Source organism: Camelus dromedarius, chromosome 2, assembly GCF_036321535.1.
Source record: "Camelus dromedarius isolate mCamDro1 chromosome 2, mCamDro1.pat, whole genome shotgun sequence".
Taxonomy (NCBI): domain Eukaryota; kingdom Metazoa; phylum Chordata; class Mammalia; order Artiodactyla; family Camelidae; genus Camelus; species Camelus dromedarius.
In genome coordinates this window covers 30,801,049-30,853,237 of record NC_087437.1, presented here as the reverse complement: position 1 = coordinate 30,853,237, position 52,189 = coordinate 30,801,049, and the positions used below count along the sequence as shown (strand labels likewise).

Sequence of the window (52,189 nt, the reverse complement as noted above, 5' to 3'; positions counted from 1 at the left end):
GCGGCAGGCTCACGCCAGCCTGAACTGCCCTCACGTGGCCGCAGGGGCCCAATGACCAAGGCCCACGCTTTCCAGACCGCCGCATGCGCTCACAGAGCCCGAGCTCGCGCCCCGCCCCGCCCCGGCCGCACGGTGTGCCTGCGTAAGTCCTCCCGTGAGGTCCCGGCCACTGAGGCTTCGGGTTCCTATCTAGCGTTGTTTCCGAACTCGGCCACGGGAACGGGTCCTGGTTGGCCGACTCTGGAGGTGTGGTCAGGACTCATTTGAGAGCAGGACCACTTCCTGAAGCTCGAGGCAGGAAGTTATCTGGTACCTCTGGAGTCCGGTGGAGAAAGTGCTGTCTGCCGCATTAGGGGCGGCGAGAGCAGGCGGTGCGCCGGTGGACTGGCCGTTTGGTGTCTCCGCAGCTAGGGGCCGGTCTCCACCGCAGCACCACGGCCCCCTCTTACAGCCTCGACCCCGGCGCGGCTGCCGGGGGGGCTCCTGCAAGCTCCTTGACGCCGCTCCAAGGGACACCTACCTGGGCATCGCCTGGGCCTCCAGCCAAAGGACTGGCTCCCGGCTTCGGCACTCCAGGTCACAGTAAGAAGCGCCCTTATCAACCCCAGCCCTGTCCCCCTCCCTGAGCCATCGAGACCCTGGTCCAGAGCGACAGCCTTGGACCTGGGACTGGACGGATCCAAGACGCTCAGCCCCGGCATCCCACAGACGGGGCTCTGCATCGTCCCTGATATGTCACCCACCGTCTCCCACAAGGACAACAGTCGGCAACGACGGCCAGGGACTTTCAACCATTCTCTGGATATGAGGAGCGGTCCTTTGCCGCCGGGCGCCTGGGATGATAATCATCCGGACTTGGTGGGCGGGGAAGGGGACAAAGAAGCTCTTCTGCCGGATGTCGATGTTAGTGACCTCTCAAAACCCCCACAGAGCTGCCGGGCCGAATTAAGCAGCATTTTGCTGTTGCTCTTTCTTTACGTGCTTCAGGGCATTCCACTGGGCCTGGCGGGAAGCATCCCACTAATTTTGCAGAGCAAAAATGTTAGCTATACAGATCAAGCTTTCTTCAGTTTTGTCTTTTGGCCCTTCAGTCTCAAATTGCTCTGGGCCCCGTTGGTTGATGCGGTTTACTTTAGGAACTTCGGTCGTCGCAAATCTTGGCTTGTCCCTACGCAGTATATACTAGGACTCTTCATGATATATCTGTCCACTCAGGTGGACCATTTTCTCGGGAATACAGACGGCAGAACCCCCGATGTAGCTGCTCTCACTGTGACATTCTTTCTGTTTGAATTCCTGGCAGCCACTCAGGACATCGCTGTGGATGGTTGGGCGTTAACTATGTTATCCCGGGAAAACGTGGGTTATGCTTCTACTTGCAATTCAGTGGGCCAAACAGCGGGCTACTTTTTGGGCAATGTTTTGTTTCTGGCCCTTGAATCTGCTGACTTTTGTAACAAATATTTGAGGTTTCAGCCTCAACCCAGGGGAATCGTTACTCTTTCAGGTAGTGTATTTAAACTATTATGCTGTTAAATTTATTGTACATTTATGAATCCTTTTGAGACAGTGTGATGTTGAAAGGAACCATTATTTAATTTACTAGAAATCATTTTAAGGGAGATGACCCGAGGTAAGTTTTCTCTACTACTAAAATAAGCTTCAACCAGAATGACTACGTTAGAGCAATCATAATTGATCAGTATTCTGAAGTGAGCAGAGAAAGGCAGCCCATCCAATAAACATTGTTATGTAATAGCAAACAAAACCCTGAGTCTAGGGATCCCTTGGTACTTGCCTCAGATGCACATTTTTTCTAAGTCTGGCTAGTGTGAAGGCATGAACCCAGCCTGACTCTAAAATTTTCCTTGTGTTTTGTTATTGAGATTTATAGCTCTTTGTTTTCTGGTCCATTTCTACCCCTGCTCTTATACCAGGAGCCCTCATCTAGCTTTCTGGTAAATGGAACATGGCTAATTCCTTCAAACATTAATGAGTAGGCCAAGTGACAGAGTTCAAAGAGCCTCCTGTGATTAAAGCAGAATCCAGCCCACAAGAAGAACTTGTGAGAGTCAGGCTTCGCATTGTGGGTATTTGCCCTTGTTGAATTATAAGGTTTCTTGAAGTGGGTACGTGGAATTCCAGAATGTGTAAAACACCAGATGAAAATGCATTGAAGCAGCAAAGTACAAAAAGATCCAGGACAGTATATATAACGTTCAAAGTGCCTGAAGCAGTTGTTGTGGGGACTGGTTTTAGGAAATGGTGCTGAAAGAAAGGTGACCAAATTAGTAGGCTGTGACCGAATTAAAGGTTGTTGACCAATTTCTTTAGTTGCTTTAAGGGTTTGAAGTTTATCCAGTAGGAAATTGGGTGTAAGTTCTACAAATTTCCCCTTTTTCTGCATGAGTAAAATACATGGCCCTGTAAGGTTTTCTGGGTTATTTATTTTTTCAAAACTTCCCTAACAACTCAGAAACAGTAGTAAAGTTACCAATGTCAAGAATAACCAACATCAGGAATATAGTAGAATTCTTCATTCTGGTAGTGATGATGAAATTAGGTGATTTTCTTTTGAAATTTAACCAGCTAAATGTCCTCTCATCTTCCCAGTACTAGGGGAGTCCCAATAGGGTAAATGTCAGGGGTAGGTGTGTGGTGAGGGAAGTTTAAGCATTATAATATTCAGGGAAGGGAAAGTGGGGAAGAGTAATACACAACTGTATTATCTCCTGAAATTGTATACACCCCTCCCCCAGCCTTACATCCTATAAAGGACCCCTTTCTACCTCTTGAAACTGCTAGTGAGCCACTACTACTGATGAAATAATAGTACTTTTCCTCAGTTGGTTTAAGGCCAAGAATATTTGAGAGATACTGCTTTGCACCTAGACAGGTTTATCTTTGAGAGTTCTGGGATCCCACTCCTGCTCTGTGGATAATTCTCTGCCTAGAAATACTTCGTGTATGCCTCAGATCAGCACCTTGTTGCTTTTTATGTGTTTTGCTTTTCGTTTTGTACTGGGACTGTTCATATCACCAAAAAAGGCTAGTAAGATTATGTGTTACTTAGCATGGGAAAGTCTCAGTAGAGAAATCAAGGTTGAAGAGACTATGGAAACTAAGTTGCTAAGTAAATTAGAGCTTTCTCTTAAGTGTGATATAAGATTGATTAATAAATATCATTCCAGAGAATGCCATTATGCATTCAGGAGCCATTTTAACTATATTCTCCCTTAGCCAGAACTGTTTTCCCATAGGAAGGTCAAAATTGGATTTGGTGCCATTGAATTTTTATTTACACTGGTTTATTATTTTGAATAGCTATTTGTTCTGTGGAATTTGAACTTTGTTCTCCAGGAAATTGTAAAAATAGCTTACTTTTTTTTTTTTAACCAGTCATCTTTTATTGGGTGTTAATTCTCTAGAAGGATATGAAAGGATTTGGGGGTGCCGGTCAAAGGTCATGGTCAGGAATGTACAGTGCACCCTCTTCAGTGGTACTTGCGTAGCCGCTATCCTCGTAACAAAGGGAGTAGCTGAAAAGCGAGTAAGCTGCCTGCACCATAGAAAGCCCAGCGACACTCCCTTTCTTCACGTTGACAGACTTGGAATACCAATAGTAACCTCTTTGAAAGGCTCCAGTAATGCCTGTGGGGTGAAATCCCACATCAGTATCCAGCTTGGCAGCTGCCCTAATTTGACATCCAGGAGCCTCTTCTCCTTCAGCAGTACAGTTGACACCATCTTGGAGTCCTGGCTGTCCACTCCTCAAAATAGCTTTTTGATTGAACTTTTCATATCTGTAGTGTACTGCTGGTTTTGATTCAAACATTTTAATAAGTTAAGAGTTAAAGAGTTACTGCATTTTCATTTTTTTAAATGACTGCACACATCACATTTATAGCTTTGGGTCTTTTTGGAATCTAGTAATAGTATAACTAAGAAAAAACAATGGTTTTAAGGAACTTAGCACAGAAAGAATGATGAAGGGAATACAATTGCTTAGGTTATAAAAGAAGAGCCAAACATTGAGACAGATGTTTACAAAATGAGAAAATTAGAGAGGCATAATGTTTTTAAAATTCTGAAGTACGTTCTTTAATTAACACTTTTGTTTTGAGTTACAGATACATAGAGAATATATTGAGAAAGAACAGTTTTTACCATACAGAAAGCAGTAGTCTGAATAACACATGTAGAACAGGAAGGATGGGATGAGAATAGAATCCCTTAGAAGGAAAATCTTGACTATGCTAAGATTGGCTTTTTGGTACCTTAGGGATACAAAACAGTCCTCAACTCAGAGGTGGGCTATTTTTGGTCTTGCTCCCTTGGTTTTCAAGGATCTTTGGTAGCAAAAAGAGACAACCCTATAAACTTGGAGAAATATGAGCATAACCCAGAAGAACATAGAAATTAGAACATAAAGTTTTATGACTTTAAAAGATCATATATTTCACTTCCTTCATTCTTTAGATGAGGAAACTGATCAGGAAACTAACTGGCTAGTTAGAGGTAGAGATATACCTACAGCTAAGGTTTCCTGACTATTTGGTGTTTTTCCTACACTTGGTAGGAAGCTAAGAAAAACCTCAAGGAAAGCCTTAAAACCTAAATATGTGCTGATTGGGCTTTTCTGCCAGAGAAAAGTAGCTCTCTGACTGCGATTGTCTAAAAAACATCAACACGCTCCAAGAATGCCTGATGCCCAGAAGTGACAGACTCAAGGTTTTTTGTTGTTTTTGTTTTTAAAGTGACCTGTGTCATTCATTTACTCAGCACTGAGTGCCTAGTTGGTGCTGGTCATGTGATAGGTATTGTAATTTGATGAATAAAACCTGGGAATTCTCTGCTCACATGGAATTTATAGTCTATAATGGAGGTTTGCAAACCAAAACGATGAATTGGTGTAAGACTGTAGGTATTGAAGGGGACAGTAATGACCTGAAAAACTCACCCTTCTAAAGGCTCCAATAAATTGTTGTCTTGTGACAATAGGATCCCAGGGTTGCTAGATCTTAGGAGTATTCAAGAGAAGCTGGAAATTCCATTTTTAGTTTCTAATTAAAAAAAACACTGGAATCATAAAATATGTCCTTAGGCCAGAGTCAGCCTGAGAACCAGTAGTTGAGGCCTGCTCCTCTGTAAGCAGTGGTAACAGTAATGAACAGAAGAAGTGATTGGGATAGGGAGCAGGACATTTGGGTTTGGAGACAGGGAGCAGGATAGTCTGATAGCAGAGAAGGGAACCAAACATATTAGAAATTATGAATCAGTTTACTTATAGATAGGCATGTACATTTGTGGGGTAAGTCAGAAAAAGGAAATGATGCTTTGAAAAAAAACTAATGCTCTAAGTATGAAGGTAATCAGATTGGTTCAGATAATAGTAAAAACAGTATTTTTAAGACAGTCATGCTCTGAGAGAGAGCGTGTGCTGATTTCTGACCACTAAACCACCAGGGAGTGTCATGATGCTCATACTATGAATTAGAAAGAGAGCAGGACCATTAATTCTGATTTATTAACAAATTTATTTGCCTGAAGCAGTACTCATTAATATAATTTATGTGACTAGAAATGTTCTTTAATATTTGGGCAGAATTAACTGACCCATTCCTACATCAGTTTTTCTGACATAGGCTGTGATACATTCTTTAACATCTGTAGGTATGCTTCAAACCGTTATGTTCTCAAAAGATAAAACTATAGAGATAGAGAACAGATAAGTAGTTACTAGGGCTTGTGGGTGAGGGAGGAGGTTACTATAAATGAATACCATGAAGGAGTTTTGGACGGTGATGGAACTGTTCTGTATCTTGTTTATGGCTATGGTGATATGAACTTATATATGTGTTAAAATTCATAGAACTGTACACCAAAAAAAAAGACAAAAATTTTTAAATGAATCCATTACCTTAAAATTAATCCCTGAGTAATTCATACAAAGTAAAATTTCTAAAATCCTTGAGTTTTGCTCTCTTTTTGCCTTATGAACAAGTTCATAAGTCTGGTGGATTTCACATTTCAATACAGACAAATGGAGCAAGTTAACTTCTCAAATGTTGGGGCCCTAGTAAAGTGAGACAAGCGGAAAATACTGGGGCTACTAGATGCAGGAGAGATTAGACATTAACACCTGGAGCCCACACCCCAGAAGGAAGGTCTTAAAGCCTTTTTTCTTTTTTAAAGCAAAGCAAAGGAGAAATGGTACTGTGTGCTTTCTTTGTCCAGTAAAGAACTGTGGAATTGCTTTTGTGGCTGGGGTACACAAAAGTCATTTTAAAAAATACACTGGAAGCTAAAAAATTGTTTGATTTTTCTTGGCATATGTCTTACTCTGAATTTCACTTCTAATTTTATTGAAATTTATTTGGAGGCCAATTGAATTAGCCTTTACTATGCAAATATATCAGTGAAAGAATCATAGATCCTCACTATTATAAGAAGTCTCCTACTTTTATTTATAGTATTCATGAAAACTATAATTTAATTGGAGAAAACAAAATAGACTTACCTAATACAAGGAGATGTTCTGTTCCTAGAAATTTAAAAGTGGAAAATAAAACTCCTGATTTCACCTGTTCTTCTAGATGCAGTAATGGATAAATCTTGAATTTTATTCATGTTCTTTAATTTCATTATTTTTATTATTTCATATTTTTTAATATAGACTTTATATCTTATGGTGTATTTAATATCTTAGTATAGGAGGTCACAAATACATAATTTATATGTAAGTGTGCACATTGAAACATTTTTTAAGGATGGAGTGCATATTCAACAAATAGGATGATACTTTCCAGCATCTCTATTCCTTGATTTGGTGTTATCTAAGAAATTTTTTTTGAATTTCATTTTTTCCGTTCACTTTTGAAAACACAGTAGCTGAAGTCTAGTAGTCATCAAAGCTATAGTACAGGTGGTTTCAACATGCCTAAAGATTTCTATCTTTTTTGACCATTTTATATTATCTTGTATTTGAGACCTACATTTCTTATTCCTAGCACAGTCATAGAACTTTTGCATTCTTATATTTCCCATTAATTTTGAAAAACTTTTTATTTGAAAATAATTATAGATTCACAGGAGGTTGCAAAGAAATATTTAGGGAAGTCCCATGCACCCTTCCCTTAGCCTTCGTTGTTAACCTCTAATGTAACTGTAGTACAATGTCAAAGCCAAGAAATTTACATAACATTGTAAAGCAACAATACTTTTTTTTTAATTCTTTTTTTAAAAAACTTTATTTATTTTGCGGGGGGAGGTAATAAGGTTTATTTGTTTATGTTTAGAGGAGGTACTGGGAATTGAACCCAGTACCTTGTGTATGCTAAGCATGCACTCTACCACTTGAGCTGTACCCGCCCCTGTAAACCAACTATGCTTAAGGAAAAAAAACCCCAAGAAATACACATTGGTACAATCCATAGAGCTTATTTAGATTTCACCAGTTGTACGTGTTCTTATTTAAGTGTGTGGGTGTGTAGCTCTATGTAGTTTCATCACGTGTAGCCTTATATAACCTCCACCACCACAATCAAAATATTCAGCTGTACCACAAGACTCTTGTGTTGCCTCTTTATAGCTATACCCATTTCGTCCTGTCCACCCCTAATCCCTGGCAGCCACTAATCTGTTTTCCATCTTTATGTTATTTTAGAAATGTGACATAAATGAAATCATACAGTATGTATCCTTTGGAGATTGGCTTTTTTCACTCAGTAAGCTCTTTGAGGTTCATCCAAGTTGTTGCATGGATTAATGGTTTGTTCATTCTTACTGCTGAGAAGTATTCCATTTGCTGGACATAGCACACTGTATTTCCCCACTCATCCTCAGAAGGAGATTTGGGTAGTTTCCAGGTTTTGGCTATTGCTGTGTGAAAATATGCCTTCCTTTCTCTCAGATCAACACCCAAGAGTACAAATGCTGATTTATGGTAAGTGTGTTTTTAGTTTTGAAAAGAACTACCCAGTTTTTTTCCAGATTGGCTATGTCATTTTATCTTCCTACTAGCAATAAGTGAGTGATCCATTTTCTCTGCATCCTTACCAGCATTTCATGTTACCATTATTTTTCATTTTAGCTATTCTTATGTACCCTGCACCTTCATGTGTTTGTTTGAAATGTTTGCTATCAACTGTTTTGTAAAAATCTGAATGCAGCTTCCAGCTTACAAAAAGTGATTTAGGGGTGTCAGGATATAGGTTGTACAAAAGCTGAATGCAAGAACCTCCTATCATGGCATCAGAGTAGAGACATATTATCTGTGTTTAATTAAAATAGATTTTTGTGCCTGGCCAGAACGTATTTTGAAAAATGGAAAGAGTGATTCATTTCCATCTGTTCAGTGATATAGGCCCTAGAATTAGCATGAGATGGGAGCACTAAATGTATTGGCCTCTCAGCTTCAGTTTTGCATTCTGGGCTGAGTTTAAGCCTAGTGTTTTGAGACAGCATGGTTCTTGATAGCCGGACAGCTGCTTAATCTGGTGCTTGATTGAAGAAACAATCTCTTCCTCCCCGGTTGAAAACTTGACGTTGTTGGGGTTAATGAAAAAGTATCTCAAACGTGGCACCTTCCTACAGAAAACTAAAGGATTAAGAAGATTTCAGAATTAGCTTTGTATTTACTCAATCCCCAAATAAGATATGACTATATTGTATAATCAAAATAACATTTTCTGGGGATGCTCTTCAGTAGATATTTTGAGCAAATGCTTAAGGGAGAGATTTGTGACAGAGAAGAAAAATTTTGTTTCTTGCTAAGACTTAGCTGGTAACTGGGGGCCAGATACATAATATTTCTATTTCAGTATCTTTCGCTGTGGAAGAGCAGTGACCTGAATGATGGGTGTCTAAAGTCTCTTCATGCTCTAACTTGTAAAGTAGAGCTGTGCTGGAAGCTAGATGAAAGGAAGGCTGGATGGTTATTTAGAACAGAAACTGAAAGTTTGTTTTCCTGCCACTGATTTCTGAAGGACTAAAGTTAATTTCCATAGTATGACCGAGAACCTGGTTTGAGCCAAGGATGGTTGTATCACACAGTGCTGCTTTATTTTTCTACTTCTGATGGTGTTAGAGAATGAACCTACACCACAAAGAGTCTGGGGGCCTAGCCCAAAGCCTTGAAAGCTGAAATTTTTTTGAAATTAAATGTTTTGTCTTTTAAATTCTTGGAAATTTTGCCTTCTCTGTAATATATGTTTTTCGTGAAAATGTTATTGAGTAAAATGAACTTTAGGAAGATGTACCATGTTTGGTTTGCATACCCTTGGCATTCCACCATATGGGAAATGGAGGTGGGAGGGGTAATACAAGGAGCCAGTAAAGAAGTAGGCTCAAGTATCTAATGTTCCAGACTTCATGATTTGAGCTAAAATAAGTACCTTTGTTCTCAGGCGTATCTGTTTGATAGGAAAGAGAGCCTACTTGCAGTAGGTGTATCAGAGCACCTGGGTAGTATAATGGAAAATATTCTTGTTTTAGAATCAGATCTGAGTTTGAATCCCACCTCTGGCATTTTCTGGTTTGTGATCCTCTTTCACTGAGTATAAAGCAGGGGTAATAATGCTTGTCTTGGAGAGTGATTTTGGGATTTATTGCACTGTCCTGTGTTTTGCCTTGGCATCATAGGCACTCAGGTGCTACCTATTATATCCTTGATTACTAGTGAATTGTTACACGCTCTTAATTTTTGCATTTATGGGAGCACTAGGTAAGTTCTAGTAGCCACTTCAGAATATTTACTTTGTCTTATAGGTCTTTGTACAAAAATCATGTTTATGAAACTTGAACATCAGTTTTGATATCTTGATCATACATATATACATCATAATGCTTTTGCAGATAAAATACATAAATCAAAATTAACCAAAATCTTAATAATAAAATATTTAGATTATTCTTGGTAATAATGTCTTTACAGTGGTTGGTATATCAGACTATGGATGTTTTGTAGCATCAAAGCAATACTAAACAATAGTCCATAGTCTCATGGTCAGTATTTATGATAATTGCATTCATAAAACTTCTTAATATTTTTTCTGGCAGTGGCTAAGCCTCTCCTGAGCTATTGCTTCATTCTTTAATCCATGTGAGCAATGGAGAGCCTTTGAATGAAGGCTCTGAATGACTCACTGTCACTGCTTCCTTCTTTCTCACTGTTATCCTCAAAGCACAAAGATATTAGAAATAATCTTATATGCAAACAATACTGAAACCTGTTTAACTTGTTCTTATTCTTTTCTCCCTTGCTACTGATATCAAGGAGTTTAAATTTAGATGAAGATTTTGTTCATTAAAATTGGGAGAATATACTAAGCAAATTAATTTTTTTTTTTTTTTTTGCTTAGAAAACTGGAACTCTTAAAGTAGTATATAATTGAAAACTTTTCATTTTCACTTAACATTTTTGTAGAGACCATTAAGTGAAATTTCTGGTGAAAGTTTTTTTTCAGAGTTTCTTAAGCCCTAACTTAAATCAAATAATGAACAAAAACTATCACTAAGAATAATATTATAGATGAAATTTTATAAACAAGTCATTATTTGCAACATTTCACAAATGAAATTAAGAATGCAAAAATAATGAACATTAGCCTCACTTAGATGAATAATCTTAAACTGTTGTTCATTCCTTTTGAACCAGATTTCCAAAACATTATATTAACATATACTAGAAATTATGTTATTGTGTTACTTTAATGAACTTTAATCTTAAGACATATATTAGCACGTTTTTAAATGGGTACTTTTGCATTTAGGAATGTTTCCTATTTTTCTTCTGATATCTAAAATTAAGTATGGGGGAAAAAGAGGGCATAGTTCAAGTGGTAGAGTGCATGCTTAGTATGCAAGAGGTCCTGGATTCAATCCCCAGTACCTCTAATTACCTACCCCCCCAAAAATAAATAAAATTAAGTACAGAGCCTCCTTGACTTATGATGGGATTATGTCCTGATAAACCCGTCGTAAATTGTAAATATCATAAGTCGAAATGCATTTAATACACCTAACCTACCGAACGAACATCATAACTTAGCCTAGCCTACCTTAAATGTGCTTAGAACACTTCCATTAGCCTATAGCGAGGCAAAATCAGTTGAATATCTCGTGTAATTTATTGAATACTGTACCGAAAGTGAAAAACACAATGGTTGTATGGGTACAGAATGGTTGTGAATGTATTGATTATTTACCATCATGATTGTGTAGCTCACTGGGAGCTGTGGCAGGATCATACCGAATATTGTTAGCCTGGGAAAAGATCCCAATTCAAAATTCAAAGTGCAGTTTCTGTTGAATGAGTATTGCTTTCACACCATTGTAAAGTTGAAAAAAATCTCAAATCAGGCCATCATAATTTGGGGACTGTGTCTAAGTTTCCCATTATGGAGAAAAGAATTCACATCAGAATACAAATTTCCATACATGTTTGAAGCGGTTTAGCTTTAATTTGCATAATTTGAAAAACAGCCTTGTTTATGATTACCCTTATAGAGACTAAATAGTACTTTAACATTAATTTTTAAGAAATCTTTATGTAGGCAGTGTGAAATAGTGGAAAGAGTATGAAACCCAAATTCAGAAGATTTAGGTTCAAGTTCTGCTTCTTTATAATTTGACCTTTGGCAAAGATTTAAATATTCTGAACTTTTCCTTGTCACTGCATAGCAATGACACCTGCTTTGCCTGTCTCACGTTTACTATGTAAAAAGGGAGCATTTAAATACTAATGCGAAATTGGTCTGTACTTGAATGAAGTTGATCTAAACAAATAATGTTGTCTGCCTCCATCAAAAGTTAGGTTTAAGCCATAGTGATCATCTTCACCCAACACAGCAGCAGGACAAGACTGAATACAAAGGAAAAACCCTGACTTAGGAAGGCTCTACCTTTTTTGGAAAAAGGTGACTCATGAACAGTTAGCTGTGCCGCATGAGCAATAAAACAAAAGGCAAACACACAGAGAACTGAATACAACTCTAGACTATTAGGGCTAGAAACTATCTGGGATTTTCTAGCCAAGTCCTCTAATCTTATAGGTGAAGAAACCAAGACAGGGTTATCCAATAAGTTTTGTAGTGGCAAACAAACTAAGATGCGTTTCTCAGGGTGGTTAAGGAGACACAAGTTTTGAAATTAGTTATATAAGGTACTGACTTAGAATGTAGCTTCTAAGCTACATAACCTACATAACCTTTCAGCCTGTTTCTTCATTTGAAAATTGGGGCTACTAATAACCACATTTGTTGTGTTGCTGTGGTGAAGGAAATGACATGTAAAAGACTTAGCACATTTATGGCACATGGTATGCAATTATAAATAGTGCCTCTATTATTACTACTGTTTTTAGCTGTTAGGCAGAATCTTCCAGAACATTATTCACTCCCTTTGCTTAATTTGTTCAAAATAATGGTTAATGGCCCAGCTGTCTTTCACTGAAACAACCCAAAGGGTACTCTTCACGTGTACCTTTCGTGCATCTGCAAATATGAGAAAACTGCTTATGTATTACAGTACTGAAAAGAGAGGGTATTCTTAAACAGATTAAAAGCAAAGTTTAAAAACAAAAGGCAGAAAATCTAATGCAAATGATCATGTTTATTGTCTTCGTTGTAATTTAGTAACTGAAATGGCTTAGGTGCTTAAGAAGTATGACCCAAAAGAGAAAATCATATCCCATTAAGCAGATTCCTTGAATAAAATGACACAGTAGACTTTTATTTCATTCAACCCACTAAGCCCTTTTCTTTTTCCTTTTTAAATATCACTGTCTGTTCTGGGTCTATATAATGTGTGTTTAACAGAGCCAGGACTGTCCTGTTTATCTGCCATGCCTGGCCTCTTGCCTTGAACGTGACAGTTACCTCTGTGTTGATTTTTTTTCTTTTAACAGATTTTAGTTTTGGAAAAGTTGTATACAGATTTAGTATAAATGAAGATATGTCATTTCGAAAGTTAATTATAGATTTAAAACATTTTTAATTTCAGATTTCCTTTTTTTCTGGGGAACTGTATTTTTGATAACAACAACTTTAGTTGCTCTTCTGAAAAAAGAAAACAAAGAAGTATCAGTAGGAAAAGAAGAAACCCAAGGGATCACAGATACTTACAAGCTGCTTTTTACAATTATAAAAATGCCCGCAGTTCTGACATTTTGTCTTCTGATTCTTACTGCAAAGGTAAGAGATTTATAAAGCAAATTTCCCATTCTGTTGCAGTGACCAATATCATGGAATACCTCCCTTGCCTTTACATAAGTCCCTTTCCACTAATACTAGAATTTAACAATAAAACCTGATATTTTCTGTTTATTAATTGTATTTTAAAAGGTGTGGTGACACCAAATCAAATATAATTTCTTAAGGCACTGGGGATTGAACCCAGGACCTTGTGCATGCCAAGCACATACTCTGAGCTATACCCTCCACCCCCAAATACAATTTTAGTGTAAGCTACAAGATTTAGGATCCTGGAAAAAATTGTCGATTTGAAATACTTCTAATAAATGTGAGGTTTTTAATGAATGATATTAATGTTTGGAATGGAAATGAATGCCTTGGAAGATTAATAACTCTGTTACCAGGGGTTAAAGGAGGGTGGGAAGGGATAAATTGGGAATTCGAAAATTGTACCCCTTGGGGTGTGATGAAAATAGTTAGCTATCTTGATTGTGGTAGTGGTTTCATTGCTGTATACATCTATCAAAATTCATCAAAGTGTACATCTGAAATATATGTAGTTTACTGTTCAGGAACCATACCACAATAAAGGTGTGAAAAAAAATAGCTCTCTACTGTTAGAATAAGTACATACTTAATGTCATAGGTAGTAAATTATTTACTTATAATGATTAACAAAGACATGAAAATGTATGGGTATTAGAAGTCTATTTAAAAATCGGTTGAATTATTTTTAAAATATTAGAAGGGAATTTGCTATCAAATAAATGGGAATTTTGGTGACTTTTTAAGAATTCTGTATGTTTCCTGTATTAAGATGTCCTAATTTTATAGTTTTAAACATTTTAAAGAGATTATGCTAGAAGAAAGGTAAGTGTATTTTGTTATAGTGACCTGTTGCTAGTGTTGGAATTAATATTCCTGAAATCTAAAATCAGTTACAGGATTTTCATATTATATATTTAAACCTATCTACATAAATACTTTTACAACTAGCTTTGGATAACCCTGAAGTAAAAATTGTAGCCTCATTGTTTTGAAGTAGTTTTTCCTCCTCTCTAATGATAAGGAGGGTTAAATTTTAAGGAAATGTTAGGAAGGCTTAAACTTAACGTTCAACTTTAGGAAATGCTAAAAGTTTCAAGGGAGATAATAGCATGATCTGATTACATCATGTAGGGATAACCATTGGTAACATTTTTGGTATATTTCTCTCCAGCCTTCTTTTTCCCCCATGTACATACATGTGTGCATGTAGGTGTGGATATATATACTTTACATGCATAAATGTAATTCATCTATTATAATCAATAATAATGTATATTTATATACGTGCAAATACTTTAAAAGTGAAATTGGCTCATACTGTATACTTTTTTATCTTGTTATTGTCTTCTTATTCTATATTCATTAAATAATATTTGAAAACATGTTTTTAATAGCTATGTAATTGTCACAGTGTATGAATTTGTCATAATTTACTTAATCATTTTTCTATTGTATATTTAATTTGCATTTGTTTTTAATATAAAAACGTGCTAGTGAATATTTTTGTGTGTAACTCTTTCTTTGATGTTCTGAATATTTTCTTCTAATAGATTTTTTAAATTAGTTTAATTTTTAACATTTGTTTGGGGCAAGGTAATGAGGTTAATTAATTAATTTTTTAATGAAAGTGCTAAGGATTGAACCCAGGACCCTATGCATACTAAAGCATGCACTTTACCACTTGAGCTGTATCCTCCCCTCTTCCTTCTAATAGCTTCTTAAGTGGGTTAGTGAATATGATTGTTAAAGTATTTTTTAAAAGATTTTATAATTTATATTGTCGCCAGCAATATATAAGTAGTTGCTTCAATATCAGAATCCCATGTTCCCCCTTTAAATGTCATCAAAAGTAACATCTCTCCTAACTTTTAATACCATAGATTAGTTTTCCTTGCTTTTGAGTTTTATGTACATGGAATATCCAATATGTATTCTTACGTCTGGCCCTTGCATTCTTTCACTCAACATCATATTTGTATAATTTATCTGTATTGTTATTTATAGCAATAATTTGTTCATCTCATTGCTTAATAATATTCCATTGATGAATATGCCACAATTTATCCATTCTATCAACAGATGTTTAGGTTATTTCTACTTTTGGACTATTATGAACAGTGCTTCTATGAACATTCGTGTGCATTACTTTTGGTGAACATAGGTGTGCATTTCTGGTGGATAAATACCTAGGAATAGAATTGGTGGGCCATAAGAAATGCATAGTATATGCTGGCAAACAGTTTTCCAAATTGGTTATTTCCAAATTAATTTATTTCAAACAGATAACTTATGGTTATCAGGGGAGAATGTGATGGGGAGGGATAAATTGGGAATTTGGAATTTGCAGATGCAAACTACTATATATAAAATAGATAAACAACAAGGGAGAGGGTATATAGTTCAAGTGGTAGAGCATATGTTTAGCATGCACGAGGTCCTGGGTTCAATCCACAGTACCTCCATTTAAATCAATAAATCAATAAATCTAATTACCTCCCCCATCAAAAACAAAACAAAACAAAATTTTTTAAAAATTGATAAACAACAAGATCCTACTGTATAGTGCAGGAAACTATGTTCAATCCCTTGTAATAGCCTATAATGAAGAAGAATATGAAAAGGAATATATATGTACAACTGAATCACTATGCTGTGCACCAGAAATGGATACAACATTGTAAATTAACTATACTTCAATTAAAAAATATATGTATGTATATATAAAGTGGTTGTTCCAATTTTCCCTACCACCAGCATTGTTAAGAGAGTTCCAATTACTACACAGTCTTGAAAACACATATACTGTCTTTTCAATTTTAGCCTTTCTGGTTGGTGTGTAGTGGCATCTCATGGCTATAATTTGCATTTCCCTGATGACTAAAGAAGTTGAACATCTTTTCATATGGTTATTGGCCACTCAAATATCCAGACTTGCCCTTGCTTTAAATTTGTAGAATTTTGATTTTTTTATGTATCCTGGATATGAGTTTTCTTGTTAGATATGTGTATTACAGATGTCTCCTATACAACTTTCAAGGCAGAGTAAATGTTGCAGGTCACTTTGTAGATCTAATTTCTACAAAGAGAATGGGTGAAATATAAGTGAAATTCTTTTCTGAACTTAAGTGAAATATCTTTGACCTTTAATTTTTTTTATGTGAAATTTGCTCTTTGGCTCCATTCTAAGAAGTTAAAAGTATTTAATGTATTTATCATTCCTTTTTTTAAAAAAATTATTTGTATAATTTCATACTTAATGAGAATTTACTTGTATAGTTGAAAAAATTTCCATACATGTTTATCCAAATTCTCTAATTGTTAACATTTAGCTTCATTTCCTTTATTCTGTAAATTTGTGCTGTATTGCTTAGATTTTATGAAGTATTTGAGAGCAGTTTTTGCAGATATCATGCCCCTTTACCCATAAATACCTTAAGTATGTATCTCCTACGAACACAGTCTTTCTCTTACAAAGCCACAACTTAATCAAAAATCAGGAAATTTTAAGTTGATATAATACTACTTTCTAATCATAGTCCATATCCAAATTTCATCAGTTGTCCCCAAAGCAGCCTTTATAACTATTTTTTCTTGGTCAGGGATCCAATTCAATATCACATTATATTTTAGTTGGTATGAGCTTTTCTTTGTCCTTCATAACCTGGACATTTTAAGAGAATACAGGCCAATTATTCTATAGAATGGGCTTCTATTTATGTTTGTCTAATGTTTCCTCATGTTTAGGTTCAGGCTGTGCATATATGTCAGGAATATGACAAATAATATTGTGACATTTTCAGGGAATTATATCAGGAGCTATATCATGTCCTTTTATCCCATTAACTATTGTTGTTAATCTTGATTACCTGTTAACTCACTACAAAGTTACTATTTTTCCTTTTGTAACTAAAAACTTATTTATGAGGAAGTAACTTTAAGACTATCTAAATATCTTACTTCACCTCTTTTACCCACTGCTTTTAGCATCCTTACTCTTCTTTCATTGTTTTTAAGAATTAATCTAACAGTACTTTTTCTTACATCTCATTTTATTCAACCTCTCAAATGTAACATTTTCTCAGAATTACTTTTGAAAAGCTAGATAACTTTTGGAAATTTTATTGTCAGTCATGAATCATCAAAAATGTGTATAGTATGTGGCAATGATGCTTCATTTTAACCAGAGTTATTTGGCATCAAAGGCTTTTCTTTTAAACTTAAATTATATAAATCAGTACATCTGGAGTTGGATGCTGTTTAAGATACAGAACTTTTTTTTTAAGATACAGAACTTTTGCAATGGAAATTTAGTTGTAATTAAAATTACAGTTCCTAAAAGTACTGAATTTTCACTTGTTTTCACTTAATATTGTTAGTAGACTATAGGGTACAGTGTGCCTTCTGTAACTTAATTGTTGTACCAGATGTAATAATATGATACTTACTAGTAACTGGCATGGGTCAGGAATGAGATTGAGGTTCGTAAATTACTTACATATGTTTGGAGGAAAATATTTCATAAGTTACAAATTAAAATGTTTTTTTTGTTTTTATATTGCAGATTGGTTTTTCAGCAGCAGATGCAGTAACAGGACTGAAATTGGTAGAAGAGGGAGTACCCAAAGAACATTTAGCCTTATTGGCAGTTCCAATGGTTCCTTTGCAAATAATATTGCCTCTGATTATCAGCAAATATACTGCAGGTCCCCAGCCACTAAACATATTTTACAAAGCCATGCCCTACAGGTAAAAATGAGATAAAAATACTAAAAATACTTACTAAATAAGAAAGGTTAAATGAGGAACTGTCATCAGTATCACTAATATCTATGTGTAGAGTATATATGGAAAAAGGCTTGGAAAGCATCTTTAACTTCAGTATGATTTATATGTACTTTTTTCTCTTTTTAACCTCCTAACAGGTTTTGGATACAGGCTTCTTTCATATGATAGGCACAGAGATTTCTATTCTTGTTGTTTTTTAACCTAAAATGGAAGTCAGCACCATCTCTTTCTTTTTCTTTAGATTATTGCTTGGATTAGAATATGCTCTACTGGTTTGGTGGACCCCTAAAGTAGAACACCAAGGGGGATTCCCTATATATTACTATATTATCGTGCTGCTGAGTTATGCGTTACATCAGGTAAGCTTGCTGTGGTTTTCTTTTTTTTTTTTCTTTTTTAAAATTAAAAAAAAACTTTTTTGGGGGGTCAAACCATTTTATTGAAGAGATTTGGAGGAGGGTCGAAGGGCTGGCAGGACAATTAGATCTGACGTCCTCGTCCGACTGGGATCTCTCTAACTTCACACTCACTGAAAAAAGCCTTAGTAAAATAAAGAAGACATTTTTCTACAGTTATGTTTAAATAATGATAATAAATTTAAAGTCTTAAGTATGAATCTGACACTGAAGAAATTATCTGATGGTGAGCTTTAAACCTTGTGGATTTTGTTTTAATGAATTCTGTTCTTGGAGAGAGAGTTCCTTCATTCATTTCATTTTTTTGTTCATTCAGTAAAAGTTTATTACATTTGAGAATTTATTCCAAAGTTAGGAATTCTGCCCTTGCTAAGCATCCTTCAGTTCATCCTTAGATTTGAGTCCTTTCTTCTGTTCCTGATTTTTTTTTTCCGGAAAATATTGAGAAATAATGATGGCTTCCAGGTCCCAGGTTTTTGGTTTAGATTCTGTATTAAAAACTTTGACTTACTCTTTGTGGTTTTGGAAGCTGTATGTTAATCTGCTTTTTCTTTGTTTATTAAATATGTTTGTAATACCTAAAAGATATGATCTTCACTTTGCCATAGCTTCACCCAAGCTGTTGCTGCAGAATGGGGTTTTTTTTGTTGTTGTTGTTGTTTTCTGGGAACAAGTGATTCAAGTAAATGGCAGACACCCAGCAGTAATTTGTGGGACTTAGATGCAATTATTGCTAATGTGTGTTTCAGAGTAACTTTGGATTTTTCTATAGAACCTAGTTTAAACTCTTTGAAAATTATATTTATAAACTCCTTCCTTTGTTTTTAACTGAAGCCTAAAAAATATGGTACCAGGTAATCTCAATGTTTTGTATACAATTATATTATTTAGGAGAATTCTGTAGTGGATCATTTTTGGCTAACTATATATAAAATCTTGAGGCTGGGGTGTCAAATATAATTTTTTTCTGTTTTGCACATACTTAGTTAATGCTAGGTGCAAAATTGAAGTTAAAATAAGTGCTTTCCCTTAGTAATGCTTCACAATCTGTGTAAGTAAAGGAAAACTATGATGTAGTTATCCAAAAATCATTTGTTTGGCTTTGGAGTTCATGAGAGAATTCTCAAAGTATAGTCATTAAAACTCAGACAACCAGATGCTTTGTGGGAAAAAAGGTACAAGGTCAAACAAATTTGAGAAATGATACACACCATAACCCCTCTTTATGTAGCATCTTAATCATTCCTTCAGCAAATATTAAGTGGACAGTTACTCCTTGTTGCAACCATCCTAAGTACTAAAACAGTGAATAAATCACGCCAAAATCTCTGCCCTTAAGGAGTTAAGGAGTTTATATTCCAAAGGCTTTCAGAAGTCCTACAGTGAAAGGGGCCTATTTAATTTTGTGTAACTTAGTGTTTCTCAGTCATTTTTGACCTTGGAACTTCTTTTTCTACGAACATCCCATGAAACAGTATTCAGAGAAATTCTGTTTTGGAAACATGGTTTATTTTCATGTTCCTAAATAGAAAATTAATTTTTGCCTCTTAAGCACTTTTTGCCTCTCAAGATTTTTCTCTTTAGTTTGTCACATAAATTTTGAATTTTATATATATATATATATATATAATTATATAGTCATATTCCTTTGAATGTTTGAGTTCTTATATATATAATACAAATATACATATAAACATATACATGCATGTGATATATTTAGGTATAGTACGGATACAGAGTTTTGCTTATTGCTGTGTCCATCCTTCAATGACGCTTCATCTGTCGTTTTCTCAATTGAGTCTTCCTTGACTACTTGTGATAGAATTAATCTGCCAATTATTTAGGCCCCAGTAGCATGATGTGGACATTCTTTCCCTACTTCCTAGCTTAGAATAAATTTTTCAAAGACACAGAGGGACTACATCATCGATCATTGTATTGCCATGGTCTGGCTTAAAGCCTGGCCTGTGTTAGGTGCTCAATAAATATTTGTTGACTTGAGTTTAATAAGAGTCATGAAAATTAATACTTAATTCAGACCATAGCTTTACAAAATCTAATTGTACTGAAAGTGTTTTACATTTTCCCTGTAGGTTACATTGTACAGCATGTATGTTTCCATAATGGCTTTCAATGCAAAAGTTAGTGATCCACTTATTGGAGGAACATATATGACCCTTTTAAATACTGTGTCCAACCTGGGAGGAAACTGGCCTTCTACAGTAGCTCTTTGGCTGGTAGATCCCCTCACAGTGAAAGAGTGTGTAGGAGCATCAAATCAGAATTGCCAGACACCTGATGCTGTTGAGGTAAGTATGTTGCAATTTTAGATAACATTAAGCTTATATTAAGATGTTCATTTCCTCATTTTGCCTCTAGAAGTACTACCTCTTTTTTAACCATTTTTAAATTTATTTATGTATTTATTTTATAATACCATATTTTTTAAGTTGAAGTATACTTGATGTACAATGTTATAATGTTACAGGTATACAATATATTAATTCACAATTTTAAAGGTTATACTCCATTTATAGTTATAAAATATTGTCTATATTCCCCATGTTGTACAATACATCCTTGTAGCTTATTTTATACCTGATAGTTTGTACTTAATCCTCCACCTCCATCTTTCCCCTCCCCCTCCCCTCTCCCCACTGGTAACCACAAGTTCCTTTTCTACATCTGTTAAGTTTGTTTCTTTTCTGTTCTGTTCACTAGTTTGTTGTATTTTTTAAAATTTTGCATGTAACTGATATCTTACAGTATTTGTCTTTCTCTGTCTGATTTATTTCACATAGCATAATTCCCTCCAAGTCCATCCATGGTGTACACCAGAAACTAATACAACATTTTAAATAAACTGTATAGAAATACTACCACTTTTTTAAAAATTATATCTGCCCATAGTTTCTAATAGTTTTTTCTTTCCCATCATAACTGAGGGTGTAATGGACTAAAATCAGTAAGAGTAGGTCACTTCTTACTGATGCTTCTCAGCAAGGTGCTTCTCAGCAAGGAAGGGGCAATCTCTCCTCCACCTTGTGGACCATTGTCTTAGACAATAGACATTGAATAAATGAATGATTAGTAGCTAAGTTTTATAATGATAGAAGAAGGGAAATTCCATTGGCTATTCATATAACAATTGGAGCTAAAACTGAATGGTTAGTAATTGGCTGATAAATTATTTTAAAGTAACTTTAGCCCACTTCTAGAGTAAATTCATTACGAATTTCTTTACATTACTAAATATGAAAAGCTGTATCTTGAAAGTGAGTGTTGTTTACAGCAGAAGCTGAAATTGTTTTTAATCCTGTTAGTTTTTAATCCATTAGGAGATTAAGATACATTATTTTGTCATTTGAAGTGAATGAAATGTTGAAATGTTTTAACAAAAAAATTTTTGATTAATCTTGTAAATCACAATATAGAAACATGTAAATTGCTGAATACTTCCATCTTGAAATTATGGAGTATTTATTATAATTTTATTTTTACAGCTTTGCAAAAAACTCGGTGGCTCATGTGTCACAGCATTGGATGGTTATTATGTGGAATCCATTATTTGTGTTTTTATTGGATTTGGTTGGTGGTTCTTTCTTGGTCCAAAACTTAAAAAGTTACAGGATGAAGGACCATCTTCATGGAAGTGCAAAAGAAGCAAGTAATAACATTCACTACTGGACATTCTAGAAAGGTAACTATAGTCTAGTTTTAACTCAGAGAGCTATGATAATCAGTGTACAGGAGTATAAAATATTACTTTAAACAGGAAATTATTAATATAAAATGCCAAATGGTTAAAAAATAGAGAACTCTCTGTATATTTGATTTTATTTTTTCCTTGCCTTGTCATTGTATTTCACGTTTACTTAAGGTCAGGAAATTGGTACTAAAACAACTTTTCTGGCTTTGTTATTTGATTTATACCTTTGTAATTTACTGACCAAAGCATGTTTTAAACTGCAATGCAGTAGTCATGGGCGGTAACCATGCTGTCAAGTATTGTTATCAGTACCTGTCATTGAGCTATATTTAAATGTTTGGAAAAAAATATATTAAATGGAACAGAGCTTGATATTCAGATAGTAACTACACCTAGTCTGGCCTTGTTGGGCAGTTAAATCTTATTTTGAGTTGCAAATTGGTTAAATTGTATGTGGAATTTGCTGAGAAGAGAATGTAAACCACTGAAATGCCATTTTAGTTGTTATTTTTCTGATCATAACCACATTATACTAATGAATCTGTGTTAAAAAAAAAAACCTTTTAAATGTATTTCCTGCTTTTGTGAGCAGTAAAGATTTATAAGATTATTCAAACTATTTTTTATAAAATGAAAACTATGATTTTTAATTTATTAACTCCCCTGCCCACCCTCTTTTTGGAAGATATTTTGATTCCTTGTTAACTTTTACCCTAAAGCTTACATATGTTTTTTTGTCATCAGTGCTTCATGGCAAATGGACAGCTCTTGAGGGGGTCAAATTTAATGTTGTATGTATGTTCATGGCAAAGTTTTGAAAATAAAAAACGTTTTTCTTCAAGTAGTTTTTTTTTATTACTGAAAGAGAAAAAACAGTAAAACTTTCTGATTAAGTAAAATTTAAATGAATAATACTATAATTTTAGAAACGAATACTTAGACAAAGACATTTTGAGCCTTTGACAAATTACATGGTGGAAAAGATTTTTTTAATTAAGCACTTTACTAATGTGAAAACATCTCACAATTACTTTATATCAAATCAGGTACTGTTTTCCCACTTATTAAAACATAACCTTCTGTTTGTAAACTATAATTTCTGGTGGAGAATTGCTATCCCAGGAGACTTAAGCTTTTGAGTAATTTAGCAATTTGCAACATATTATATGTACCTGATAATAAGGTTCTTGATGTATTTTGTGTTATATAATACTCTGACTCTTTAGAGGCTATATAAATCTTTCAAAAGGTAGAGAAAAAGGAAGATGACTCTTATTTAATAATTATTATCTTTGTGGGAACATACATACTAATGCCTGATTTTGTTAATTTTAATAACATAGGTTGAATTTTAGAGTGGGGTTTTTACAAATAATGGAGGATAAAATGGGTGGGAGAAAGTGTTACTCAGCATCTGAAGAAAAGATAGAGGCAGTGGCTTCTAGAACTCATGTATTGTCATTGGAAAGCCTGTGTTGGGCATCGGTGTCACATCCTGAAGAATCACCTGGAAAAGCATCCCAGAGACAAGAAGGTCACACCAAACCATAGACTACAGTGCTTTGTCACATGGGTTGTCCATTATCATGTATTATACTCAGAATGTTTACTTGAATAAAGAAAACCCACTTAACTCATATATGACATGTATTTTGATGTTTAATTTTTGGATTAAGAAGCTCACATTGCCATAATTAACTTTATTTTTCCCCACATTATTGCAAATTATACATACTTTCAAACATACTTAAGACAACAAATCATTAATGACCTGAAGCTTTAAAACATATTTTAAGCCTTAACTGTAAAGTGAAAGCCATGTATTGCTTTTGCCCTAGAAATGAATAATTATTTTGAATTATAGGCATTTGGTTACTTGGGTACATGCTTGTAATACATACCAAAAGTGATGTGTTAATATCAGTGTTGTGTATGCTGATCATTGATGGCGTCTTACAAATGATCTACCTGAATGTGAGGATCTGTTTGCTATAAATCTACTAGAGAATACTGCTATTTTTGTGTGTGAGTGTTTTTCCTTACTGATAGATCCTGATAAACTCTACCCTCAAGTATGAACATTAATTTTCCAGTTAATGTATCATATCATTACTGGCTAATATTGGATATAAACATATATCTCTTTATGTCAGTATTTCTGTCTGCACATTGGTTGCAACATATATAAATCTAAAATGAGTTTGAAAAGTTCTTGTAAGATTAGTTAAGACTAAAAACTCCCTCCTCTCTGAATATTTTAATTTTGCCTAATCAATCATAAAAAATTTGTTCAACATCTAAAATAGGTTTCTCTGTTTTTAAAAAATATTAAACCTTTGAAATCTAAACCTACAATCTAAACCTGTTGATTTCATCCCTGTATGGCAAGGATTTTTATCCTAAACAGATGTCAGTGGGACCTTGAAACCCCTGAATTAATTGCAAAACTCTGGAGAATAATTTGTTTTTCTGGAGAGCGTTCTTATTAAAATATTAAACAGGCTGTGATCCAGAAAAATGTACAAGCCATGGCCTTATTGAATATGAGCTGTACTATGAATTTTAAACATATATTTGAAATAATAGTTGTGAAACTAATTGTTTAAAGCAAAACCCTTATTAAAAGGAAAATCTATGATGAAAACTAGAGAATCTCTGCCTTTGTAGTACTGAACTTGAATCTTGAAGGGATTAGAGCGGATAAAACCTTACTGGTAGAAGAAGGATGTAAGGGCAAATGACACCCCACAAAAGACAGATCTTAGTCATTTAATCCTATTTTGCTTTGTTAACAGAAATCTAAAATGTACCTTTTATATTAAATGGTTGAGATCATTATTTAATATAATGTAAGACCAGATTTGTTTTTGTATTTGGGAGGGGATCATGTCTTTTCATGTATTTGAAAGGATGAGTAAAACTATATAACATAGACCCTGCTAAAAACAAAGAACCAATTTCTTGAGAACATTTCATGCAGATTTCCCAAATGTATTCTACTTAAATATTAAAGAAAGAGAATAAGCTTTAAAAAATAATTTCCTAGTAAATAAGATTAATATATGTGATAGCCATTTTAGTTACAGAAGAGAAGGTGATATAATGCATTGTAGTTACTGAGACTTTTTTTAACCAATGTCTTTGGTAGATAATAAGGTAGATTATTTGATTTTTCTCATAGAAGATTGAAAGTACCTATTATAGACCAAGTTCTTTTTTTTTGTATATACATATATATTTTTATTGAAGTATAGTCAGTTTACAATGTTGTGTCAAGACCATGTTCTTTTGCACTTCAGTTTAATCTCTGCCTGATTTGACAGTGTCAGTTTTTTAATGTAATCACTATTTAGTTTGAAACTGAGAGCCTTCCCATTTCCTACCTGTCACAACTACTATTAGAGTCTTCATTTTAGTCCTCTAAATTGTTAGCAAGGTAGAATGGGCCGGAAGAGCTAGTATTCCTTTCTGGGATTCTGTTTTGGTAGAAGCAAGTCCTGTATCAGGGCAAAATAGTTAATGTACAGGTCTCATGCTGTCTCCTTTAAGTGAAGAGAACCTCTTATTTGACTATTGGATTATAAAGGTTGCTTTTAAGGAGGTTTGTTTATTTTTTTAGTTGTTTTTTTTCTCACCATGGTGGGGGCAGACATTTTGCAGGAGAAAATAGTTTTAGGTAGCAGAATGAAAATTTTATGATTAATCTTAGTTCCTCTTTTTAAAGTGTAATTTAAAAGATCATCTTAAAATATCAGCAATGTTAATTGCGTACTTCATATGAAGTCATCGAGGATCATTGAGGTAAAGCATTACTACATTTTAATACTTTTCTGTTGTCAATTAGACATAACTTTTTATAACAATTTCTGTGGAGAATAATGATTAAATAGCATAACGGAAATGAATAAGATACTGGTAGAATTCTTAGGGAATTATCATAAGTTTCTAAACTTTAGCATGTTGGTTACAACTAAATCAGTTACTGTTAGAAGATATTAATATTAAAGCCTATTCTTTTCATCAAAATTACCTTTAATGTTGGGGAAAGCTTATTTTTTATAGCCTTATAGTTAATGAAATTGAAATTTTTTATTACATGCAACTATAAAATTAGGAAAATATGAAATTGGGACAAAAGTTTGATGTTTTAAAAAGTTAGTTTGGCATATTTGATAAATTGATAGATTACCATTGTCAGGTTATATCAGTGAGTATATCCATTGTTGCCCTCAGATAATACCTTTGCAAGGGTTAGTGTAAAATTGAAAAAACTACTCAATGTTGAAAGGTGTCATTGTTGAGGTTTTTATGAAATCATTGCACCCATGTACAGTTTTGAATTAAAATTAGACAATCCAAAATAATCTATTAGCTCTTTTGGAAGAGCTAGGATAGCTTTGATAGTTTATTATTTAAGTGTTTTAGTATATGTGAAATGTTCATTTGTTTATTAAAATATGTTAATTGAAGCTTGATATTTATGCAGTGTTTAAATATTTGGAGTATATTTGAAATAATTCCTTTAGATTTTTTTATATAAAGGATTATTTAAATGCATAAAATGATTATTTAACAATCAATCTCTAAAAAATAAAACATTAATGAAAGATTCTTGTTTTCATTTTTATAAAGTAATAACGAAATTTACCGTTAAATAATTCATGTCAAAATTATATAAGCTTCATGTTATATAATTAAAAACTATAAATATGATGGGATTATATGAAACCATTGTGAAACTTGAAAATTGTAAACCACTATAGAATTTAAAGAATATTTCATTCAATTAAAAAAAACAAATACAGTAATTTCAAGACATGTACACTTAGCACTAAATCTTTTTTTTTTTCCCTTTTTTTATGAAGTCAGTTCATGGTTGTATTATTAGTAACCTCAGCAAATGGGAAAATAGGTGGAGGCACAACACTTTTCTTTCAGGAGAAGATGATGTATGGATAGTTTGGGATTACAAAGAATTTCACTTGAAACATTTGTGTTTGGATATTGGCTTCTTCAGCAGATATAATTTTGAAAATTTCTTTAAAGGACAGTTTGGGACTGTAGATAAAATATTTTTTTTCTGCACAGTTTGAGCTTTCTGAGCAAATTTTACTGAAACTGGGGACCTGGGCTGAAAGAGAATCCTTCAAAATTAAATTGTGGCTGAATAGATAGTGAGAAACCATCCAGAGTACATTAGTGTGCTTGGATTGCCACAACAAAATGCTGTAGACCGGGTGGCCTAAACAACGGAAACTGATTTTCTCAATTACAGAGCCTGGCAATCCAAGATCAAGGTGACAGCAAGTTTGGTTTCTCCTGAGGTCTCTCCTTGTTTTGGAAACTGCCACCTTCTTGCTGTCTTCACATGACCCTTCCTCTGTGCATACACATCCCAGGTATCTCTTCGTCTTACAAGGACCCCAGTGCCATTGGATAAGGGACCCACTCTTGTGACTTCACTTAACCTTAATTACCTCTGAAAAGGCCCTATCTCTAAATACAGTCATAGAAAATTAGAGCTTCAATATAAGTATTTTGGAGAGACACAGTTCAGTCTGTAACACGATTGTTTATATCTCCACTCTGCCCAGTTGGGGGTGGGGGCGGGGAGACAGGGTGAGACCTGAGACCATTGGAGGCATGCTCGGTTGTAAATTGACACACACACGTCTTATCTTCCTCCTAAAGACAAGTATTTACATTCCAAAGAGTAAGAACCCAGGATCTTTCCCAAGGAGAATTTATTTAAATTAAGGAGATAAGATTTATCTTCCTTTCTCTGGAAGAGAGGAGGGCTTCATACAGTTGTACTGTAGGTCCCCAGATTCATATTTTGAGGTTCCTCATCTATAGTACTAACCCTGGTATATGTAGGCTCTCATCTATCTGATAAGCTGTCATCAGCCTGGCTCTTACTGATTACTCCCCAGGTGAGGATTGAAAATTGAAGAGTATGGGAAATCAGTATGGTTATTAAAAGGAATTATTAAATCTGTCCCTGCTCCAGAAACTTTGTATGTACATTCAGTACAATGTGGATAAATAGAACTTAACAAACATGTTTTATCTGATATTTCTTGAATTTATATTCTGTTTAATTCATATTTTTTGGTTATATTATGGCCAGAGGCCTGGAATTATTAAAACCTGGGTTTTAGAAGCAAGAGTTTTATCTCAAGTGATTGTTTCCTTTTATATTTTCTCCTAGCCTAAATGGGGCAAATTATCCGAGTAATTCAGTTTAAGGTTGTCGACTGAAATAAATGTGCAGGCTTAAAGTTAGGATGAGTTATGTTTTATTTGGAGGGAGAACTCAAGCCGGGATGACAGCCTATCGATTTCTCTGAGGGACTGCTCCGAAGAGGTAGGGGAGGAGCTAGGGTATATAGGAGCTTTACAACAAAGACCAGATAGTTGGAATAATAAAAGGTTACTTTTATCTAAAGAAAACCAGGCATCTCAAGTTAAAGAATTATGTATGGGAGGAAGCAAACATTTGGGCTCATTGAATTCATTCCTTTGACAAGCACCTAGCTATCTAGGGCCAGTATCCTGTCCTTTCTTATTCTGAGTCCCCTCTGAGTGCACCACTGTGAGTGGCTGCAGAGGCTGCGCTGCAGGCTTGTCTTCCCTGAGGGGTGGCAGCAGCTGCTGTTGACTTGATGGCTTCAGCGTTCTTTGTTTACTGATACGGTTTGCAGTATTTTTCCTTCACAAGGTGATAATAAAAAAGTCCACTTCTGTGGGTAGAGAAAATTATAAATAATAGTATTTCAGTAGTGAGATTAAGTTGGAGCAAAATTGGAAGGTTTATGTGAAGAAATCAGATCCTGTAAATCAGGGAATGAAAATTACTACAAAAGCATTAACAATAAACTCTGGGTTAAAAAAGGAAAAAAGAAATGGTGAAACCATTTCAAAATTTATGTTTTATGGTTTTAAAAACATTTTTGTTTTATTAGGTTAATAACTTCTGACAAAAGAGAAAGTAGAGGTTTTTAAAAAAATTTATTTCTTTCTGGTCTTCAAAAGATTTTAACTGCTGATCAGATACTGCCCACACTAAGAGAATGACATACATAGATCATAATGTATATATAGTCAGTGAATGCAAAAGATAAGATTTTGCAGATAATAAACATTGATTTATTAGTGACTGCTTTTTTTTTTTGCTAATGTCTAATAAAATGAAACTGAAGGAGAGATCAGTTAAAGGCCTTCAGAGTAAACAGGGTCTAAACTAGAATAGTAGCATTGAAAAAGGAAAAGAGGAAATGTATTCCAGACACTGTGAAGGTGAATTGAAAGGACAGTTGTATGCTATAGGAAGCAAGGACATGAACCTTTGAGTGCAGATGATGGAGAAAATGTGGTTGGTGGAACAGCTTTGAAAGAGAAGGCAGTTTTAATCAGAAGGTGGTGGTAGGAGTGTGAATAGGGACTTGCTTCAAACACTTTTTATCCTAAGCAGTTGAGACAGCATGCTTTTGAGTTCAGTGAGTGAGCTGGGGAAATGAGCCCAGCGTGGGTGCAAAGGAGAAAGGGGGCAATTTGTAGGACAAAGTTCTGGAGAAGGCAAGATGAGGATAATAGTTTTCTTTATTAAAATTAACATTTACTGCTGTTGGGAAAAAAAAAAAACTATTGGTACACTCTTCATTATTTCAGTCCTGATAAAAATAAGAACAAAAGTTAAGAGTTGGAATTTTGTTAACACTCATACTCCTTATGGTGAATATCAAAGTATTTTTGAGATTCTTAATTGTCTGTCAGTCTAGGATTGTGCAGTAGTCTTATGATGTTTCTTCCTTACTCTCAGTTCTTCTAACTCATGTCTATATTCCTCGCTACAAATATTATAGGGTTCTTCCAAAGTGCAATCAGAAATTTTGAACTCCTTTCTTTAGAATAAATTGCTTCCCCCAAGTGATAGAATCAATAATCTTCGTGATCTTATCACATATTCCAATACATTCCCTAATCTACATACCAGCCACAGTAAAATAATTCCAGATTTCAAGAACACTGTGTACTCACTCCAAATTCAAGGCAAGCCCCATGGGTATTCTTCTCTAAAATTAGCAGTGGGTTTTCATTCACTCTCATATCCCCAAGATCACAGCTTATTTAATCTTTATGAGAATCCATAATTTTAAAAGGTAGGCATTATTGTAATTCCTATTTTACACAAGAGCAAATAGAGACATGGAGAAGGTAAGTGATTTGTCCTAGTCAGACTGCTAGGAGGTAGCAGTCAGATTACAACTATGGTAATCCAGTTCAAGTTCATACTCTTAATCACTTAACTGCCAAAGCTGTAGCCCCCAAACCAACTCACCCAGCCCACCTCACAGCTCAGCATTATTCTATCCTGAATCTTTTGCATCATCTCTGTTGACTCTCAAGTGATGACAAAATTCCTCAAGAAATAGTTGGAGCTAATTCTTGAACCAATATTGCAATTTCCTATTTATGTCTCTTGGTTCATGCCATCTCCTATTCTTTAAATACTTTCCCCTTAAAAGTGACCTTTAATGAAGATAATTATTTGGCAGGGATAAGAGTTTTAGCCAGAAGAGACATACCCTCTGAAACTGGAGAAAAGAAGAATATGAGAGAAAATTAAGAGTCTGTTGATGGAGGAGAGGAGAGAAAAGTTGAAATTAATTTGCCACGTATTTTAATATGAGTAAATAAAAGGTCAAAAAGAAACTGAAGGGTGAGAAAATTGAACTGAAAAGACAGAAAAGGTTTGGGATACAGATAAATGGTAAGCATTCAAATGAATCAAGGCTAAGTTTAGAGTTTGTTACTGGTCAGGTTTCTTGCACTTCTTAATTAATAAGATATCAGAGGAGAAATTCAGGCCAAGTTTTATTGGAACTTGTGCTGCAGTACGAGGAGGCAAAAACAAGTAACAGGTTCCCTTGCTGGCTCCCTAAGTCCGGGAGAGGTGGTCCCGTAAATGGGGTGAAGGTAGGGGCAGATCCATGGATGGGGCCAGGCTGATGGCTTAGGTGGTAATCCCGCCTCCTTGGTGGTGCCCTGTGCAGGGATCATGCGCAGTGCCCTGCTTTTGCTCCCAACACCTCAGAAGTGGCAGTTGGGTTTTTGGTCTTTTTGTATCTTGTTCATAATTTGCAGCAACTGCTCTGTGTACCCAGTTATTTTTACTCCCTTATAGTTGCTTTGTATTCTGTTGCTCAAGATGTTTGCCCAGGTCAAGCACATCAACAAAGGGTACCAGGCCCCAGCCTGTCTCATTTAGATAGCATAACTTCTAAGTGGGGCTAGTCAGTCTAGTTTTCTGACTTTCCCAGCAGTTCTTTGACTGTGAAGTGAGAAGTCTTAGCAGTGGTAGAGGACTTCAGCCATGGCTACTTGGCCCTGCAGATGTGGGACAAAGTTATGGGACACAGAGATTCTAGGGCATTAGATCTCAAAGATATTTCTTCATTGATGAAACACAATGGGACATTCATTCCTAAGAGCATATGCAGTGTTATTTCTAATGCCAGAAGGAACAGCAGTTTTACTGTCTATTTTCCACTCAAGAAAACATAATAGGATGTAAGAATAATAGCTTACTTCAATCTGGAATAGTTTCCCAGTTGTTCTTTGTGTTTAATGCACTTCTCGCATGTACATACATTCACCCATGTGCACACACAGTATTTGAATGCGTGTAATTTTGGAGAACAAACTCTCATTGTAGTTTAATTTGTGTTTCCCTGGTGGCTACTGATGTTAAACATTCATTTTTCCTCCAAGTGAAAGTAGTATCCAGAAAATATATTCAGATAGTGATTTCTCTGGTTTTGAGTAGTAACCCCATTCTTGCATTCCAGTCCTTTTTTTTTTTTTTTTTTTAACAATCCAATCTTTAGTACTCTGCCAAGGCAGTCTAGCATCTCCCCTTGATTAATGTAGGCTGCCGTCGTGTCCTTGATTTAAGGAATCATCCCTCTTACGTAGTACAGTTGGCTCTAGGTGTCCTTCCCAGGATGCCCCACTGGCCTTGTATTCTGCTTCCCTAGTTCAACAAGATTCACTCTCACGAGTGTTTTCCCAGGTCCTGCTGGGAACCTGCTAAAGCATGGTTCTCTAATTTTCTCTGTGAATAAGATATTTCCTACCTTGGCAGGTTTGGTGTATTTCTGCTCATATTGTTCTGAGACTGGCCTTGTTACTGGCCTGGAGGCAGTGAGTGGAGACTGTCCACTCAGAAGCCCCAGGGATTTTTGCTGTACCGATTAAGCTGAAATTTCAAGGATGCAGAAACTATAGTTTGGCATAAACTATGACGTAGATAACAGTTACTGAATTTCCTGTGTTTCTACAACAATACAAGTTTATACTTGTGGTCCTAGCAAAATTATTACTAGCATTTTTTTTATACTGAAAACTGTCCTGGTTTTGATCTTAAATTGTATGGTCACCCCAGTGATAGAGAAGAGGGTCAGGAAGTCAATTTTGTAATGGGAAAGAAAGAAGGAAAGAAAGTGTAAATGGAAGAACAGAGAAGTAAGATTATGTTGATAGTGAAGCATTAGCCTGAAGGGTCATAAATCCCCACCGATGTGATTCCTGAAGCTTCACTGGGGTCATTTTCCAGTGTCTGAGATTCCTAGTAGAATAATTTTGTGAGATTCCTTTCTCTCTTATTTCTACTCCAAGCATTTACACTGGGAGGACCTCTTTTATTTGAAATAGACAAAGCAAATCTCTATTCTTGGCCAACAAAAGAGCACACACGATAAGTATGGTCCTAACACAAAGGCTAAACTAAGGGATATATATTAATATAGTAAAGATTTTGTCTGTATATAATTTGCTATGATCTGCCAGAAATTCCTTACATAGATTTAACTGCCAGACTAACACCTTGAAGTAAAAGTAAACAGTGCATGTAAATTTAATAAGAGCTAAGTACTGCAGTGATAACCCCAGGAGGCAAACACTTGAGTTTTACTATCCAGTTTTCTAAATTAGGCTTACTACATGATAGAGTGGAATGGCAGAACAATGGACTATAAATAGGAAAATGCTGTAAGAATAGTTAAGTCTTGAATGTAATAATATAAAGATTACAGGTGACAACACAGAAATATATCCACACACTCCTTTTTATGTTGGTTATAGTCTTTGATTCTTATTTTGGTTTTTACTTTGATTCAACAAACTTATTGATTATCTTTTCTGCAAAAGGTACACTGTGGAAAGAATAAAAATTTCTTGACACGTCTTTCTCCTGTAGAGGTTCATAATTTACTGAGCAAAGAAAGGGCAATGAAAAAATTGAGGTGGCAGAGCAATTTTGTTGAGGAGAATGCTCTGGAGAGGAGGTTTTATCTCTTGTATGCTTCCCACATCCCCTTCTGAGGGCAAAAGCTTTACTTAGAGCCCCAGGCTTAACAAAGGAAATCAAGCTTTTCCCTTAAGTTTAAGTGGCTATGTTTTTGACCACTTGACCTTGTCATACAGACTCCAGCTGATTGTGCTAGAGACGGGAGCCTCTGACTGAAAGCTGACTTTATAGACCAGCTATCAGTCGGGAGGTAGGGTATAGCTTAGTGGTAGAGTTCAATCCTGGGTTCAATCCCTAGTACCTCTACTAACAAGAAAACAAAAAAAGGGGAAGTGTAGACCAGCCATCAGTCTGTCTCTTAGGTGTCTTGGCATGAAAAACTTTCGATAAGGATGATAACACTTGCACCAATTATAGTTTTTAGGAGGTTGTGTTGGGGAGATGTGTTGGTATTAAGTAGAGTAAATACACAATGAGACAGAAATTGAGTTGCTAGTGTTGCCAAAAAATCAGCCTCTGCACCCCAAAAAGTGAATTCAAACTCGGAGACAGAGTTCTGTGAGCAAAGAAAAGAGCAGCTTTATTGCTTTGCCCAGCAAAGGGAGTCACTGCAGGCTAATGCCTGAAAGACTGTGAGCCCATCTTGGGGTTGGGGTCTTGAGGTTTTGTAGAAAAACTGGATGGAACAGAAAAGGTGATAACAATCAGGGCGTTTTAGAGGGTGCTACATTCCTCTTAACCTCAATCTTTAGGAGGGTCTGTCCATTCTTCTGAGATTATCAGCCTCCTTCCTGGGGCACAGCCTCTAGGTTCAAGTGAAAGAATGAAATAGCAAATTCATTAAAGAATGAATCAGCAAACAGTTTCACATCTGGGAAGTCAGTCTGTTAGTTTGCTTTATACTCCTTCACTAGAGATAGGTTAATAATAATACTCATAGGGATTAATGAACTTCTGATCCTATTACCAAACAAGAGTCCGTGTGCCCAATGCACAGTGAAGCCAAACAAACCGGAGCAGAGAAATGTTTATTGCAGGGCCAAGAAAGGACGGGCAGCTCATGCTTGAAAAACCCAAACTCCTTGATGGTTTAGCGGGAAGAGTTTTTATAGGCAACCTGGGGTGAGGGCTGCAGGGTGTGTGCATTTCCTCTGAGGGTCGGTGGTGAGGGTGGTGAGGTAACAGGGCGGTGCTCACCCTTGTGCTCAGCCTGAGGTTGCCATTCTCCTCCTGGGTGGGGGCCTTAGTTCCTGCAGAAGAACTCAAAGGTACTGTTATGTATATTCCTTGAGGAGGAACCATGGACCCTGCCCCAAGGCTGCACTATTGTTTCTTGACTGTTCCTCCCTGGGCTCTCCATTCCCTCCCTTCCCTGATTAGCAATCTGTTTTGAATCTGCCCTTTGGAACTCGGGGAAGGTCAAGGAGGCTGAAGGAAGCCTATTTCCTACAAACAAGAAACAGAGGACAGGGACAGGATTTGTACCAGGGAGGCCCCCACAGGATCCTGCTCTGTTTCACTGTGTATGAGGAAATATGCTCAGCACTGGCCATGCATTCACAGACACAGACATAGTAAAGAGACACAGTCCCTGACCTGCAGGCTAGTGGGGAAGGAGGGGAATAAAAAGGAAAGCCTAACTGTTGGTTTATTGAAGCAGGCAGATAGCTAGATAGCTATATATGAGCGGAGAAAGCAGGGCACGTGCCAAATGACAGGAAACCCTACATCATGTGAACAACACGGGTCCTTGGGCAGACCGAGAAAAGCAGGAACCTCAGGACTGATAAGTGATCACACATTTCGTGGTGACAAGTGGCCTGGAGACCGACAAAGAAATGTGGGAAAAGGCAGGAATCTCCAGTGTCTGAGTATAACCTTTTGTTCATTATGACCTTATTACAATAAAGTTAGCCTTGCAGATTAGAAGTACCCATCATGCACCAACACCATGACACTTCTGATCCAGACTAAATAGGACAAAGATCCCTCCTTCCCCAGGGAAGGTGGAGTTGGGATGAAAAGCAGGGAGTATTACCCCAAACCCTTCCCTTCCCAGTGGATACTCTGCCCATTCATTGTTATACTCTCTGTTGCCAAAGAAACTCAGGGCAGCTGCTCACCTGAGCCTGCCCACTCTCCCCTTGAAAACATACTACCTATCCCTTAATAAATCCCCATTTTACTTTCTTGACCTCTGAGTCTCATCTCTGAATTCTTTCTGCGACAAGAACCTAATTGCTGGCAACAAGTTCATCAAAGTACAAATTAAATTTTATGTTTTGTGTGGTTTGGACCTACTTGAGATAGTGTTTAGAAAAGACCTCTTTGTGGATGTGATATTTAAGCTGAGACCTCCAGGGTAAGGAGCCGGCTTGGTGGTGGTGATGGGGTGGGCAGGGGAAAAGGGAAGAGGGATCAGGGCATTCTAGGCAGAGGGAGCAGTAAGTGCAAAAGCTCTAAGGCAGGAATGAACTTGGTTGTGTGCAGACAGAGAAGGTCAGGGTGCTGAGTGTGTTCTGAGGCACAATGAGTGAAGTAGGAAGTAAGAAAGAAAAGATAGACAGGGCCTTGATTATGCAGCAACTTGTCTGTGAGCCAAGGAGCTCTGACACTACTTGAAACATAATGGAAAGCCATTAAAACAGAAATAATAAACTGAAATCTGTGATCTCTGCCTCAAGGCATATTCTATGCCCAGCACAGTGTGTCACCAACACTTAATTTTAATTTCAAAATAGGATGATTTCACATAGATGTTTAGATTTGAAGCTTCTCTTGAAAAAAAATCTAAAGATCTCCCCATACTGAGCTCCAAGTGTTTGGTGAAGGTTAGGTGTAACTCGGTGTGGGGGTTTTGCCAGACAAGTGCAGAGGAAGCAGAGGGGGACTGGAGTTGAGCCTATTTTCAAGGAAATGATTATAATGCTAAATCACAGAGTCTAAGCTGGGTAAGATGGCTGCTGAAGACAGAGGGGACTGATGAGTAGGACATGGTGACTGAGTGGATTGGTCATCTTAATGAGCTCAAAGAATCATTGCTATGAGATATTTTCACAAGTTAACCAGAAGAACAGGAGGTTGTGGTGGGAGGGTGAGGTGTTAGGGCTGTGATTGCAGATGTTGTAATTTCTGATGAAGACAAGATCCAGGGTGTAATCGTGGGAGTGGATGGCTGACGTAGGGTAGAGGGAAAAGTCACTGGCATGAAACAGCCAACCACCTGAGAGATGAGAATGGAGGGAACTGAGGTGAAGAGAAACGCATTAAGTCAGATGCTAAAGTCTTCAGTGAATAGGAGATTGACCTGGAGATCACAGGATGACAGCCTTGATCACTCCTCAGTCCTGAAGAGGGTGGGGGGAGGGTAATACTTTAGGGAGCAAGGACGTTTTGACCTCACCTCCTGATCCTCGAGTATATAAGGTTTTAGTTATCTCAGGCTGCTATGACAAATTACCATAGACTGGGTGGCTTAATCAAGAGACATTTATTTCTCACAATTTTGGAGGCTGGGAAATCTAAGATCAAGATGCTACCAGATTCATTTCCTGCTGAGAGCCCTCTTCTTGGTTTGCAGACTGCCACCTTCTCTCTGTGCGCTCACAAGGCAGGGAGAGAGGAAGCTCTGGTCTTGCTTCCTCTTCTTTTAAAGACAATCCCATTATGGGAATTCCACACTCATGATCTTCTCTAAACCTAATTACCTCCCAAAGACCTAATACCAGCATGGAGGGTTAGAATTTCAGCAGAAAATTTGGGGGAGACACAAACATTCAGTCCATCACAATGGGTGTGTTAGAAAAGTGGGATGGTTGACTTTAAAACCGGAAATCAGGCTAGAAACTGGGGTGTTTTTGAGAGTGTCCCATTCAATTTTTTCTTTTTCTTTTGATTCTAAGAAAATTCACATTAATATCCAAGTGAGTCAGAAAATGTAATTCCACCTAATTAATATCAAACTTCCAAAAAAGAAAAAAAATCACAAACAAAAGACTTCCAAAAAAGTCTATTATAGACACAGTCTTTGTGCCTATGGTATTGTGGGAAATTAAGAGATGGGCAGGGAATCTAAAAGTGTGGCTTTTTGTGCATACTTCTCTGCTCGCAAAAGCAGCATATCCAGTGAGTTCTCTGAGGTCACCAGCAGCAAAAGGAGCAGGGTCCCTTGGTGGAGCAATCCAGGAGAATGTTAAATCTCTGTTAACCTATAGAAATCCTGGGGCAAGGACCACACTTCTCACATCAATGGTTAGTGGGATGATGCTGAAATACTGAGAAGGACATTTTGAGAAATCTAGAGGACTTAGAGTCAACCAGGTGGCTAACATCTGGGGTATAGAAAAAAGGACTTTGGGATGGAAAGTAGGGAGAACAAACTGGGCTGTCTTCAACTAGGAGAGTGAGAGGGAGAAGAAAAGAGGTAAGAGATACAGGATATTGGAAAAGCAGAGGAAACAGAATTAGGCATATAATTGCCCATGAAGAAATCTTATTTTTTTCATTTATTAACTAAAGCTATTCAAAATTTGTTAATGTACAGAATTTTTGTTTTTATTTGAAATAGTGATTAAGGATTTTGGTTGTAGTGTATCTTTTTATTTGGATTTTCCCCAATATAATTTGGGTTGTACTATCACTGGAAATTTATAGGGATTTACGTGATTCAGCTGATTGCCTTTGTGGGAATCAGTGTTGTGGTTAAGTGCACAGACTGAGCCAACTGGCTTGAACTGAATCCCAGCACAATATCCCAGCTCACCACTTCTTGGCTGGGTGACCTTGGCTACTGGCTTAATGACTCCGTAAGTGCTTCCTCTTTAAAACTGGATTAATAATAGCGCCTACCTCATAAAGTTGCTATGAGGAGCAAAGGAGTTAATATATGAAATGTATTTAGAACAGTGACTGGCACAATAGTAAGCAAGATTTAAGTGTTTGCTATTGTATTTACTTTCCATTGGCTGAGACAATATATTTTATTCCTTGAAGGAAATCCTCATATTAGGAATCAACATAATCTATTTTGACTTTTAAAGGTAGCATAAATTAAAAAAACTTCCAACAGTGTACCTGGACTGTCCAATATGGTAGCTACTAGCCACTAGTGACTAAATTAATTAAAATTAGTAAAATTAAAAATTCAGTTCCTCAGTTACACTAGCTACATTTCAAGCACACAATAGCCACACATGGCTATTACCTACGAAATTGGACCGTGCAGGTATAAGACATTTCTGTTATTGCAAAATGTTTTATTAGAGCTGGCAAATAGTGAAACCTCCCTCCCATTCCTATCCCCAATCCCTCAGCTCAGGGACAATCCCAGTTAAAGATTTCTTGCACAGCTGTCCATGACTCAGACACAAATTTTTTACACGAATATTATATAATTTACAGTGTATCGCAGCTTATAAATGTCTTGATTTTTTTTAAATTGCTGTATATAACATTTCTTAGTTTCAGGTGTACACCATAATGAATTGATATATGCATATAGTGCAAGATGACTACCACAAGTTTAATTAATTTCCATGTATTGATTTTTGGAATATGTCCGCTCCTTACACTTAATCAATTAACAATTTAGAGCATCTGATATTGGAGTTAAGCAGCTGTGACAACCTGAAAACAAAATTCAACTATAAGAAATATGCATCTTGTTATATTTGGAAGCAGGTGGAAGGAACAATCTACTTAAATTTTCTTTCTTGTGGGGCACGTACTACCCACACTGAACTGAGTTAAGCGAGTTGAAAGTTACCCTCTTCCACCAGCTTGGCCGGGAATCCTGCGGCTCCCATCCCCGACCCACAGAGATATACTGCGCTGTGGGAAAACCCTGCATAAATACTGGGGGGTCACAGTGAAGATGCCTCCTAACGGGCTGGGAGGCCCGCCCCCGGCGAAGAAAGAAGCGAAGAGCCGGCGGTCGGGCCACTCCTAGGCTGCGGAGGAGACTCGTGGTCTCGCGCGGCGGCCCCACCGGCGAGAGGAGCGCGGATGCCGCCGTCCTCCCGCCCGCGGAGAGCGGCGCCCCCTGCCGCCCGGTCGAGGAGGTGGCGCGGGCTCGCAGGAGGCCGGGAACATGGCGGGGAGGCCCGCAGCCCCAGCCTCGCCGCCGCCGGACCGGGACGGAGCGGCGCCCAACGTGGTGGCGCGAATCTCGCAGTGGGCCGACGACCACCTGCGCCTCGTCCGGGTACCGCAACCCCGCCGGCGGGGCAGTTGGTGGGCGCGGGGCCGCGCGGCGCGAGCCGGATGGAGACGCGTCGTGGGGAGGCCCCGGCAGCGGGCCCGCTGGGCCGACCGGCCGGGGTCGCGTGTGCGGGGCCGCGCGGGGCGCGCTTCGGCGCCGGGCTTGACACCTCAGAGAGCGAGCCTCAGCCCAGCGCCGGGCTCCGGCGGGTCCTGTAGAGCAGTTGGGGAGGGCCGGGCAGAGCCCGAGGGAGGGCGCGTAGCTCCAGTAGTAGGTCTGGGGAAAGAGGGGTGTTCTTGTCTTTAAAAAGTGAAGCGAGAGGCTACAGGGGTTCGAACAAGGGCGGGGGACGTCTTAGGCGACCAGGCGAGAGAGGACTGTGACCAAGACCACGGTGATGATTTTTTTCTTTGTGAAAAAGAGAGGAATCAAGGGGGCTGCCTGCTTCGTGGATGGTGGTGTAAGTCGCTAAGGACGAGTTGGGATAAATGATTTGTTGGGAAAGTCCAGAGAGCTTATTGCACATGTGAATTTGACTTCTCAGTAAAGATGTGAACTTGAAGATGGTCATTAGACTTCTAAACGTAACTACATGTTGTAGGCAACTAGACAGAGGAATCATGTGAGAAAGGAGATCAGAACTGGGCATATAACTTTGGGAATGAGCTTCATAAACCTTAAGTAGTATTTAAAGCTTGGATGATGTCTTGGAGAGAGTTAGGAAAGCTCCTGAAGAAGCCCTAGAACTGAGACCTGGGGGCTTCTCTGACGTTTAAAATTGGGGGAGTGAAAAGGAGGAGGCCAGCAAAAACTTGGAAGGAACAGACAGGGAGGAGGAGGAATATCAGTAAAAGCAGGTGTCCTGGAAGCCAAGGGAAGAGAATGTTTTCAGATGAAATGATTAACTGTGTTGAATTCTGCTGGGAAGTTGAGTAGGATCATCAGCTTTGCAAATACTTTGCAGCCAAGCAGCGCTAGAGCCAGGACCTTGTCTGTTTTCACACACCAGTGCAGCATCAGTCCTTAGAGTAGTGCCTGCCACTTAGTGCTAGATAAATATTTGTAGCATTGATGAGTCGTATTATATGTGTTTTATATAAATACATATATACGTATCTTAATTGACAAGGCCTTGGTTCTCCCAGTTAAGCAGGAAGAAATTCATGGGTAATTTCAAATTAAAAAATAACCTCCGCAGGAATGGGAGAGGAAACAGTGTTTAAGTTAGCACATGGATATAGTTAGTATTCCAAATAACCCAGTCACAGAATGTACCCTTGTGTAGGTTTTCAACTCCATTTCTTACATGCTTAGGGAAGACGTGTTAGAGGACCACTGTCATTGAGGGAGTTGCAAGATCCTTTTTATTTAAACATCTTTATGTACATTTCAGTTTCCATGAAGCACTTTAAAAACATCGCTAAGTTTTTCCCAACTGTTTGCCCACATGTATTTCCCAGGGTGCTCTATTTTAAGATTTTGGTGATAAAGTTTTCTACCAGATACTTAAATTCCCCCTGCAGACTCAGGGTTATGGAGTTCCTGTGGGCCTTGCACAAGAAGTATTAGACTTTTTCATATATTCAAGAACTTACGGTTAAAGCAGTATAATCAATAGAAAACAGTACAATATTATGTATATAATTACTGTGCATGCCAGATGGTTTGGGAGAAAAAGGGGAAAATTAATGGGTGGGTGGGCAGTTAGTTTTTTTTGGGAAGAAGTGGGCCTTTAGTTGAAGGATATGCCTTATTTGGGCAGTTAGGTGTAGAAAGGATTTTTTTTTTAATCTTCTAATTAGTACTTTTACTACTGTGAATAATAATTAGTGAGAATTAATCATTCAATCTCTTTCTGAAGAGCATCAGCACTGTAATGGCCATAGCTGGAGTAACGTTACTTCTAAGAAGCGTCCGACTGGTAAGTTAAAATATGAAAAAGACATTTTGAATAAGCAATAGATAGTTAATTTTTCTCACTTCAAACTGTTTTTTATCTTAAGCAGTGTAACATTATGTTATTCATATTAGAAGCTTTTAAATAGTTTTTTAAAACAATGAACATACTTTAAGGTCTTGGTTTAAAAGTAACACATCCACGGGATTTTATGGAATGTAATTGCACAGCCTGTATTTCCATAATCACTTTTCTCTGTGGATAAAAAGGAATCTGAAAAAGATTTAGCCTGCTAGAATGATATAATCGCTCAAAAGTGTTTTCTATAGTGGCTTTAGATTTAAATCACAGTTGAATTATGTCCCTTAGAGTGGAATAATTTATGCTTTCCCTTAGTGTATTTTTTTGCCCTTTCAATAATATTTTAAGACATTGTAAAAATCCATTTGGTAATTCAAGATTTATTAGTATTTTTTAATGTACCTGATTGTTGCCTTAGGATGTAATTTCAGTGCCATTAAGTGGGATGGGGCTATTGCTCCTGTATTTATTTATTTCCTTCACTTATTATCTCTGTACTGTTTTGCATTATCATTGACTGCACCACATTACTCTACCATACTGCGTCTTTACTAGCTGTTACCTTTTCACCCAGCCTCCAATTTCAGAACTTTTATCTCTTTTTTTAGTGCCTTGAACTCTTTTTTTAAAAACTGAGATATAATTGACATACAGCACTGTGTAAGTTTAAGGTGTACAGCATGATTTCACTTACATCATAAAATGATAACTGCAGTAAGTTTAGTGAACATCCATCATCTCATATAGATGCAAAATTAAATGGAAAGAAAATTTTTTTCTTTATGATGAGAACTCTTAAGATTTACTCTGTTAACAACTTTCATATATAACATACAGCAGTGTTAATTATATTAATCTGGTTGTATAGTAGCTCCCTAGTACTTTATCTTATAACTAGAAGTTTGCAACTTCCAAATTCTCCCCCTCTGATAACCACAAACCTTACCTCTTTTTCTATGAGTGGATTTGTTTTTGATGTAAGATTGCTCTACAATACTACATTACTTCCTGTCCCACAACATAGTGATTTGATATTTCAATAAATTTCAGAATCATCATAAGTCTAGTTATCATCTGTCACCATAGAAAGACATTACATAATTATTGATTGTATTCCCCACTCTGTACATTTCATACCTGTGATTCATTTATTATGTAACTAGAAGTTTGTACCCCTTAATCTCCCTCACATATTTCTCTCCTTCCCCCATTCCCCTCCCCTCTGGCAATCACCTCTTTGTTCTCTGTGTCTATGACTATGTTTCTGTTTTGTTATATTTGTTCGTTTGTTTTTTTTTTTTTTTTAGATTTCACTTGTAATTGTTATCATACAGTATTTGTCTTTCTCTCAGGCTTATTTCACTTAGCATAATATCAGCTAGGTCCATCTACACTGTTGCAAATGGCAAAATTCCATTCTTTTTTTATGGCTGAGTAATATTCCATTCTATATTTAGTTGTTCATGGCTTTTTAGTCTCCTTTAAACTTTTACTCTGACTCCATTTTTTTTATATTTTTTTTTTATTGAAGAATAGTTTACAATGTTGTGTCAATTTCTGGTGTAGAGCATAATGCTTCAGTCATACATGAGCATACATATATTTGCTTTCATATTCTTTTTCACCATAAATTACTACAAGATGTTGAATATAGTTCCCTGTGCTATACAGTATAAACTTGTTTATCTATTTTATATAAATTAGTTAGTATCTGCAAATCTCAAACTCCTAATTTATCCCTTCCCACCTCCTTCCCTACCCCAGTAACCGTAAGTATGCTTTCTATGTCTGTGAGTCTGTTTCTGTTTTGTAAATAAGTTCATTTGCCTTTTTTTTTAGATTCCACATATAAATGATATCATATGGTATATTCTTTCTCTTTCTTGCTTACTTCACTTAGAATGACAATCTCCAGGTCCATCCATGTTGCTGCAAATGGCATTATTTTTTCTTTTTTATGGCTGAGTAGGATTCCATTGTATAAGTATACCACAGCTTCTTTATCTAGTCATCTGTCAATGGACATTTAGGTTGTTTCAATGTCTTGGCTATTGTATATAGTGCTGAAATGAACATTGGGGTGCATGTATCTTTTTGAATTAACATTCCCTCTGGATATATGCCCAGGAGTACTCTGAATCTATTTTTAATTTTTGCCTCTTGTGACTAACTTTTTATTTTATTTTATTTTATTTTATTTTTTTTTTACTTTGGGGGGAGGTAATTAAGTTTATTTATTCATTCATTTATTTTTTTAAAATGGCAGTACTGGGGATTGAACCCAGGACTTCATGGATGCTAAGCATGTGCTCTACCACTGAGCTACACCCTCCCTCCAAGAAGTTGTTGTCTTATAGAATGTCCTACAATCTGGATTTGTGTTCCTCTAGTAGATTCAGTGAAAAAAGGTGATGGTGTGTACTACTTCCTGTGTCCTGCATCAGGAGACATACAGTGTCTCTCCCAGAACATTATCCCATCTAACATAATTAATAGTCCCTTTGTATCATCTAATACCCAGACCTTGATTGTCTCAATGGTGTCTTTTTTAAAATAGGTGATATGTTCAAATCAGGATTCAAACAATCCATATACGGTATCTGTTTGTTATATCTCTTAAGTCTCATTTATTTTATAACAGTCTGCCGTCACCTTCCTCCCCCTCATTATTTTCCTCAAGCCATTGATTTGTTAGAGCAACCAAGTCATTTATGCCATTGAATGGTCCACATCCTGAGTTTGTTTGCTACAGTATTTTTCATGTGTGGATATTTGTTTTTAAATGTTTAGGTCAACTTTACTGTTTTAGGAAATTGGGTACCAATTTATCTTTCTGTATATTTGAGGCTTTTACTTAGCCTTGATTATGAACGAAGCTTGTCCCTACACTACTGTTAATGTGGAAGACAGGTGTAAAATGTTGACTAACCCTAACCCCAGGGTGTTACCTAAGTGTTAGATAATTTAAATAAATTCCCACTGTTGGTCTTTTTTTTTTGCCTTTTTCTCCTGTGAGATAAAAAGTAAGAAAAAAAAACTTGTTGATTAGGAGTTGTAATTTAACTTGCTCAGCTTTGGTCAGATCCTTCCAGCAGTACCTGCATGAACAGATGGTGCATGTGTAGAATAGAATAGTGACTGTTTAACCTGATTTGTGTGGGGCCAGGCTCAGACTCACTGCTTTTTGATGAATTGTGTCATATTTTGAGGACATAAGCTTTTAGAAGTTAGGAGTTTGTTTAATTTTCCCTATATAGTAACTTGAAATAGTAAAATTATGACTAAAGATTTCTATATAATGTTCCTGTAGACATTTTCTGTTAAATCATATTAATATTAATATAAAATTAAGAACCAAATTCAGAATTTTCGGTGGTAATGTCTTCTTTGAAATGTTTAGAGAATTTGACATACTTAATTTTAAAATGAAAATAGTAATAAAATATTGCATTTGTCTCCTTGTAAATCAACAGACCTCAAAATTCACAAGTTCTTCAGATATTCCAGTAGAGTTTATAAGAAGAAATGTTAAACTACGAGGACGACTTCGCCGCATAACCGAGAATGGTTTGGAAATTGAACATATTCCCATTACTGTACCTATTATATCTTCATGGAGAAGTAAGTCAGGTGCAAAAATGCTGACACTAAGTAACTATTTTAGTGTTTCTTTTTTAAAAGTTATTTATAAAAAAGCAAAAAATGTCATTTTAAGTTTTAATAACTATCCCTTGTCTGTGAAAGTCCAAACTCATGGTTTATATACAAGGAACTGTTTAATTTGGCTCCTTATTTCCTTCCTTCCCTCCTTTTTTCTTTCAACCTCTTGGTAGTTCATTCAGGCATTCAAGCATTTATCCCACAAATACGGAGCCCCTGTTATGTTCTAGGCTCTACACCAGCTATATGTGCTGAGAGAAAAAAAAAAGACCATCTACCCCTCTGGGCTTACAGTCCAGGTGAAAGGTAGGCAACAAACAAATGAAAACTTATCCAAAAAGCTATGAAGAAAAAAGGATGAGAATTATTGGAGGTTGGCAAAGGGGGAACCAATACACATTGTGGTCGCTGAGCAGCTGCTGTTTAATCAGGGACCAGAAGAGTGGGAGGGGCCTGGCGAGGAAGAGCATGCGTGGGAATGAGCGTGGCTCATGAAAGCTCATGTGGCCAGGGCGTGGGGCAGAAGGGACAAGTGGCACCAAAGGAGGTTGGCAAGCTGGGCAGAAACCAGATCTTTCCTGCTGCAGTTCCCGTTTGTCCCTGCTTCGTGGCAAAGACCCCAGCCACACAGACCTTCCTGCCACGTCCACATGTTCTCACACCCTGGGCACGGTTCTTTGCCTGGAGTGCCTTAGCTTCTGCAAATTCTTTAGGATCTAGCTCAAATGCCAACTCTTCTGGGAAGCTCTCCTTAACTCCCAAGCAGAATTAGCCTCTTTTTTTCCTATGCCCCACAGCAATTTGTACACACTGCAATTACAGTACTGAAACACATTTTCCTGTAATTATGTACTTAGGTTTATATCCTCCTACTAAACTGTGAGCCCCTGGTGGTCAGGGACCTTTTCCTTTCTATCTCATTATTCACAGTTCCTAGAAAAATAATTGTTAGCCAACAGAGACTTGGCACAATTTATTGAATGAATTAATTGAGTTATATTTAAAGATCTTCTTAATATTACTTTAATGTTCTATAGTAAGGGGTTCTTACTTCTTTACCCTAAGATGAATGAATAGCACTCTGTTCAATGAGATATAGCTGTAAAGGAATAAGATTGATTTTTTTTTCCCCATAAACATACCTGACGTGATTGATTCTTTTAATAAATCAAACAGAACTTACACAATTTGAATGACTATTGTTCCCTAAAGAAAGATTACCTGGGATGTTTATCTGTTGGCCATTTCAGCTCCCAGGATGGTTTACACTTCATAAGTCCTCTACCTTGTCAGTTGTAATAATGTTGTAATAATTTAAGTCTTTCCTATCTGAAATAGTAATGACTCATTAGTGCTTAGACAGTAAGGTCATTGCTTGTTGATTGTTCAGGCTGTACACTGCACAGCTCCAGGGATGGTATTCAGTGGGAATCTGCCCCAAAAGTTGTGCAATGCCACAGCACTGTAATTGCCATATATGCATATTGTTATGAGTGGGCTTCACATCACATGATAAGATGTTTATCAACTTGGTACATACAATCAAAATTTTAGAGCTGAAAGGAACCTCAGAAAGCCTTAATTGTCACCTTACTTTTCTCCCTCACTTATTTTAGTATTTTCTATAGACGTTAAAGGCCATATATGCAGCGTTCTAATAACTGACAGAATCAGACATATGTGTTATGCATCCCAGCAGATGTTAACCAATACAAATGTAATGATAGTGTTAATACTTTTTTTGTAACTGATATAAATTGTTCATGTGAAAGAGACCATTTTGCATTTACATTAGTTAAACATGTTTACCCATAAAATGATTGTAGAACTAGAAAGTGGCTACCCAAGCACCATTTCGGATGATGTAATAAGAAGGCAGAGTATAATCTTGTTCATTTAAAAATGGCTTATTAATAGAAAGCTTATGTTCCATTCACTACTTTTGCTCTATAGGATAGAGACGGACTTTTGACTTTGTTGTAAGGAGAGCTAAGATTCAGGTCCCCCAAATTAAGTCCATTGTAACCAAAAAGCTTTGGCTCTATAGCTTTATGTGTATATATACGTAGAAATAAATCTGAAAATTAAAAAAAAAAAAAGGTAAATTGGTTAAACCAACATCCTGTTCTGGAGCTTAATGAAATGAGTTTTTGAAATTATTTCATCTATTAAATACTTGTATCATTTTTAAAGAAAACTTGACTATAGAAATAAATGGGGTATTTATAAGTATACAGAATATAACTGGTTGTTTTTTGGGGGCCATATGACTTTGGAATTTGCTTTTGCAACATGATATTAAAGCTAAACTCTATTCTACTTAATCTTTTTATTTTTATTTTATTTTATTTTATTTATTTATTTTTTTACTTAATCTTTTTAGAAGAGCCATGTGGTGTCTTGCTGGTTAAGCTGGCAGGAGTAGAACTCACTGAAACTGGGAAGGTGTGGTTACAAAAAGAGCTAAAACCTTCCCAAGTACTATGGTTCCAACTTCTTGGAAAGGAGAATTCAGCACTCTTTTGCTACCTTTTAGTGAATAAGGTAAGTAGTGTGAAGAAATAACTAGTGATATTTTATTTTTATTATTTATACATAGATATGTCATTAGGTAGAACCATGAATATATAATGGACTGAGTTTTTTTTTGTCTTTTTGAACTACTTATAGTGATTATGTATAGATGACCAGGTGTTTCACTTATAAATTTTGTTATAAAATTTTAGTTATGTATGTTTATAATAGAAAAAATAGAGAATTAAGAAAAAGAAAAAACTTCAAATTATTCATGACTCTGGACATTGCTAATTTAAGGTGTATCTTTTTTTTTTTTTGGTAGGGGGAGGTAATCTGGTTTATTTATTATTGTTATTATTTCTTCAATGGCAGTACTGGGGACTGAACCTAGGACCTTGTGCATGCTAGGCACACACTCTACCACTGAGCTATACCCTCCCCCTAAGGAGTATCTTATACATTTATTTTTGCATAAGTATAATATATCATACTTGTTATGAGAAACCACTCATTGAGTGAGACTTGTCAACTAGCAACTGCAAAGAGCAAGGGTGTTTTCTGAAGGTAAATATTGCTCAGTCTGGCCCAGTACCTCGTAGATTGGTAGGTCTTAACATATAAGTCTTTAAGCTCGGAAAGCACTGAGCATATTTAATACTACTGGGCATACTTAAATTGAGCCTATTGAAGTCCTGTTTATGATCAGTAGTCAGCCATCTGAAGACTGCCTCAGCGTGTCCTCACTTTTGTGACCAGCCGTAGCCATTCTGTAACTGCGGGTGCCGCAGAACTCCACTGCTGCTGCCCTGCCACTGTCCTGAGTCCCTGGATGTGTCTTCCTCTAAATTGCTTTTTTTTCTTTTTTAACTTTTTAAATGTAATTTAATTCTGTGCATGCCAAATGTACACATAGAATAAAGCTGGCTGAAGGACCCAGCCTCATACAACATGTACCAAACACCATAGTATATTAGTCTGTAATTCCTCCAAATTTCTTTTGGTGGATGATTACTGAAGAAAAGAATATGGAAAAATGAAATAGTTGAAATACGATTATGACAGGATTAAGAGCAGTTTTTCTTATTTTTAAAGTCCCCTGTTACATAACAAACAAGAAAGAAGAATCTGAAGAAAACAATAACCTCACATTAAAGTGATTAGAATTATAACCATTTTAATTATTAAAAGCTGCTTGACTTTCTAATAGAGAGTTTAATGAAATCCATTAATTTTTGCATGTCTAGATCATTTTCAGTTTTTTGAAAATAAGAATTACCCAATACTGATTGGTTGAAGCATCTTACACTGAAAACTAAGTTAATATACAATATTATGTAAAAGATCCCGAAGGCCTTACAGAATATCAGCTTCTCTTTTCAGTTGAGAAGTATATTTTATTTATCCTCAAAACCACCCTGTGAGATCATTTTATTCCCATTTGCAGGTAGGACTCAGGGTGACTGAGTGGAGGAACCAGTATTCAAGCCCAGGTCTTCCTGGCTCCTGAGTCCACACTTCATCTTCTCTGTCTTTACTTTATACTGTTTCCTGGAAGGTGACCAAATGTACTTTATGCGTTTAGTGGTAATTTACTTCTCCTGTTGAATTTTGCTGTTGTGTGAGGTCAATTTTAATTATTCTGATTTTGGTTCTGCCTATAAAATTTAAAAGATTGAGACAAATAATATAAACCCTTTAAGCTGTATTTCTTACCTGATTATCATTATTTACCAAAAGTTCCTCCATTTCAAGGAACAAAAGTTTACTTTATTCCTTTGGATGGTCTTAGAAAATGTTTCCTACTTTTAACCTGGAGTTTTCATATTTAAAAAATTTAACTGTGAATTACTTGTCTATTGAAGCTATGGAATTTTTAATACTTTGTTAAAATTAATCTTGTTAGGTAGAAAGACTGTGTGTGGAAATAGTTAGGCAGGATCCCCTTTACACTGTAAATTAGTGACAAAAAAAGTCCATGTAGCTGGTTTCCTTGGGCAGTGAGGTGTTCCATGAAGGAAATTTACTGAAGGATGAAGATTCAGAGGCCAGGACTATTTTAATGTTAATTATTTTATGGAGTTTAAAAAAAATGTATTTACATGTCAGTGCCTTCCTAAACACTGGAATTCTGAACCTAATTTAACAGATCAATGATGATTCAGTTCATTTTACATTTGTCTACTTTTTAGTTTCATTAGTTTTCTTTAGTTTCTTTTGCTGTGGCCTTCTGTCATTTTGCCTATCTGGTGTGCTCCTTTCCCCCTCCAAACAACAACAGAAAAAACCCAGAACCCTTTTCATTGTTTATTGCTTCTGCACATTTTGGGTTGGGAGACCAGTGAGCCTGTGGAGAACTACATGTTATGAAGGAGTGAATTGTCTTTGAACAGTGGTCTCTTCTAGTAATGAAATTCTTGGATTTAGTTTTGGCTGTTTTAAGCTCTAAGGACCCCTTTGCTTTACATTTTTTACTTTTCTATGGAGAACTCAAGTTGCAGAATGATTTTAAAGTAAGAAGCGTATTATGGGTAGCCTAGTAATTTTTAAAAATAATTGGTTTGTGTTATTTTTTATTCAAGGGTAGATATTTTAGTGTGAGTCTGAATGAAGAAATTTTGAGAAGAGGCCTTGGCAAGACTGTTCTTGTTAAAGGGCTAAATTATGATTCTAAAATCTATTGGAGAATTCACAGAAACTTACTTAAAGCTGAATTAACAGCTGTAAAAAAAGGAGAAGGAATATGGAAGGAAGAATCTGAAAAAGAAAGTTATTTTGAAAAATTCAAAGGCTCCTGGAGAGAAATATGGAAAAAAGACAGTTACTTAAAAAAAACTGGATCAGATTTCAACTTGAAGAAAGAAAGTTATTATGACAAGTTGAGAAGGACTTATGAAACGTGGAAGGAGAACATGAATAACTACTCCTTAATACTGATGTTCCGAGAACTCATGAGTCGCATACACTTCCGTAGAAAAGGGTGAAGTAGTCCAAGAGGTCTGGAGGTGACCTGCTTCAAAAAGAATAAAATATGTAAATATAATGGATATTTCTCATCGAGTTGAAGTGGAAGTTTCCCCAAATGATCAAAGTTGCATTCCAGTGGTATTTAAATATTTAAGAGATGATTCTTATCAATGTAATATCAGAATAATTTAAACAAATTGTGATTCATGTACTGTGCTTTTAGGAAAAATGAAACACCCTAAAAAAGTTATCCAGTTGAAGGAGGTACACATGTACTAACAATATATGAAGAGAGAGTTTAACTATTGGTCATTGTGTTATTTTAGTTATTTTGGGCAGCCGTATTTAACTTTTGTTTAAAGAGAGTATTTGTTGATTTTTCCAGTTTTGAGAACTTTGATTGCTTATGATAAAGGAACTCTTAAGCATTATGTCTGAGGCTGCTCTCTTCTCTCAGCTGTTTTCTAACTGCCTGTGAATTCATTCAGGGCAGAGCTATAAGAGACATTCAGTTGGGCCATTTCTAGTAATGAAGAGTGGCTTATTTCTACCTGTTGTCAGTTGAGGGGGATAATCCCAAAGACAGAATCGTGAATGTGCCGAGGATGGTAGTACAGAGGATAGAAAGAATAGGGATGCTTTCTGACAATGTCGAGCCCCTGAGATAGCCAATCCTTGAACTGTCTTGCCTCCAGTTTCTCATTATGAGACATAGTAAATTTATTTTTAAAGCCGGCTTCAGTTGGCTTGAGGATTTGACCTACACATATACTTGCTGCTGGAATCATCCTGACAGTATAAGCTTCTTTCACAACATCAACAGTAATCCACCCACAATGTCTATAGACGTTTTCCTTAATGGTTTGTGATGCTGACCAAAGTCAGAGGTATCATCTGGTCCAAAGAGTTGACTCCTGTCAGAATCAGTAATACAGAATGAGAAGTTTACTGCTGCTGCCTGACTCCTGATGAAAACATAGCAAAGTAGACTTCCCAGCATTTTCTAATTAAACAACATTAATTTTTAGTTTGGTCTCAAATCTTCCAAAGATTCTTTTTTTGTGTGTGATTTTATTTCATCATCTTTGGGGTAGGATAGGAAGTTGTATGCCAGTTTTTACTCCCTGGGTCTAATGCCTCGACAGCTTTTTGTTTTGTCTTGAAGGGATGTTTCATTTTTATTTACAGAGATGTTAACAAGATTTTTATTTATAGAGATGTTAAACTAGTTTTGTGGCAAGCTCTGGAGCTTTATTTTCTTTTCCAGTTTGCCTCCGGGTGATGTCAGATCTCATCACAGTTATCACGGTAATTAGTTCTGATGACCTCTACCAGTCCAGCCAGTGCACTCTTGTCCTTCCAGTTAAGCGTGTGAAGGTGTTTCTGGTCAAAGACCTGGTCTAATTTTT

The 52,189-nt window shown here is 36.4% G+C and overlaps 2 protein-coding genes across 4 annotated transcripts; both read left to right on the top strand.

Moving 5' to 3' along the window:
* Positions 1-273: 273 nt before the first annotated feature.
* SLC33A1 (solute carrier family 33 member 1) lies at positions 274-23,790 on the top strand. 2 transcript variants are annotated; one of them, XM_010986466.3, is made up of 6 exons: positions 276-1,507; positions 13,003-13,193; positions 17,803-17,987; positions 18,268-18,385; positions 20,536-20,751; positions 21,946-23,790. In XM_010986466.3, exons 1-6 carry the CDS (start codon positions 733-735, stop codon positions 22,111-22,113), a joined length of 1,653 nt encoding a protein of 550 aa, XP_010984768.2. In that variant the 5' UTR covers positions 276-732; the 3' UTR covers positions 22,114-23,790. The 2 variants fall into 2 exon arrangements, with proteins under 2 accessions (XP_031305446.1, XP_010984768.2); XM_031449586.2 differs by lacking the exons at positions 13,003-13,193; positions 18,268-18,385 and having other exon boundaries at positions 274-1,507.
* Positions 23,791-39,538: 15,748 nt separating this feature from the next.
* C2H3orf33 (chromosome 2 C3orf33 homolog) lies at positions 39,539-51,807 on the top strand. 2 transcript variants are annotated; one of them, XM_064492194.1, is made up of 5 exons: positions 39,539-39,664; positions 41,523-41,582; positions 45,113-45,260; positions 47,683-47,843; positions 50,396-51,807. In XM_064492194.1, exons 1-5 carry the CDS (start codon positions 39,551-39,553, stop codon positions 50,795-50,797), a joined length of 885 nt encoding a protein of 294 aa, XP_064348264.1. In that variant the 5' UTR covers positions 39,539-39,550; the 3' UTR covers positions 50,798-51,807. The 2 variants fall into 2 exon arrangements, with proteins under 2 accessions (XP_064348264.1, XP_031305444.1); XM_031449584.2 differs by lacking the exon at positions 39,539-39,664 and adding an exon at positions 39,867-40,121.
* Positions 51,808-52,189: the final 382 nt, after the last annotated feature.

Excerpts from the sequence above, each read along its gene's own strand:
- SLC33A1 (XM_010986466.3), top strand. The coding sequence starts at position 733 with ATGTCACCCACCGTCTCCCACAAGGACAACAGTCGGCAACGACGGCCA. Across the intron at positions 13,194-17,802 it reads TTCTGATTCTTACTGCAAAG|ATTGGTTTTTCAGCAGCAGA; the intron begins GTAAGAGATTTA and ends TTTATATTGCAG. Across the intron at positions 18,386-20,535 it reads TGAGTTATGCGTTACATCAG|GTTACATTGTACAGCATGTA; the intron begins GTAAGCTTGCTG and ends TTTTCCCTGTAG.
- C2H3orf33 (XM_064492194.1), top strand. The coding sequence starts at position 39,551 with ATGGCGGGGAGGCCCGCAGCCCCAGCCTCGCCGCCGCCGGACCGGGAC. Across the intron at positions 45,261-47,682 it reads TATTATATCTTCATGGAGAA|AAGAGCCATGTGGTGTCTTG; the intron begins GTAAGTCAGGTG and ends TAATCTTTTTAG. Across the intron at positions 47,844-50,395 it reads GCTACCTTTTAGTGAATAAG|GGTAGATATTTTAGTGTGAG; the intron begins GTAAGTAGTGTG and ends TTTTTATTCAAG.